Below are 72,089 nucleotides of genomic sequence, written 5' to 3' on the forward strand. Positions count from 1 at the left end.
ACCGTTAACTAGCTAACTCAATGAGACTAAACCTTAAAAATATATATATATATATATATATATATATATATTCTTAGTTATCATGTCATTTTTAAACTTGTTTTCTTAGTTATTAGGGTCATTTTGAGTCAATTTAACAAATTTAGACTTGGAAATATGAACTTGTTTCCTGGGTGAGCTGAAATTTAAGTGAGCCCTTAGTAGGTTTCGTCTCAAATTAAGGGTTGAGAAATAATGTTTTTTTTTCTATATATCAGAACACAACTAGTTAATAAAATGGACCAAAAAGTTGAATAAAATTAATCATAAAGAAATGATTGAGATTTTTTTATATTTTAATTGTAAAAAATTAAGATGACCCTCACAATATACAATATGACATCCATTTTAACTCAAAATGTTAATTAAAATTGAACTCGTATAATTGAAAATATTAAAGCATTATATGATGTAGATACAGTGGAATCAAACAACAAGGCCTAGCTAATAATATATGAGAGAAAGAGACATTGGGAATAAGCCTATGGGTGTGAGTTGGGTCCACACTTTTTAGGGTTTGGGACAGACTTGTCACTTGTGGGTCAAAGTTTTCAGGTTGCAGCACCACCAAAATTATGTAGACCGGACCGGACTGGACCGGTGCAAAATATACAGATTCCATTCTAATCCAAAGCTTCCCATTTTAGAAATACTATACAGTAGAAAAGTACCTAAAATCAATTCACACATTAATCATTTTACAAATACTATACAGTCAAAACAATCAAACATTATTAACAACAATAATAAGTGGTCAAGTAAAAAAATAGTTAGGGCTTGTTTCATATTTGGTTATTTGAGAGTATTTTTTTTTTATTTTGTTAAAAAATTATGTACGATGAAAAAGTAAATTATTTAAATTTTTAATTTATTAAATTACTATAGTGTTATTTTGTATTTGAAATTTGAAATTTACAAAAATAAAATAAAAATATTTTAGTTAATGAAATGAAGTAATTCGATGATTATAATGAAATTGACCTGATATAAAGAGAATTTATAAAAAAAATATTTAAAAATTAGACAAGCTTTAAGAGCTGGTTCAGATAATTTATTTGAAATCATTTTTGATTATTAAAAATATTGATTGTTAGTGGTTCTTAAGAGTTGTATTTTTTTTATTTATAAAAAGATTTAAGAAGTATTAATATATAATTATATTTTTTTTAAGAAATTTTAATATTTTTGTTAACTAGTTAAGTGATATAATAATGAGAAAGTGAATAAAATAATGTTTGATTATAGTTATAATTTTTTTAAAATCCACCAAAAAACAATCTCAATAAAATAGAAAAGAATGATGATTTAAAAATTTATATTTAATTCGTAATAAGAAAGTTTTGATTTAAAAAGATAATGACTACGAATTATTCTTGTTAAAACCTACTCAAAAAGAATAATATTTGGTAAGAAATTTTTACAAATTTAAATATAATCAAACTTTATTTAAGTTCACCTCTCATAAATTATTAATTAAAATATTAAAATATTTTTTATTTATTTAAAAATATATATATATTATCATTTAAAAAATTCTTATATATAAAAAATCATTTTATCATTGCCACCACCAATCATTTTTTAAATAATTTATAAATTATTGACAAAAATTATATACCGAACAAGACCCAAAAAAATTAAAAAATACCACAACTCCACTTTTATTTAAAACAATTTTAAATGAGATTCCAATTATTTACAAAAGTTCTATACCGAACATGACTTTAAAATATTTTAAAATAAATAAAACGACTTCACTCTAACAAAACTCTTCACCTTTGTCATGTTAGTGGTACACCCAAAAAAATATATAATAGTATTTTTTACTGTATAAATATGATATTACTTTTAAATTTATAATTTTTTTTTAATTTAATACATTATTTTTATCTAATTAAAAAAATGAGTTAGTTATTATGTTATTTAAAAAAAAAAATCATTTATCCACGCTCGTTTTATTTATAATATTATTATTATTATTATTTAACTTCACCCGAATTAGAATTATTAATAAACAATAAGAATAGTACTATATATGAATTAACCTTTACAAATTATATAAAGTATAAGTTGTATAAAAGTATATAAATGGTAATATATATAAATGATATAAGGTAGTATAAGATGTATATGTTAAGAAATGATATAAGTTGTATATGGTTTATAATTATTTGTTTGGTATATAATATAAGAATGTAGTATAAGTTGTATAAAAATAAATATAAAATTATTATTATTATTATTATTTATATTTATTTATATTAGAAATAATATTGTTTATTATTATAATTTATTATACTATTATTATTTAATAATTAATGAAAATTGTAATTAAATTATAAAAAAATAATTATAATATAAAATGTAAATTATATTTATTTAATTTGAATATTATTAATAATTATAATAAAATAAATTTAAAATAAAATTAATATATAAAATAAACAATTTTATTTATAATAAGTAAATATATAAAATAATAATTAATAAAATTATTGCTATAAAAATAAATAAATAATTTTTAATTAAAATATTGAATTATTTAAAAAAAGTATATTAAAAATAATTTTGTATAATAATAATATTAAAATTAAATAAAATATATTTAATATATTATATAATAATAAGTTATATATAATATTAATAAAAGTATAACGATAAATACAAAATTAAGTAATATAAAAAAATATTGTACTTACCTGTTACAATTTTATACCAAAGTATAAATTATATAAAGATATAAATTTATACCAATAGTAAAATTTTAACCAACAATGACTCTTGGTATAGTTTATATTATACTAACAGTGTTATATCCCTTAGTACCTATAACCAAACAGGCCATATATATATATATATATATATGAATGAATTAATCCCTTAGTACTTACAACCAAACGGGTCCTATATATATAAATGAATTTAGGAAAGTATGTTTCAATATGGATCATCATTACATATTCCTTCAACTTGATTCCTCTTCCCACAATTAAGCTTCCTGTCCACACCACCCCCAAGTACTTCCTTCTTCTTCTTCATCATCAATCCTCAAAACAGAGAGAAAGATCAGAGAAATCAATGGAGGTGAATGCAAATGGTGTTCTTGTAGAAGAACTAATATGCCCAATTAGAAGAGGAGAAAACATTACTACTAATTGGATGAATGATTTCCTCTCAAATGGTTGGAATATTTTTCAAGAATCCTTATTCCAACAAGAACAACAACAAAACCCATCACTCATTTCTCTTCCAAACCCCCCATTAATAGACAACTTCTTCTTCCCATCTCCTCTGATCAATCATCAAGATCATTTTTTATTTTCTTTCCCACCTACCCCCAATATCACCAACCCATTAATCCCCATTCAAGATGAATATCAATACAATTATATTACTCCACCACCACCGCCGCCGCCGCCGCCGCCGCCGCCATTCCTCACCGACCAACATCATCATCATCATGTTCTTGATCTGCCTGAAAAGCCTGCTGCCCGCCGAACCAAGAAGGTGGAAGGACAACCATCCAAGAATTTAATGGCCGAAAGAAGAAGAAGGAAGAGATTGAACGACCGTCTTTCCATGCTCAGATCCATTGTTCCTAAGATAACCAAGGTTCATTTTTTATTTATTTATATTTATATATTCATTCATTAATTAATTATAGCAATATTATTGGTTGAAGATGGATAGGACATCTATTCTTGGAGATACCATAGATTACATGAAGGAACTTATTCAAAGGATTAAAACCTTGCAAGATTACAATGATGATGATAATGATCAAAAGACTAGTCCACAAATGAACATAATAGAAAAGTTCAAGAATGTAAAGCCAAATATGGAAAATTCTGTCAGAAATTGCCCAAAGGTAAATTTTTTTATTATGTTTTTTTTTTATGATTTATGTTATAATATTTATAATTTTATATAATTAAATTGCAGTTTAATGTGGAGATGATATCAAATGGTGGGACAAGGATTGACATGTCATGTGTAACAAAGCCTGGGTTATTATTGTCAACTGTCAGTACTCTTGATTCATTAGGACTTGATATTCAACATTGTGTTATTAGCTCTTTTAGTGACTTCTCAATGCAAGCTTCTTGCTCACAGGTCCTAATCAATTTCAATTTGATTAATTATTAATGTCACATTTCAATTACCCAATATCTATATTTCGCGTTTTCAGGATTCCGAGGAAAGATCGACTACTTCTGAGGAAATCAAGCAAATGTTATTTAGAAACTCGGGTTATGGAGGGAAATGTTTGTAATCTTTGTTTCATTTGAACACACTAAGTGATTATTAAGAGATTAAAGGTCACTGCTTAAAATAAAATAAAATTATATCATTTCAATAATATTTATATATTGTATTATGTTATTAATCAACAAAATAAGAAACAAGATATTGCTTAATTAGTATTGAGATGTCATGCATGCATGAATCTCATGATTAAAAGTGTAGGGTTTTAAAATGATTATAATTTGTTAAAATATATAAATAATGATATAATATTATAAAGAAATCGATATAATTGTACTAGATGGAATATCTAAATAGTTTTGGTATTGGATGAGAATGTTTTGTGGCACATACCTTGTCTTTGGATCATAGGACAAAGATTTTAGAGGATAAATTAATTAATGTTCTTTTTCCTACGCCAAAGCAAGCTAATATTAATTTGTGCCTCAAAATAATGTAGGATTGACATTTCTTGGCTTTTAGTGAATCAATCAGCAAATAATTGTTCTTTTAAGTATTACCCACCACTTGTTAATTAATTCATTATTTAAAACTTAATTTTGATGAATATGGCCACTAGATTAAAATAAAAATTATATATATATATATATGGTTATGATCGCCAAATTTTGGGATTGTTTTGGAAAAGATCTTGTTAGATTTATTGGACTAATATATATAAATAATGTGTTTGGGCTATTGTCTATTCAGAACCCAATTGATAAAGTGATCCACTAAAGTATTTTGGTTATTGGGCTAAGTCATGTTTGGTTATTAGTATGGTACGATTTATTATGTGTAGAAACCGTCAATTTATTTATTATTTATGATGGTTAAATAATAAATAAATAAATAAATATAAAAGGGTTGTGGTTCCCGATTCACAAGCAGCCAGTTTTCATTTTCTCATTAACCTCCATCGTAAGAGAGAAGAAGGGAGAAAACCGCTTGTAGAATTGGAAGAGCAAACCCAAACTCAAAGATCTTCATCATGAATTCAGGTACGTTTCCGCTTGTTTAATCAACTTATGGACACAGAGAAATTTATATATTAGGATTGTGATTCATCCATGTTAGATATTATCGATCTATAAAATTATAGATTAAAGCCTGAAAGAAAAAAAAATCTAATATGTATTTGTTTAGAATCATGAATTTAGGACTAAAGAAAATTGTTACATATCTTTCTAATTATATTGATTAATATGACTCATATGAGAGTTTTGAGGATGTCACAAATAATTGGGTCTAATTATATTTATTAATATGAGAGTTTTGATGATGTGACAAATAAATGGGGTTATAAACTTATAGGGATCATGTTTCAGCCAGCCATATATATATGGCTCGGTTTTAAATATTTGTCTATAATATTTTTTTTTTAATTTGCTTTTTACATATTTATTTTTGTTTCAAAGGTACAAAATGAATAACGTAAGAACAAATTTTATTTTATGATCCAAATTTGAACTCTCTTCATCGTGTTCCAATGAGGATGTGTTTATATCAGATTTTAGTTAGAGCGGGATAACCATTTTTTGTATGTAAGTTAGATTTAGCTGACCGATTCAAACGTATGTTACGAGTTTTATATTACCCTATCATATTTTATATTTCGTCATCTCTATTATTTACGTTTTAATTATATATCATACATTCTTCTCTCTTTCAACATTAATATATTTTTTATTTTTTAAAGATAATTTTAAATGCACAACACAAACCCACAATATCTAAATATAATGAGACGAATGAATAATAACATCGTTATTGAAAATAGAAAAAGTGAATGTATCGTTGTTTGATAATGAAGTTGAAAAAGTCATCTCAAACAAATGTGATAGTTTTACTCGTAATAAGATTGAGAATTTTTTTTGAATATGTTATGTATAAGAAGAATATGTGTATATTTTGAATACAAATTATCGGTGTGATGTTATAATATTTTAAACGGTCTTACATATTTAAGATTTAAATTCAAACAAAAATAAATGTATACATAACCTTTTAAAATAAGAATAATATATAAAAATTTAGTGAAATTGTATAACATTGTTATTATGATATGAATGAGTAAGAATTACAAAGTTAAAAATAATAATAAAAAATATTTCAAATTCAATTCACATTTATACTATTTGAGTACTTTAAGTTGAAAGTTTAAAATCATTCTAATTTTATATAATAAATTTTGGTTTGAAAAGTGAGGATAGAATATATAAATAAAATTTATTTTAACAAATTATAAAAAATGATAATGTTAGTTTTAGTTTAATATTAGAACCAATTATATTCAACTAACTACTCCCGATACTGGGTTAGACTCGAGATAATTCAATTGATTGTCTTGTTAATAATACTATTATGCAGCTATTAAATTACCTATAAGTCCTCAAAGAACCTATTAAAATGACATTTATATTTTAGGTCATGGATTAGAATATTAATTATTTCTTTTTCATTTTATTACTCTAGCTAGTTATTAGATATAGAGTTTATAATTACATATTTAGTGATTTGTTTGATTCAATTTGTACTAAAAAAAACAAACAAATAACTTTAATTCTTTTAAAAAAAAATAAATTAAAAAATAAATTAAAAAGTCATTCTCATTCTCTTGACTTTTCTAGTATTATGTTTTTTAGTTGATGTTATGTTTTGTTCGATTCGATATCTTAATCTTAATCTTGTAAGTTTAGTCGAATCAGAATATTTATAATCTGATCAATACTTATAAATCTCAAAGGTCGGTGGTTATTTGTTGTGTGTACTATTTCATTCGGTTGGTGGTTATTTGTTGTGCATACCATTTGATTTTGTTGATAATCATTTCTCGAGTCTTTATATGTGTCTTTATACGTCTCTTTCTAAGCAGCAACGGAGGTGAAATAATTGGATCTGAAATATTTTTTTTCCTTTTTTCGACCATATATATATATAATATTTGATAGAAATTCTTCCGATGCTGTTTCATTAGTTCTTTCGACTTACTCTACTTGAATATTCGACATTTAACCTTCAAGAAGTCAAATGAGTATGTTTTTAAGTTAGTCTCAACAAATTATATTGAATTTTTTTATAAGAAATTTTATTTTGTAAATTGTTCATACAATTTTATCATTAATTTGTTTATTTTAAATTAATATTTTTTTATATGTAATTCTTAATTAAATTTAATGAGAATTAATTTCTTATACAAAAAAATATATATATATGAAAAGAATTTAAAAAAAAGTTATATTCAATTATCAACAAATTAAAATTAAAATTAAAATCATGTTCAAATTACTTATTCTATCCCAATTATTTGTTATAATATATTAAATAGTAAACCATTTTATTCTATCCTGTCATTGAAATTAATTTAGTAAAGAAAAGAGTTTTTACGGAAATAAACCCACATCAAGATATTTGAGCCCAATGAGTTTTTATTTTTATTTTTGCTAAACAGCCCATCGATGAGTATTGATGCGATTGTTATCATCCAAACAAGGCCCTAGGCTTTCAAGTTTCGGGCCTCCGGCCATCGGCGTCCACCTTCTCTCTCCTTTCCTCGACCGATTATCTTAAGAGCTTTTACGGCGGTCGACGAACCGGCTATCCACTCTCAATCCCGGCGACGGCCATGATAGTTCATTGATTCTGCACACTTTTCAGACTCGTCTCCCTTTCCTTTCGGTACAAACTTTTCCTCTTCCTCACAGCTCCAATTCCAATTTTACGTTTATCTGTTAATAATATTTCTAGTTTCTTCTCTATGATGTATCATGATGATTACCTATACTGTTTTCTCAACTAATCATAGGTGGAAAAGTTTCTTTAAATTCCACTATCATAGTATCATCAGAGTATACAAACTCCTTGACAATTCATGCATAAACTCCATTATGTATATACCTTGTCTTGAAGATTCCACTATGTGCGGTCTTTTTTCATGTTATTGTTCCTTTTTTAGACTGTTTTTCTAAGAGGTAGTCAGTCTCTGTTTGTCAGGCTTTTGAGAACATGATGGCTTTGCAGTTCTCTAACATTCACATTGTTGCACATTTGGCTTCCATGTATCCTCCATCTTCATCTTTAAAGAACTACAGGTATTATAGTTGTGGAGAGTGAATTAATCTGTATACATTTATTAATTTATTGCTCAATAAGTTTAGTTTCCAAATGTAAATGAATTGGATCCAGCATAAAAAAATGATCAGAAAGTGTTTCCAATATCATGTATTGTATTTTAAGATATTATTCCAATATCATGATCTTAGGAATATACCATATTATTATCCAAGTTAAAAAAAAATGGTTCACTTAGGTTTGCAAACATGATATATTCAGGTTTTGCTTCCCACTCTCAGGTCTCGTATGGTGATTTGTAGGCTTTATTCTGCCTCTTAAGGTTTATTGCTCTGTATCAAACAACTTTGGCTCCAACTCGCTTTGTCTCTATCTCTGTTATGGGTGGAGATAGAATTTCTCTGTAATTTTTAGGCCTTTTTATGCAACATATCATGGATTCTCATATCAAATGGAAAATCAATAAAAAGAAAGATCAGGTGAAAAACTGTCAATGAAAAACAAGCAATAATTGAAGTAATGAAGCCCATCACAAGTGATTATGGCAACCATCCATGGATGTGGCAGAAGAATTAGTTGTAACATAAAGCTTTGATACTATGTAGAAAATAAAGGAGAAATATTTTTTGATATTCTAAGACATTTACTCAAATTTACATTTCTAGGCATACACCATTTCTCATATTCCAACAATAGACTATAACCTTGTAATCCCATCTGTTGCCATTATTCAGCACAATTTAATCTTTTTGTTTTCCCGAAATCCTGTAAAATGTCTTTCTTTACTGGATGTCAATTGTTGTTCCTATCTGAAAATTTCAGGAGTATTTCACTGCTTGTAGTTCGCTCACGCACTGGCTTCTCACAGAAAGGCATGTTATGTTGCTCATTTCATCCAAGAAAAGGATCCCATCATAAATTAAACATGGTACCTTACAAAACCACGTCAGATATCTATGCCCTGAGACCTTGGGTAGCATATGGCTCTGTAAATTCAAATGGAAGAAATTGGGAGATAGGAGCTTCATCAGATACTTTGTTTTCAAATGATTCTCGAGGGTGAGAGCATTTCTCATTTTGGTACATGGTTACTTGAAACTCTACTGTAGAAGAAAATCTTAATATAATAAGTGCAAATTTAAGAAGCTTTTTTTTGTCAATACCATGTTTGCAATCTTAATTATCCTGAATTACTGATGCTAATGTTTTCTTTTGTGAAGAATGAGCATTTGACACCATCTTTCTTTCTGGTATTATGAAGTCTACTATGAATATCTTGAGCTTGCTTTTTGCTAATGCTCTGTTTTGAAATAATAAATAAAAATGTAACAATATCCATTCACCTTTATATTATTAAACTTTGAAAGTGAATTGCTTAATATCTCCATGAAATTAAGTAGTGTTTTCATTGCCATAATGTTGCAAGTTATCTTATCTACCTCTGAGGTTGCCTCTCCTAATTTCGTATTAATTATAGTACACTCGATGAAAGAGTTACTGCAATCAATCATTGTTAAGACCATGAAGATGAAAACATAATAGACTTACATCTCATGTGTGTATAGACTTGTAATAACATTGGCATCTGTTCTGCGATTATATTGAATGAAAATTATAGGTCTGCCGGGTTGCTTGCTGTAACAGAGAGCCCTCAAGGCAATTCCAGTGATTTTGAGAAGCAGTTGGAAGAGCTGTTTTATGAAGTCAAAAGTATGATTAAGATGGGAAAGGAACAGGATGCAGCATGCTTACTCCAAGCAAACCATGTAGCCTTAAAAGAACAGATGGATGAGGGTGCCAGAGGAATTGAAGAGGCTGCCATTCTTGTTGTCATTGCCTTAGGCTACATGGCTATCGGAGATATCAAGATGGTCAGATCGCAAATGAATATGGTACTTTCACGTTCATTGTTTATTTGATATTCCTATATAAATACTTTGGTGGAAATGAATGTCACAGTTACCTTTGTGGTTGGATTAACGACTATCTATATTGATAGCATAGTTGCAGGTAAAAGTTGTTGGTGTGTTATCTTGAATGATGATATGTCTGCTCACGTTAAAACTTAAAACTAAAATAAAATAGTTTGTATATTAATAAACAAATGTTGCAAAAGACGCAATTATGAAATTATTGTCTGCTACACCGGCTCTTAATGTCAAAATCTATAGAATTGATATTAGTCTTTCATAAGGAAATCCACATCTAATTTATTTATTCCTGTTGTTCCAGATAGTGCTTAAGCTTTCCACAAGATATTGCTTTCACTTTACAAGTTGTGTTTATACAAATAAGGCTATGTTTGGTTTGAACATAATTGGAATTAAAATTGGGGTCCAATTCCAAATCCTTTATTTGTTTGATGACTTGAAATAAGGAATTATAATTCCAATGCAATTTTGAAGTGGGAGTGATAGAATTGAAACTTAAAAATTATAATTATGCACATCCAAATATAGCCCAATTTCTTGTTATAAAGTTCTCACGCTCATATATTTGAATGTTATTTGTGTAAGTATCCATAGCTCTCTACTCATGAATTAGCGTATATCTCTCACATACTTCAGTATCAAAAGTAACAACAAAAACAAAAGCTAGTAAATGAATCAGTGATAATGGGATCGAAATGCAAAATGTATGGGTACTTCTGATTATCTTTCAAGCCGTGACTGACCAATATAATTTCAAAGTGGCTTGGATGTTTATATTCTGTGTTCATTTTATTCTCATTGCCCTATATCTGCTCTTATATGCCTTAGAACATGCACTATAATCTGGTCTGAACAAAGTTGTGTTACTTTATCCATTTTTGACTTTGAAGGGGGGCTTCTGACATATTCATGTTATCACAGTTGAGTGGGATTGTTGATGATTTAGAGGATGATGAACCTCTTTTAGATTCAATATTAACACACATGGGAAGCATGTGTTCTGCTATGGGGAAGTCTGAAAATGCGATGCTTGCATACAGAAGAGCTATTGGAATTCTAGAGAAAAACTATGGTAACTCCCCCACATTTGCACCAATTCCAGCATTTGAAACGATAACATTGTTTGAAGTTTCTGTATTTGTATAACTTAGATGCACATTAGAATATTGATTATGTAACTTCATAATCTATAAATATAAATGAATGCAAGAATTGGTTGGAGATCTTACTCCCAAGCCAAAGGTCAAGTGCCTAGTCTTATGAAAACTAACTAAATACATAATTTACAAATGTAGAAACTAATCATTAAATATGAAACATTTCTCTAATGGACCATTTGAGTTTCCCTCTTCCCTGTTGGATGTTCATACCATCTACAATTTAGTCTTCTGAATAAAGATTTATTTTGCAGGTAAACGTTGCACTCCCCTTATTAACCCCTTGCTAGGGATGGCAAAAGTACTTGGATCAATGGGAAGAGCAAATAAAGCAAGCGAAGTATATGACCAAGTAATCAACATAATGGAGGTGAACAGAGGTGCACAAAGCGAGGATTTGGTTGTACCTTTACTTGGCATTGGTAATCTCTTAATAAAAGAAGGAAAAGTTGAAGATGCTGAAAATGCATTTTCTAGGTTGGTTATCTTCTACTTATATACTATTTGGTCTGGTTGCCTTAAGTTATAACTTCCACTTTTCATTTGTATTGCTGATTCTGTATGTAGGATTGTGTCTATTTATCAGAAGATCTATGGGAATAAAGACAGAAGATTTGGAATGGCCTTGTGTTCTCTGGCTCATGCAAAATGTGCAAAAGGTTTGAATTCCAATATCTTGTTTGATGTAGTTTTTTTTTTTTTTTAAATTAAACTGCTTTTCAAACCTTGTTTCATGAGATAAGGATAATTTGTGGTTTGAATTATTTGATCAAACGAGGCCCAAACTCAGTATAGATAAATAAAAAAAATTTAAGAGCAATATGATGGTACATGGAAGAATTGTTTCAATGTCAACCTTTCTTTTTTACAGGGGATGCTGATCAAGCTATTAATCTATATAAAGATGCTCTGAGGATTCTCAAGGACTCAAAACATATTTCTTTGGATGATTCCATGATGGATAAGATAAGGATAGATCTTGTAGAATTACTACATATCACAGGAAGGTAAATATACCTCCATTTAGAAACACTTAATTGTTTTCGTTTACAAGAATTTAGTTTTCAAACGATCTAGATACTAAAACATACAAAAAAACTAATGCTGTATGAGTTGAATTTTACTTTTACAGAGGACAAGAAGGGCACGAGATACTGGAGGAATGCTTGTTAATTGCAGAAGAATGCTATGGAAAAGATCACCCAAACTATGTTTTGCATCTTATAAACATTGCTGCGTCGTATTCAAACTCTAAGAATTATGTGGAAGCGGAGCGTTTACTTAGGATAGGTGTAGCCATCCTCACAAAATCTGTGGGTCCCGACGATCAATCCGTCACGTTTCCTAAGCTACACCTTGCAGTTGCACTTTACAACCTACACAAGTATGATGAAGCAGAAAAGCTTGCACTCGAAGTGTTGCATGTGCGAGAGAAGGCGTTTGGGAGAGAATCTATTCCAGTTGGTAAGGGAAAATCAAGTTTTTTTACAGTTTAGGTGAAATTAGGGTTTATCAATTCATCTTTATTTGTTGCCATGACAGGGGAGGCTATTGAATGCTTAGTGAGTATTCAGGCAAGAATGGATAAGACATGCGATAATGATGAAATGGTGGAGTTACTGAAGAGGTTGTTAGTTATCCAAGAGAATGAATTCGGTTACGAGAGCGAAGATGCTCTTGAAACGCTGAAGAAATTACTTTTTTACCTTGATAAGTTGGGAAGGAAGGAAGAGAAGCTTCCTATTCAGAAAAGATTAACTTTGCTGAGGAAGAAATTTTCCGAAATGGTACATTATTAACGACGTTTTTAAGACATTATTGTTGTTTACTATTTTTTTTACTGCCCCAGTTTTCGAGTCATATTTATATGAAAATGTATTTAATTTAGCTATGTTGTTAGTACTAATAAGTAATTTTGTTAGTCTGGTTGATTTGAATGATTGTATATGTAAAAAGTTTTGTTTTGAATTTGAAATTCAGATTTTCAAATGATGAGTTTTTGTTCGTTTGGACATTTATAACTACAACAGGAGACATGTGAAATATATATACATTGAAATATTTCATTACAATAAATAAGGGGGAAATTTGACGAAATAACTCTGATAATAGGGATATTTTTAAATTTAGCATAGGCATGATAAATTTTACAAGGGTAACATTTTACCATGGGCAAAAGACACTTTTATCCTTAATTAAAAAAATGGGTTTAGTTATTTCCCTCAATCCTTTTTTCCTCTCCTCATTCCAGTTTCTCCCCCGACCTTTTCTCTCATTTCAGTTTCTCCCTCGACGATCGAAACGAAGAAAGCCGATCGATCAACTCTCCGTAGTAACGCCGGAATGCCTTCATCATTTCAGGTGAGTTATGCTCGTTTTTCCGTCGTTTTCCTTGCATGCATGCTAAAACGGAAGAATGATTTAGGGTTTGGTTTAAGATTTTAGATGATGGCTGAATGATTTTAGGGAGTGGATGAATTGTTTAGAATTTAATATCCATCTGTCGTATGCATATGTCGTCTGCGAAAATGCATCTGTCGCAGACGAAAATGCATCTGTCGTAGGTGAATATGAATCTGTCGCCTGCACAATTTTCCATTTATCAGGGTTATTTCGTCAAATTTCTCATTTAAAGAAAGACATCAAAATAATTTCATAGTATAAGGGTTGATATTGTAAAATATCATAAGTTCAAGGGTGATTTCAATACTTTGTCCATTTAATACAACGGCTCTGAATTCCTTTATTTTAATAAAACAAAGAATTGCAAAATTCTCATCAATTCGTTTGATTTGATTTTTTTTTCAAGTTTGATTAAATTAAAAAAAGAAGTTATTTTTAGTTAAAAGTTAAAATATATCATTTAATTTTTAAAAATAAATTAATTTCATATAATTATATAAAAGATAATTTTAATATTTAAATATATAAAATGAGTCAAATAGTTGACACATAGATAAAAATAGTTGAGTTTTGAAATAAATTTTTAGAAAACATAAAAAAGAAAAACTATAAAAATTGAAAATGCTACAAGTTTCATGAGCCTATATATAAAAACATAAAAATGATATAGTTTAATTTTTTTTTAAAAAAAATCTCAACTAATTAAAATAAGAAATTAATTAGTAAATAATACTAGAAAACATCTCCCAAATCAAAATCAATAATTGATATTCTAAATATTATATTGCATAAACAATTTACAAAAATAAAATTTTCATTAGAATGATCCAACCAACAAAACATTGTAGTATCCAAAGAATTTTTACCAAAAATTTTGAGCGACAGTCAATATTATTCGAAGGTTGGTAAGCAAATGCTAAAAAAGATCCTACCAAATAAAAATGGATCATCTATGTAAATGACCGAAATAGTGAGAAATTCATACAAACTATAAAAGAATACTTGTAAGAGGTCTTTCATATGAAAGATCAAATCAAGTAAATTTTTATTGAAAAAAAATGAAAAAATAACTCTAGTTCCGATTATTTCGTCTATTTTGATGGTAAGAAGGGGACGGACACAGACTCAAAAATGATCACCAACACAATCGAAGTGTATGAACAACAAACTACTCTCGATTAAAAGTATTATTCGGATTAAAAATATCTGACACAAAAAAATGATTCGACTAAATAGGACGTCGGATAAACAATATATTTATATATATATATATATATATATATATATATATATATATATAATTTGGGAGAGAAAAATTTAGTGGGAATGACTGTATAATCTGCTGAAAAAATAACAAATTTTATCTCACATCTCAACCTTTATCATTTTACCATGTGGTGACAAGTCATTACTCTACCAAATTTCATCCAACTCACTCTTTTCTCTCTAAATAAATGTATTATGTTTAAGGTAAGTAATTTTAAATTAGAATTGTAGGATTCAAACATTTTATTATCTTAATTTATTTGTAAGTGTATTTAGTTGTCTTCAAAATAAATTAACATATTTGTATTAATTTTTACTTACTTAAATAAATAAATAAAGTATTAATATGATATTTAAATAATAAAATTTTAACTAAATGCATCGGTAATAAATACATTCAGCGAAATTCATAATTCTTTCCAATTTTATAGCTTAATTTAAACCCAAATAATAAAATAATTATTAAAACAAATTTAATTCAATAATTTAAGTATTTGGTTCTATACCAGATTTTATTGGTTGATTTTAGCTAATTCATAGTTTTTGTTATATAATTATTATATGTATATATATTATGTAATTAATACTATAAATTAATTAAGTATAAATTAATTAAGGGGAAGAATGTTAATTTTATACTCGTAAGAAAGTGTCAAATTTTGTATTAAAATTTTATTTATATATATTAAAAAGTATAAAATTTATTTAAAATTAGGAAAATTTAATTGTATAAGAATAAAAATATAATAAATTTAAAAAATTATAATAATATGTATTTAATGTTTAAAATTCTTAATAAATCACGAATAATATATTAAAATAAAAAATAAAACGCTCTCATTCTATATTTTACTCACTTCGGTAAAATAACTTATTTTCTCACATATTTCATCACATATTTTTCCGAATGAATCTCTCATCTCATAACTTTACACTTTCATTTTGTCAATCAAATATTTGATTCACATTTTTTAATAATTAGCATTGTAACCTCATACTTTGCTCAATCAAATATTTGATTCATATTTGTTTAACCACTTCCAAATGATACCGACCTATTATTACACGGCAAACCACATTTCAATCACACTTGGTTAAAGGTTGTACTTGTTTTGTTAGGTTCAAGTTTGAAACATACAAATAGCATTTTTAATTTTATTTTTAACCGTTTTAAGTTAATGGGCGGGTCAACCCACAATCCAACCCAAGTATCCATTACTCTCACATATATATCCAAATTAACCACAACTCTCAACCCAGCAATCCGGATACTTTAAAAAATAAGCATCATTATAAATATAGATTAGTTACTTCAAGATTTGAACTTTTATTATTAAAATGTTTCGCGTTCATCAAATTTGGTGTTGAATCTTAAATATAAAGTGTTGTTAGCTTAGTTAGTTAAAGGGTTGTACTTGTTTTGTTAGGTTGCAAATTCGAAACATACCAATAACATTTTTAATTTTATTTTTAATCGTTTTAAGTTAATGGGCGGGTCAACCCACAATCCGACCCACGTATCCATTTACTCTCACATATATATCCAAATTAACCATAGCTCTCGACCCGGCAATCCGGAAACTTTAAAAATTAAAATACAAATAGCATTTTTAATTTTATTTTTAATCGTTTTAAGTTTATGGGCGGGTCAACCAACAATCCGACCCAAGTATCCATTACTCTCATATATATATCCAAATTAACCACAGCTCTCGACCCGGCAATCCAGACACTTTAAAAATTAAGCATCATTATATATATATATATTAGTTAGTTAAAATTTTGAACTTTTATTGTTAAAATGTCTCGTGTTCATCAAATTTGGTGTTAATCTTAAATATAAAGTGTTGTTAACCTAGTTGGTTAACGGGTTGTACTTGTTTTGTTAGGTTGCAAGTTTGAAACATACAAATAGCATTTTTAATTTTATTTTTAACCGTTTTAAGTTTATGGGCGGGTCAACCCACAATCTAACTCAAGTATCCATTTACTCTCACATATATATCCAAATTAATCACAACTCTCGACCCGATATTCCGGACACTTTAAAAATTAAGCATCATTATATATATATAGATTAGTTAGTTAAAAATTTGAATTTTTATTGTTAAAATATCTTGCGTTAATTAAATTTGATGTTGAATCTTAAATATAAAGTATTGTTAGTCTAGTTGGTTAAAATGTTATATTTGTTTAATTAGGTTGCAAGTTCGAAACATACAAATAGTAATTTTAATTTTATTTTTAACCGTTTTAAGTTTATGGGCGGGTCAACCCACAATCCGACTCAAGTATCCATTTAGTCTCACATATATATCCAAATTAACCACAGTTCTTGACCCGGCAATCCGGACACTTTAAAAATTAAGCATAATTATATATATATATATATATATATTATATATATATATATATTATTTAGTTAAAAATTTGAACTTTTATTGTTCAAATATCTCGCGTTCATCAAATCTGTTGTTGAATCTTAAATATAAAGTGTTGTTAGCCTAGTTGGTTAAAGAGTTGTTAGCCTAGTTGGTTAAAGAGTTGTAGTTGTTTAGTTAGGTTGCAAGTTCGAAACATACAAATAATATTTTTAATTTTATTTTTAATCGTTTTAAGTTTATGGGCGGGTCAACCCACAATCTGACTCAAGTATCAATTTACTCTCACATATATATTCAAATTAACCACAACTCTTGACCCGACAATCCATCCAGACACTTTAAAAATTAAGCATCATTATATATATATATATAGATAATGAAATTGTTAAACGGAGTTAAAAAATTTGCCACATGTAATATCCACCTATTTATTTATTTATTTTTAATTTACATTACTTTAATTGTTTTTTCATTCAATAAAAACATCCAAATATTTTCTTATCCATTTTTTCTCTCTTTACCCCCACAACTATCCATTTTCTTCTAACTATTTCCTCTTCATCTATTCATCTCTTCATCTCTAATATGAGTAATCTATTTTTCCTGAAATCAGTATAATGTTCACGAACACCATTTTTATAGATCTGATTGTCTATTCTTGTTTAGGTTATAGTTGGAATTAAAATTGATTTGATAGAGAATGAGTTACTGCAATGAAGATTAAATTATGAAATAATGAATTAATCATCTATAAAGATCTTTTTTTTCTCAATTTTTTCCAGAAAATTAAAGAAAATATTGTGACGAAAGAACAACTAGGTGGCTGAAAAACTGTGACGGCAGTGAGAGTGGCGGAACAGCCTATGAAGTGTCCGAGATGCGATTCTCCGAACACGAAATTATGTTACTACAACAACTAAAGCCTCATGCAGCCGAGGCATTTCTGCAAGACTTGTAGAAGGTATTGGATAAAAGGTGGGGCCCTCCATAGTGTACCGATCGGTAGTGACTGTCGAAAAAACAGGAAAATGAAATCCTGATCTAGACTTTTCAACGGACCTAATTCCAAATATTTCGGTGGTTCTTCATCAGATATGATTAATGTTGGATTAAAATTCTTCCATGACATTAATGGGATTAATGGGATCTCACCTGTTATGGATTTCAGCCTTTCGTTTCATAATAATTACTCATATTAAAGAAGAAGAGATGAAGATGAATAGGAGAGAGAAAATGAAGAGTTAAGATAAAGAGAGAAAAAAATGGATAAAGAAAAATTTGGATATTTTGTTTGAATGAAAAAAAATTAAAGTAATGTAAATTAAAAACAATAAAAAATATATGGATATTACATGTGACAAAATTTTTAACTCCATTTAACTTTCTGATATTTTAAATAAATTTGACACTTTTTGACAAGTTAGTATATATAAATAGAATTTTGATACTTAATGAGTAAATTGACACATTTTTACAACTTAGTGTGTAAAATTGATATTAAACCACTCATCCTCAGCTATTTCTATGGAAAGGCACGTTTGATTTGGCCGACTTAGACGACGATGAAATAGATATAAGAGAGGTGCGTTCTTAGAACTGTATAGATTTCTTAAAATGATAAGGAACCGTGAATTAGGGCCTGCACTTACCTGGATTGCTGCTGCTAACATAGACAAATTAAGAACGAATTCGAAATTCCACAGCAGATAGTTTGCACTTCATGGAGATTCTACAGAACAGAAGAATGATTGAAGCTCTTCAATATGCTAGAAAACTTCCTAATCCAGCTTACTCCTGATCATCATCATCATGAAAATGTGAGACTTATGTCTACTATGGCCAGGTAATTAAGTTGGAGGAATCCCCGTTTACTAATTTACTGCCGTCAAATCAATGGGACGAGTTCGCCGACGAGCTAATGAAGGAATACTGTCACGTAATCATCTGGAAATCTTCTGTAGAATCATTGTTAAGGCTAAGGGAAGTGATGACCGGAGAGGAAGAGTGGAAGATTCGATGAAGGAATTACTGGTGCCGGTGGAATTGGATAGAGAATTACAGTTCCATTCGAAGTTTGTATGTTCCGTTTGCCGTGAAGAGAGAATTTTTCGATGTTGTATTCATGGATGGAGTCTATCTATTGTTAGGTTATGGAGGAATACCGGCCTCGATCTCGTCTGTTAAAATGCCTGCACTGTTCATTTTTTTTAATAATGATCCGTGCAATTTTATTATGAAATGGATAGTCGTTTAAGTACAACGACAAAAACATAACATTTGCGGGAAAAAAAATCACACAAGTAATACAAAAATTAATGTGTGCGGAGATTTTACAAAAGGGCAATGAGTTCTCCGACTGAATTTGTCGGCTTCTCCACATATAAGGATGATATCATTGTGAATGATTCACAATGGTCGTTTGAGATTGTTGAAGGTTCTATGATTTCTTTTCAGCCAAATTACCCACCAGAAAATAATGGGAGATTTAACTCAATTGTTTCAGGCCCGCAAATCTAGCTGCCTCAATCCACGTTTCCCAATACACATCAATAGTTTTCGGCATAACTCAATGAATACCAGTAATACTCCAAAGACTAGTGACACCCTTACAATGTAAAAGATATAAAGGTCATTTCAACATCCTTAAGACACATACGACATCGACTAACTAAGATAAGACTTTTGCACACACATCTATCATCAGTTAAAATACCACCGTGGATCGCACTCCACCCGAAAAAAAGATATCTTAGTGGAAATCTTAGACTCCCATAATTTCTCCAACACAACTCAGTTGGAACGACTCTATTAAATAGATAATAACGATGTCTCACATCAAACTTGTACAAATTTCTTCATTGCATTGTATCATGGCCCAAAGGAGACACCTCTTTGTTGGCTACTAATGATAACAATCTATCATGAAAATGTTAGAACAACAAAACTCTTACCCCCACACCATGCATCCTCCAAAAAACGGATAGATGAACCGTCACCCACGGTAAACAAAGAATATTCACGATAACTTTTCCACATGATTGAAATGTCACTCCATATGCAATATTCCACATGACGATTGGACATTTTTGTAAATCAACCATACCAATCCAACTCATATTTGCTTCTGATAATATTTACTCATAGACTTTCCTATTCCAAACGAAAACGTGCACACCACTTTGACAATAAGCCTTATTAAAAGCACAAAGGTCACGAAAACTCAAACCTCCTTCATCTTTGGATACTTTTTACTTTGTCTTAACTAACAAGATGTGAAAATGAAGACTCAGAAGACTCTCATAAAAATTACACATCAACCTCTCCATTTTTATTGTCATTCTTTTAGGAATCACAAATAATGACATCATGTAAGTAGGCATAGATTTCAACGTGCTCTTGATGAAGACCATATGACCTCCCTTAGAGATCAACTTGTTTTTCTAAATAGGAAGTTTTTTTATCTTAGAAATAATCGGTTCCCAAGAGCCTTTAGATCGAGCCTTTGCACCTAGAGGAATACCAAGATACGTGGACGGAAAACATTCAATGCCAAATCCCAAAATACCTGTCAAACAAGATCTTCACCTAGTCGACACAAAATTAGAGAAGAAAATTTCAGATTTACCAAGATTAACACAACGTCCCGAGCAAGCGCCAAATGACCACAAAATATCACGAAGGTGCTTGAAATTTATACGGAAAGCTTGAATCATACATAGCGTATCATCAACAAACAACAAATGAGAAATGAAAAATGGAGCTTTCCTCGATCCGCAATCAACCTCATGTATAATTCCATTATTTTCAGCAAAGATCATCATCCTAGAAAGAGCTTCCATGACAATGACAAACAAAAAGGGGGACAATGGGTCACTCTGCCTAATCCCCCTCGAACTCTCGAAAAATCCTTGAGAATTACCATTCACAATAATAGAAAATTTAGCCGTGGAAATGAGAAAATTTTCTCCCATTTTCATTCTAGCCATGACATCGAAGAGAAAGATTTGACGTCCTTTAATAAACGTCATTTTGTTAATAGATATAATTGATTCTAACACCACACGCAATCTGTTTGCCAAACATGTGAAATAATCTTTTAAAAAGACATGACTAAACTTATAGGACTAAATTTTTTAGGTTTATAGTTCCTGAAGTTTTTTGAATGAGAACAATCAATGTAGAATTCCAACTTTTGTCGAAAGAGGAGAAACGATAAAAGTGTTCAATAGCCGCCATAACATCCCCCTTGAGGAAGGTCCGCACATTTTTGAAGAAAGCCAAAGTGAAATCATCGCTACCCGGAGCCTTGTCACTACCCCACGCATTAATAACATCTTCCACCTCTTGCACCGTAAAGCATCTCTCAATAATACACTTCTAGTCAAAACAAATAGCCACAAAATTATGTCGTCTTACATTGACCTATCGATAAACGATTCGAGAAATAGATTCTTATAAAACTAGTTAATGGTTGTGGAAATAGCTGGATCACTCTCATGAGTAACCTTGAGAACCGAGATCAAATTAATCGCATTATTTCTAGCCCGAACATTCGAAACATTATGAAAAAACTTTGTGTTCTTATCACCGTATCTTAACCAGGTAGCTCTACTACGCTAACGAGCTCCAATTTCCTCTTCCATGCATAGAGTTAACAACTCACTAATAAAATGAATTCGAGAGTTAATCTCAGAATCCGACAACTTTCGCACCTCTTCAGTCCCATCAATAACTTTGATCCTATAGCATAAAATATCGACCTTATATCGAAAGTAATCACGGTCCCATATAAACCAACTTTTATGCAGTTTTCGAAAATCTCTAAATTTAACAAAAAATCTTGGAAGAATGTGACCCACATATCACTTGGTTCTCCCACCAAGTTTGCATCCTCGAAAATAAATCTGGTCTGAACGACCATTTTTTCTCGAACCTAAATGGATGACACACTCTCAAAACCATCTTACGCTCAATCAAGATTGGTCGATGATCGGAGCAACTCCATGATGCAGCGTGCGTGGCTAGGATGAATCTTTATCAAGATTCGTTGATTCTTACGAATACCGAAAGTCGATAGATATTGAGGAAACCTCGTTTTCTGATTAATAATCTTCCCCTAACAAAGTGTTTTAAGATCCTTTAAATACTCAAACCCTAGCTTGCAAAAGAAATAAACAACTTTTAATAAATTGCAAAAAACACCCGAAACTAATAAAAAATGCGATTTTGAGCCCCTAAACGTTTTCGCCCGAAAAACACTAGGCAATCGTCGAAATCTGACACTTGCGAGATATTTTCGGATGCTGCAACTTTCGCATAAACGCCTCTTCGACTCGCACCGCATCATTCCCCCCAGGGTAGAAAAGATTCGTCCTCGAATCTGGAACCGCATCATCCTCATCAGAAGAAGACTCACCCACAAAAAGAACAAGATGCTTCACATTGAACACATCAGAGGTACGCACATGGCTGGGAAGGCGTAAACGATAAGCATTGGGGTTGATCTTCTCCACAATCTCAACAGGACCAATCTTCTTAGCAGCAAGCTTGTTATATTCATGAGCTGGAAAACGATCCTTAGTCAGAATAGCCCACACAAAGTCACCAACTTCAAAATCAACAGCACGCCTTTTCGAATCAGCCTTCTCCTTGTACTTGGCAGTAGCAGCAACCAAACGGTCATGAGTGGTCTGATGAACCTGAGCCAACTGACCAACAAAATCTGCAGCAGTGGAATGAGGACGCACCTTGCTGGGCAGCGCTAACAAATCAAGAGGAGCACGCGGAGACAGCCCGTAAATCACATGGAAAGGACTGAAACCAGTGGAGCGATTAACAGCATGATTGTGAGCAAACTTCCCAATGAAAGGGCGAAGAGCCTGGTTCATCACACGCATAAAGGTGCTAGGAGCATTCGACAGACCAAACGGCATAACCAGCCACTCATATAAGCCCTCACGAGTCTTAAAGGCAGTCTTCCACTCATCACCCATGCGAATACGAATCTGATGGTATCCACTCTTGAGATCCAGTTTGCTAAACACAGAAGCACCACCCAACTGATCCAACAAGTCATCCAACCGGGGAATAGGAAACCGATAACGCACTGTAATCTTGTTGATAGCACGACTATCAATGCACATACGCCAAGACCCATCCTTTTTTGGGGTAAGAAGGGCCGGGACAGCACAGGGACTAAGGCTCTCTCGAATGTGTCCCTTAGCCAGCAAGTCCTCCACCTGTCTACGCAACTCTTCATGTTCTTTGGGACTCATGCGGTAATGAGGACGGTTGGGTAGGGCAGCACCTGGAACCAAGTCAATGTGATGCTGGATATCACGCAAAGGAGGCAAGGCACAAGGCAGATTCTCAGGAAAAACATCTGCAAACTCCTGTAACAGCGGCTGCACTGGAATAGGCACCTCAGAACTAGCACCACAGGTAATCAGCGAACAAAATAGAGCAAACACCATGCCCGATTCGACCATGGCGGTCTGAAAAGGACCCCGAGACAACAAGGTGGTAGGGGGGGACGCATGATGAGTGGGGGCAGCACCCTTCTTGGGCTGATTTGGCATCAACACAATCTTGGTACCATGAAATAAGAATGTGTAGGTATTAGCACGCCCATCATGTATAACAGAATGATCAAACTGCCAAGGGCGACCAAGTAAAAGGTGACAAGCATCCATAGGAACCACATCACAATATACAGCATCACGATAATGGGAACCAATGGAAAAATTAACAAGTACGCGCTTGGAAACTGTAACATCCGTACCTTGACTCAGCCAGGACAGGCGATAAGGCTTGGGGTGAGGTTCAGTGGACAGACCCAGCTTCGAAACTGCAACCTCAGAAATCACATTCTCACAACTCCCAGCATCAATGATGAAGGTGCAAACTTTGCCACCGATGGTACAAGTGGAATGGAACAGATTATTGCGTAACCACTCGTTGTCAGGAGCACGAGGGGTTAAACATGATCGACGAATCACCAAAAGGGGGCCAACATCACCAGAAACATACTCCTCCGCTGCCTCATCATCATAAACATCATACACTGGGGCTGAATCTGAAGGAAGAGCAGAGTCAGGATCATCCACCTCAGTAAAAAGACCACGATTGGTGGACTTTGGGTTGCGACACTCTGCTTGGCGATGGCCAACTTCACCACAATTGAAACAACGCAAGCCACCGGGACGTCCCTGCGGGGGGAATGTAGTGCTGCGAGGGGGGGCTGGGGTGGGATGGGCCGGCTGGGAAGAAGAACCAATGCCACTAGTGGGGACAACCTGTTTTCCAAAACTACCCGAACCGCGCCTGGCTAGCTGTTTCTCAGCCTGTGAAGCACGCTGATGTGCCTCAGAAACAGTCAAGGGATCAAACATATTCAAAATATCCTGCAACTGGAGGCGAAGGCCACCAATATAGCGAGAAACCAACTGGAGAGGGGACTCAGACAGGTCAACACGAGCCACAAAGGTGTAAAACTCAGTGGAATAGTCATCCACGGAACGAGAACCCTGACGAAGATTCTGGAACCGCTGGTACAGGTTACGTTCGTAATTATATGGTAGAAACGCAGCCCTAATATGCTTCCTGAATTTGTCCCAATTCGTGAGCTTTGCCTTACCATGACGAACACGTGTCTGTTTCAACTGCTGCCACCATGCTTGTGCACGACCATGTAAGCGGATCGTAACAAGGGGTACACGACGATCTGCAGGAACTTCCTTGAAATCCAGAATCTCTTCAACCTGAGAAAGCCAATCAATAAACTCTTCCGGTGATAGACTACCATCGAACTTAGGGATGTCCACCCTGAAAGCCTGCTCCCAGCGATGATTGGGGCGTTCAGGGGATCGATTCCGAAGACCACCGAAAGGGTTTTCATCTGTCATCGTAACATCATCTTCAGGGTGGTGCATGTGCATAGATGCATCCATCCGTTGCGTCAACCATTCAACCTGCCGCCTCAAATCGTCGTTATCACGGCGAAACTCAGCGTTTTCACGTCGCAACTCAGCAAGGTCACCATCATCAGCACCAGGGGTAGGGTTGCGCGGCTGTCTTCGGGGCGGCATACCTCAGGATCGACTGGAAACTGATACCAACTGATGCAGCGTGCGTGGCTAGGATGAATCTTTATCAAGATTCGTTGATTCTTACGAATACCGAAAGTCGATAGATATTGAGGAAACCTCGTTTTCTGATTAATAATCTTCCCCTAACAAAGTGTTTTAAGATCCTTTAAATACTCAAACCCTAGCTTGCAAAAGAAATAAACAACTTTTAATAAATTGCAAAAAACACCCGAAACTAATAAAAAATGCGATTTTGAGCCCCTAAACGTTTTCGCCCGAAAAACACTAGGCAATCGTCGAAATCTGACACTTGCGAGATATTTTCGGATGCTGCAACTTTCGCATAAACGCCTCTTCGACTCGCACCGCATCACTCCATGGAAGAACTTTCTGAAAGACATTAACTACCCCACAAAAAATTGAATTGTTTACAAGAAACCTGTATAAACGAGACTAAACGACCCCACCGTGACGAACAGTTTCCCAAACTAACCTTGTTTGGCGTTCACTTTCCCAAACTAACCTAGTTTGTTCATTTATTCTCAAACTAACCTAGTTTACTATTCAAACTCAATTTTTTTTTTACATTTCAAATTTATTATATATATATATATTTAAATTATTATTTATATAAACTAAATTATTTATATTTGGATATATATTTTAAATTATAATTTTTATAAATTTAATTATTTATATTTTGATATATAATTTAAATTATTTTTTTTATAAATTTAATTATTTATATTTTAATATAAATATTTAATGGTTCATTAACTTAAGACATATTTTTAGGAAGACAACACAATAAAAAATTAATTATTGTGAAATTATATCACAATAAAAAGTTGTCAAAATTATTTTAATAAAAAACAACCCAATAAATATAAATAATAATTTGAATGAAAAGTTGTCAAAATTATTTTAATAAAAGTCAACCCAATAAATATAAATAATAATTTGAATAAAAAGTTGTCAAAATTATTTTAATAAAAGACAACCCAATAAATATAAATAATAATTTGAATAGTAAAAAAAATAAATTTATGGGGATGAAAATTATACTGCCACATATATATATATATATATATATATATATATATATATATATATATATATATATATATATATATATATATATATATATATATATATATATATATATAAAAATATATATATATAATAAATTTGAAATGTAAATATATATATATATATATATATATATATTAAAATATAAATAATTAAATTTATAAAAAATAATTTAAATTATATATCAAAATATAAATAATTAAATTTATAAAAATAATAATTTAAAATATATATCAAAATATAAATAATTTAATTTATATAAATAATAATTTATATATATATATAATAAATTTGAAATATAAAAAAATAAAAAATAAAAAATAAAAAATAAAAAATAAAAAAACTGAGTTTAAATAGTAAACTAGGTTAGTTTGGGAATAGATGAACAAACTAGGTTAGTTTGGGAAAATGAACGCCAAATAAGGTTAGTTTGGGAAACTGTTCCACCGTGACCATCTCCTCTCTTAAAAGTATATTAACATCCTTCTAATGATAAATCAACAAGTTCGAGATTCTCAATGGTTTCAGAAAACTCACGCATACCACTCGTGAGTTCTCGCACATTTTCTTTCAGAAGGGGGTTTAACCTCATTAATGTCGCCCGTGAACACAATAGGAAAATCCCATAAACTAGCAATACTAGCCAACTCAGAGAAAAACTCCGTTTTTAGTTGTGGAAGGACATGCCCATAAATAGCCGAGATAACCCATCTAAAATTGCACATGAGGCTCCCACAGAATCAAGAGCTTCTCAACCACAAAGTCGCCAATTACAAATATATTTAACAACCCATTGATCAATACGTTGTATCTCGCTGAAACAATAAATACCACAACCGAGAGTACCCAACAGAGACTTAAGTACCATACGTTTATCAGTATCATTGATCCCATAGACGATCTACGCAATAATCTTTTCAATCATTAGGTAAACTAATTATAGTACACCTTACTCGGCTTCAAAACTCATTTCTCAGTCTTTAAATGACCGATAGGGAGTGCAAGCTTTCTCATTTCTCTACGCCGGTAGTTATACGAAAGTGGAGGAATTTCATGAACTTCCAGCCACACATCCGTTTCGGCCTCAAAAACTACCTCGTGGATAGGCGATCTATTTTCATTTAATGACATATTATGAGTTGAGAAACCCTCGCAAACCTCCCCATCAACATCATACTCGGTTTCTGAATCAACAAACTCTTCTTCTGAAACAATATGCGTGTACACAGGTGGTTCCGGATATAAAGTTTTGATAGGGGAGACAAAGGAAACATTGGTCATAGGAGACATAAATTCATCCTTGAACAACTTCACTGAGTCCACATTGGCAGTCAACTCAGAGATAGGATACGGCAACGGCAACGTCTTAAACATTGTCAGTTGAAGCTCAAGACATGGTGTAGATTCATCTGATGTAACCATAAGTTGAAGTGATGTATCTGAGACCGAAATAGAATCCTTAATACTACCCCATTATCGGAGACGAAAGAATAGGAGTCATCTCCACTGGGTATCTCAATTGAGTTAGACAACAAAAAAGGATTACTCAACAAACGAATATTATTGATCAATCATAATTGGAACCGGTGAATCAAAGCAACTCTCGTCTTGACACTCTATTACTTCATGATGAGCAATTTGGATCGGAGCCTAAACTGTTCATCTTTCTGTGAATTGATCAAGTGTAAACAGTTGTTCTTTTGATACTTCTTCTTGATATTCCTAGGGTTCTTATCAAGAAATCAGAAAGATCGAAACAACCGTTTACTTCCTTCTTTAACAACTCTCTCTCTCCATCTTCTTCGGTAACTGCATTTCCTCATCGAGATCTCTGCATAAGGTAATATGCTTCATCTTTATTTCACTTCTTTCATATCATATGCATTTCTCACGATTGATTTCATTTCATGAGGGAGGAAGAATATGGAGCTGAACGCCATGAAAGAGGCGATTGATCGTTTAACAGAGAATCAAAACCTATCCGCATTGAAATCTCAACAACTCATCAATGAGCTTATCCAAGAACTAGAACAAGCCTCGTCGAAGCTTCTAACTTCCGAACGCGACTCCATAAGAACAATCCTAGAAGATCTAAAAGTAAAGTTCAATCAAGTCTCTCCTCTTTCTCATCTCCAAGACAATCAGAAGGAACTAAATCTAGCATTCAGCAACTACACCGAACTTCTAGGTAATTCTTTCAATCCTGACATATCCATAGCTAATAGAAACGTAGAAACAAACTATCAAGCGGTTAACCAGTTGATCGTCAGCCATTTCTATCGGCAAGGTATGTTTGAATTAGGCGATTTCTTCCTTAACGAGTCCTCCTCCTCCTCCTCCTCCGAAACAGAATTAATCAGAAGTCTGTTCATGGAAATACATAGAATTCTTGAATCGTTAAGTAACCTTGAATTTGAGCCTGCACTTAGCTGGATTGTTGCAAACAGAGACGTATTAAGACAGAATGAATCTACAGACCTGGAGTTCAAACTTCACCGTCTACAATTCGTAGTGATTCTACAAAACCAGAATGGAATAGAGGAAAGTTTTGAATACGCGAGAGAATTCGTAACACAGTTCAGCGCCGATCACAAGGTTGAAGTAAAGAGACTTATGTCATGTCTATGGTGGGCCGGAAGGATGGAGAAATCTCCGTATTCCGATTTACTATCATCGTCCAACTTTGAGAACTTCGCCGACGAGCTAATGCGGGAATACTGTAAGGTTATCGGCAAATCTGAGAAGTGTCCGCTGATTACGACGGTTACGGCGGGTGTAACAAATCTGCCTATATTGCTTAGGTTAACGAATTTGTTGATTGGAGAAGGAGAAGGAGAAGGGAAAAAGGAGGATTTGGAGACGATGATAGATTTAGCAGGTCGGGTGAAGCCAGATAAGGATTTAATGTTCCATTTGATTTTTGAATGCTCGCTTTGCTGTGGAAAAGGAAACAGATTGAATCCTCCGATCTGGATGCCTTGCGGCCATGTTTTATGCATGGTTTCTGTTGTGAGGTTATGGAGGAATACTGGCGGAGAAGACGATCGTCCATTGAAGTGTCCGTATTGTGTTTCTGTTTCTAAGTTGAGGAATTGTAAGCAATTGTCCTTTAGATGATGATCTGCATATCTTCTTCATTCTATTAGTAGGGTTTGTTCATAATAATCTTTGAATCTGTAAAGTGGAGGTCTCTATGAGCTTCAATTCCTTGAACTGTAGTTCTTCGATCATGGAATAATATCTTGCATGCTTGTTAAAATCCTTTTTTCTCATTATTTATATTGTTAGAGTAAGAAATTTCAGATAATCAATTAATATAAGGAACATAATATGTATTTAACTTAATTATTTTATTATAAAATAGAAAATAATAAGAGATTTTGAAATTATATATATTTTTAATAATTTAAAATTAAATAATTTTATATTTTTTTAATTTTAATAAGATTAAATATTCTATTTTTCATATTATTTTATTTAAAATAACTATTTAAATATTTAATCAATACATATATTCAATTAAATTAAGTAATTAATAATAATTTAAAATCAAATATTTTATTATAATAATTTTATTTTTAATTTATTATTAATTCTGTTTTTTTTTTTTAAGTTGAATCATGGCAACTACTTTTTTAAAAAAAAAAATTAAATATGATATTATTTTCTTAAATACAAATCTTTAGATCATCTCAAAAAAAAACTCATTTTTAAACTATTTTGACGTAATCATATAGTAATTCTTTTTCAATCGAAAAATAAATTCTTAAACTCAAAAAAATATTCCTATAATATTCTTGTTTACATCAACTTATATAACTTTTAATATTAACCTATATATTTTACAAACTTATAAATTACACCACAATATTATAATATCATTCAATTATTTTAAACTTAATTATAAATTAATTATAAAAATTCATTTAAAAATTCAAAAATTACAATACAAAACACACAAAAAAATAATTATATTTATTATAATATATATATTAAAGTAATTTTTTTAATATTATTATAACTTTTTATTTTTTTTGAACATTTATTATAAATTTATGTTATATAAATGAATTAAATTATATAAATAAATTAAATTAATAATTATATAAATAAGTTTAATATAAAGTCTAAAATAAAAATATAAATATAAACAAATTAAAATATAAATAAATAAAACATATAAGCAAATTAAAATATAAATAACTTATATAAATTAATTATATAAATAAGTTTAATATATAAAATTAGTTAAATAAAAGTTAAAGGCTAAAATGTAAATAAATAAATAAATATATATATATATATATATATATATGCAATTATGTATATTAGTTAAAGCAATTATGCGTATATTAGTTAAGCATATATGCAATTATGTATATTAGAGAAAATGAAATCGCATTTTAGGTATCCGTTTGTAGTTAAGGTTGGCGGAGAAATAGCATTTTGGGTATTCGTTTGCAATATAGTTAAAGATGGTCTTAGACGGCTTGCAACTTTGACCTTTTAAAAACTAAAAAACTAGGGTTGAGCTCCACTTTAAGAAGCTCCATCATTCTAAGAGGACTGCCACAGTAAAGAAAAAAAATAAGGTAAATTTTTTTTAAATCTAGTTTAAAATTTTGATAAAGAAATAGTATTTTTTTTGTGTAGAATTTTTGTTTATAACCAAATAAAAATTCCGTGGACGTACAATTTGTTGGGCTTACCTCAAGCTATAAGGGTTTGTTAGAAGGGTTTGTTTCAATTTAGCATGTTAAATTATTTCTTACGTGATTGTCTAAAACCACTTAATCTCCATTTAGAAATAAAATAATAATAATAATACTCAAAACGTATATTTTATTTATTTGTTTCAATTCAACATGTGAGGTTAATTTTACTTAATATCGATCATTGGATGAGGCGAACTAGTCGAGATTGTCACATAACCTGAAAGAGAAATATTTATAGGATTTGAACTTAGGTCTCAAACTCTAAAGTGAATCAATTACACTAAACAAATTTTTTTAATTTTTAACAAATTTCATGTTTAGAAATGCCCAGAACACAAGAGTTGAATTTGGGTTTGGAGAAAAAAATATATTATTGGGATATTAGTTTAGATAAAATAATATTTTTAAATATATTTTAATAAATTTAATAAGATTTGCCACTTTAAATTCAGTAATACTTGAGCTTCAATTTTTTTTCAAACAAGCTATATTTATTTTTGTTGCAAAATATAAGATTTGAGTAATAAAAAAGATTTATATATATAAGGAGTGATGATAAGAGATTTGGTGTCACAAATAGTATAAAAAATGAAGTGACAACTATTTGGACTTAAAAAATAAAATTTATCCTTTTTTTTCTATAAAATGCTGCAACATTGTTCCGACACTATTCCTACACAAAATTCTATTACATTACTAATATATAAGACTATTACTTTTGAATACAAATTGTTCTCACATTGAAATACTTTCTTTTGAAGGTACAAATATATTTGTCTCAGTTTTGGAAAACATGGTACTAATAAAAGTGAAGTTAATAAAAGTGAAGTTAGTCTCAAAATCAAGAAGTAAGACTAGCTAGTTTATTGAGTAGGGATTTGTCTATATGGTATATTGTATTTTTTTTATATTTATATTGTATCAAAATTTCCAGTCTAAGAAAAATCATAATGTTATTGTAAAGGCAGGCATAAAATAAATAAGCTCAGAATCCGCTCAATGTAAGTCAAGGAAAGAAGTCACTAAATCGGACAGGAAAGGGAAGACAAAGACATTCTAGTCTAGGCCTCTTCTCCAGAACAGAAGGAAGGATAGGACAAAGATTAGAGATAGGAAAAGTCTATGTTGGTGCTTGAGGACCGGAGATAGATTCAGTCCAAACAAAAGTCTAGCTCATTCGATAAGTTCAGGGGTAGGCGTGGGGAAGAGGGAGAGGGGGCTACGAGCCCTCTCCCATTGTTTGTTGGTCCTGCCCATACCTTCCTTGAAAGAATTTAAACGTGGCCACCAGCTATCTAGCTAAAAATAAGGGGAGATATGTTGCTTACTACTTACGGAAACATTCGACCCATACTATTTGAGCTTTATATTTCTCACCTTATTACCTAATGGAGAAAGAAAGTGCCACAACTGAGTCGACAAACAGGAACAAGCTTCTTCATGGCGTGAGAGAGATCGCGCCCATCCTAGACTATAGCAGGGAAGGACTTTTTATACTTCCTGCCACAGTTTCATACAAAAGCCAAAACGACATATCAGTTCGTTTGCAATAGAAAGAAGGTTGAGTGACGGGAGGTTTTGCTTGAATCAATTTTGACAACTTTATTTCGTTCAAGTTCGATGGCCTATTTTCTCTTTATTCTAGGTAGCTCGTCCGACCAATTGACCACCACTTTCAGTCGCCAATTAACTTTGAAGGCAGAAGATCAAGCTCGACCATCCATTGGAAGAGGGTTGATATAAAAAAGAAGAGTTTCCTGAAAGAAGCACATAGTGGAAAGCTCTCACTGGTCTAGTTTCATGGCACCGAAAATGTATCAGGGCTCAAATGATTCACCGAAGCGACAAGACCTTGAAAGCAGCTTTTTCAAGTGAGGCTTTTCCCGCTTTAGTGAAAAAACTTATCTCTCCGTCCAACTAAAAAATATAAAAAAGATTCCATCGGCACATTAATGGAAATGTTAACTAAAGGAGTTGATCAAGGAGAACATCACATCTTCCGGAACTCATTCTCACACATGCACGTGGGTCAAGACTCAAGAGCTCATAACATTAATGTTATTTCGGGTTTGTGATTAATGGACTCGATATTCGAGTCTTTGGGTAGATGTTGGGAAGTTTAGATTGATGCGGCTGATATGACAGACATACATATTTGGGTTATCATCTCAATTATTATTTGGTGAACTATTTTGTGAGAGAGAAATCGTTGATCTTTCAATAATCGTAGTCGTCCGATTCGTATCAATCATAATACTATTATTATGACGATTTATGAGATTCATTCAGAAAAGCCAGTAGAGTATGTCGGGGACTTAATCATTTTTCTTGAGAATTTATAAGCTCGATAATTTATTGAGTACCTTTTTTTCTCTTTTCATGTTATAATTTATCGTTGTTCTTAAACGATTTGTTTCATTTTTAATTTACATAGACCTTTTTTCAAAATAAAAAATAAATAAATATACTGTTATTTCGGTATACCGAAATCTCGGTACGATACAAGTAAAATGTCGAATATTGACGGCAATACTGTATTGATATTATATTGTTTATACCAAATAATATTAAAGTTTAATTGTATTTTAATTTTCAAAAATTGGGTTTATATAATTAATTAACATCAAATTTGTGTGTAAAGAATGAAACAAATATATTAAGGTAAGAGAAAAAATAAATAAATAAATATATATATATATATATATATTTTTAAAGTTGAGTCTTAAAATGGTTGAAAAATAAAATAAATTTACTATGATTCAAAATTGAATATAGTTTGATTTTGTTAGAAAATTTAATAGTGGTATACCTTAACTTATTGATATCTTACCTTTTCATTTTTTTTTACCAAACAAATTATTATTTTCAGTATTTTTGGATACTTACTTGAGTGCATAAATAAAATCACATAAAGTAACATTATTATATAATTATTTTGTGATTAAGATCATTCAAATAAATGTTATTCAATTTGATATTTGTTTAACTATCTTCACTATGGCAATTCATTTGAGACATCATCATAAGTGGTGGATGGATTAATAATAATAATTCTTTTCTAGCTAGGTTTCTAATAACAAAAATAAAGAATTGAATAAACCATCAACATCTAATCCAAATAATTTGATATCATATCATGTCATGATTCATGATGTGGCATTTCTTGAATATTTTAAGGTTATATTAATGTTAATAACTAATCCTTAATTAGTTTTAAGTAATTATCTAGTTTAAGTTTGTAATATAAGTCCACCATTGTCACTCAAAAGATAATTCCAAATTTCCAATAATACAAAGAAAAAGACTTAAACTTTACAATATATTTATTCATTGTATTTATTTATAGTTTTGGTCAAACAAGTTACACGTCATTGATATCACATACAAATATAATATTTTCAATAAAAAAAACAATTTGATCCAAAATGAATATTGGGAGTTTGTGGGTTTTGAAGAGAGTAATGATAAAAGGGTTGAAAAGAAAGAAGAAAGAAGAAAGAACATAAGAATGTGCTCCCCACTTACTAATAATTCTAACCAGGCCCCCTCCCCCCTCCCGCAAATTCGTCCACCTAAATCAACAATGCTTTTTATTATAATCAAATCCATCTGAACCTATAACAAAAACTATCCAATCCACCAAGCATTAATTAATACTTTATAAATCTAATTCAATTTAATATTTTTTTCTTATTATTATTTTTTAAATATATATATATATATATATATATATGACTAGATTTTATTTCATGTAATTGTCATCTTGATTACCCTTATCCATAGTCCATAGATAAATAAATAAATAAATATTAATTTTAAAAATGGTAAGAATTTTTACTTTAACTTTACCTTATTTTTAATTTCATTTAAAATGTTCTAAATATAATTGAACATGTGATCTTGATTTTTTTAAGAATAGCCACTTAAACTACTTTAGTGAATTATATTAAAAAAAATTATAATTTTGCTCGAAACATTTTTAAGTTATAGATTGAATTAAATATTTTACATATTTTAGTACATATCAAGTTATTATAACTAAATTTTAACACTTATCTCATAATATTTTATTTTAGATAAAATAAAACTTGTCAATAAATAATCTCAGCTTATGATATAAAGTTATTAAATAACTGGGAAAATTATTGAATAAAAATATAAACAAAATAAATTTAATAAAAAATTATAAAATATGTATTATTTAAAATTCTTAATAAATCTCGAATAATATATTAAAATAAAAAATAAAACACTTTTATTTCACATTTTATTAATTTCGATAAAATAACTTATTTTCTCACATATCTCATCACATATTTTTTCCAATGAACTTCTCATCTCGTAACCTTACATTTTCGCTTTGGTTTATCAAATATTTAATTCATATTTTTTAATATTTAGCATTGTGACCTCACACTCAAGTATCCATTTACTCTTACATATATATTCAAATTAACCACAACTCTTGACCCGACAATCTGGACACTTTGAAAATTATATATTATATATATATATATATATATATATATATATATATATTAGTTAATTAAAAAAATCAGACTTATATTTTTAAAAATGTTCCGCGTTTATCAAATTTAGTATTGAATTTAAAATATAAAGTCTTATTAGCCAAGTTTATTAAAGAGTTATACGTGTTTGGTTAAGTTGCAAGTTTGAAACATACCTATAGCATTTTTAATTTTATTTTTAATCATTTTAAGTTTATGGACGAGTCAATCCATAATCCGACCCCAATATTCATTTACTCTCATATATATATATCCGATAATCCAAAATTTTTATAATTATTATATATATATATATATATATATATAAATAAAGAGTGAGTATTTTTATGTTTTGTTTAAGTAACTAATTCACCTAAATAATAACATACCTTTTTATTTATTATAATTTTTATAATCAAATCCATCTGAACCTTTATCAAAAACTATCCAATCCACCGAGCATGAATTAATTAATACTTTAATAAAATTATCATATTCAATTTTTAACTCTCTATAATTTATAAATCGAGTATAATTTAAATGAATGAATTTTTCTTCTTCCTACTTTTTCAAATATATATTTATTTGACGCTATTTTTTTTAATTGCCCTCCACATCAATTTGTTTTTATAATTTAAGAAATTAACCTATAGGAGTCTTTGAACCTATATGTCGATTTTTGTTTTTATTTCACTTACTATATTTTAAGTTTTATTGAAAATATATAATAATATATTATAATTAATAAAATTAATCTAGTTAATTTGTTAAATTTTCTGTATTATTTTTAAACTTACATATTTAATTTATTTGAGTGAATTCATTTTTAGAGTCCTTCTCAATCCCTTACTTAATTTCTTTTGAGCGAGTTCATTTTTAAACAACTCTATATAGAAAATTACAGTTATATATATTTTTTATTGTATTGTTTTGTTTTTATTCGCGCAATCATAACCTCATCCAAAAATTGGTTATAGTAAGATTCAAACCTAAACCTAGACATTTTGTCTAGCTATCTATCATATTAGATAGTTTGATTTTGCTTTTTATAAAGTTTTATAAAAAAATCAATTATTTAAGATGAATTACTACACTATTTTCTTATATTCAAATTTAATCAAAGTAAAATACAAATATTTTAATATTTTTATTAATTAATTTAATAATTAATTTTATTTTATTTAATCTTGTAAAACTCTTAATGAGAAAGGGTTTTCAAACATTTTCTTCTTTTTTTTACTACATGTTTTTAAGTCAAGAATATTTCCTCTCTTAAATAAATAAATAAATAATGATTTAATTTTTCATCAATTTATTCCTAATTTCATTTATTTACTATATTTTTTTAGTGTCATATTCATAACTTATCTATTATATGAAAATTTCAAATATCATAATCAAGTCATGGAAGGAAGAAAATAAGAAGAAAAAGATTTTGATTAATCAAACCAAAAGAAACCGCTTTTATGAGAAAGGGCTTAAGCGTCGGCTACCGCTTTGTCGCTATTCTAAAACATTCCTCAGATCGCGCGTTTTCTTCTTCTTCTTCTAAAACCCCGCGTTTTCAAGGCCGTGCAAATCGCCAACTCGATTCATTGATTTCCTCATAATAGCTACCTTAGCCAATCTTTCCGCCGCTCTCCAAGCCGAAGTCGGAGTCAGCGGCTCATCCACAAATGCAGCTACACGCCGCCCGTGAAAAGCCGTCAATTGCTGCTGCCGAGATTGCAGGTCAGCAATGGCAGCTTCCAATCCTCTACCAAGATCATCCTCTTCCGCGCCGCCACCGCCGCCGCAGCATTCAGAAAGTAAGCCTTGAGCCGATGTCAGCATATGGTATGCGCCGGTTAAGTCGTTACGCTCGATGAGACGTCTCGACTCGGCTAAGGCGCGTGTACTCACGAATATACTCCTCAGCCGTTGTATATTCGATTGAACTGCGTTTGGCGGTGGAATCATTAGGGTTTGAACTTTATCATCGAGTTCTTCCGTTGAAGGATCTTTGTAGAAACATCTGACTGTTAATAATACTTGATTGGATCGGATTGATGATAATAATGGAACTTTCACTTCTATCATCACTTCTCTTTCTTCTTCCGCGTGTAGATCGCCGAGTTTCATCGAACCTGAATGGGATACGGATCGTCCTGATAAAGAATAGACAGCTGCAATCTCTCCCGGTGATGAATTGGATTGAATTGATAGCTGAATCTGAAGATCTTTAACAACCACGCTCAACAAATCAACAATGGATTTTTCAAATTCATCGTTCAAAGAACAAGAAGTAGTAGAAGAAGAAGAAGAAGCTTCTCTGTGGCTGAGTCTAATGGAGTGAACTGGAATCTCCATATGAGATAAACGAGTTGAAACGTCGGACATTAAAATGATGGTGGAAAATGGATTTCTATCTCTTCGATCTTCGAGAACTTTAATGGCTTTCTTTACTGCATCATTCGGACTTGATTTGCCTTGACAAGAAATGATCGCGTCTATGATTCTACGAGCGGATGACCGGCCGTTTGCCGTCATTCGTCGGAGCGGTAATAGTCTTTTTGAATTGGAAGAGAAGGCTACGATCGAGAGACGATCGGTGTATGAGAGTGAAGAAACAATCATTCGCATAGCGCGTTTCATCAGTTGTACCTTATCGGAAGTCATATCACTACCTACGTCTAGAACAGTAACTAAATCAATAGATGCGCGAAGAGAACTTCTCGCCGGAGATGGAGGAGCTTTAACTTTGAGAACGATTGCACAAGTTTCACTGTTACGACCAGTTGAAACCACCGCGGATTCTGGTAACAGCATCGCCTCCACATTTCTAAAACTGACCGTCGCCGCCGGACTAGAAGTGTAATTTGAATCGGTAGAAAATCCTTTGAATTCTTCTTCGTTATCTTCAGATTCGTGCTCATTTTCGTCTGATTCAGGTATAGGACTGAATCGAACGCCAGACAACATTGGAGATAATAACGGTTCATCGTCATTATAGATCTTCAAATCTGATCTAACATACTGCTTCTTCTTCTTCTCTACCGTCGCTACCTGCATCTCTGTCCTCTGATCAGTTTCTTCATCAGATTCAAGCCTACGGTGATTATTACCTGTTGTCAATCCAGGCAATTCTTTCCAAACGGAACAACAAACAGCGCAAGAGAGGTTGCGTTGCTTCTTAACCTGAGCAGCGATACAACGTAAATGAAAGGTGTGAGAACACTCGGCGATGAAGATGGCGGTGTCTTGAACTGACTTAACGCTTTGAAAGCAGATCCCGCACCTACTCTGCTCTTGAGGAAAGAGATGGTAAAAGTTATAGTCAGAAATGATAAGATGAATGAAAAGGTAATCATCAATGATATGTATAAGCTTACTTTGGAGAGACGTAAGCTGGACCTGAGGAAAGAAAAAGTGGAATTGCTATGAGTATTTCTCATAGTCTTGCATTGTAATTGTTGTAGGCATGGATTCACCGGTAAAGAAGGCGGCGGAATCGTTGCTGCGGTGTGGCAGCGGAGGCTAGTAGTAGGAGTAGATAAATTCGAGGAGAGGATTGGAGGAGAGACGCCGTCGCCGACGTTATTGATATTGATCGGTTCTTCCTTGAGGAGCTTAGGTTGCTTGGATTCTCGATCTCGTGTAGATGAAGTGCAGAAAGCTCTCCTCCATCCGATCACCATTTTTGCGATCTCTACAGAATTCTGATCCTGAAAAGTATTCTCTCTCTCTCCGTATCTTAGTAGTGCTGGAAAGGAGAGAACTTCCCGGATTTTATTTGGAGCCGGTATATACAGCTAATTTTATAACTATTACAAATTTATTATATATAAGATTTTTTTATCTTATATATAATAATAATTACACACTATCAATCCAATTTTAAATGAATTATTTGATTTGATGTGAATATTAAAACCCGCCTAGTTGGCAAGATACAAGATACAGATAATTTTGAAGTTAGTCAATTGTTATTCTTTAATGGTGAAAAATGCTTATTACAATCTCATATTGGAGAAGTTGTGACACTCGAAGTTTTTATCGAAAATCTCGTTCTTTGGATGAAGTGTCATGTATGGAGAGATTTTGACAGATGATAAATGTATGAAAAAATAGTATTGTGACAAGTCGTTGTAGAATTTATAAAGAGGTGGAATCGGCGCCTCACTTGCTCTTACACTTACACTGTGATGGAGTTATTGCAATTTTGAGCTTATTATGGAACATGATCGGTATTCAGTGGGTTATACCTGAATTCATCGTTTGTTGTTGAGAAGTGTGGATAGAGACGGTGAGTTTAGTAGGTCTGAGTCGTTGGGTCCATATCTCGCTTATCTTTTGGTTGACAATTTGGCTTGAAAGAAACCGTAGAACGTTCAGTGATCGTTATCGACCAATGCGTTTAATTCATAATTCTATTATTATTACAATCGGGAAAGTTTCATTAAGTAAACCAATTCAGGCAGTTGGAAAACTCATTGGACGTTTTGAAGATTTTCGTGCTCGTTAAAATTTGTTCTTTTTATTTCAACATTGGTGAACTATTTTGTGTTTTACTTTTTTTTTTAAAAAGAATTTTTATAATGTTTTTGTTGTTAAACTTAAATTATTATCATTTATAACATTTTGTATAGATGATTTTTAAAAAAAACTCTCTTATTGGTATTGGTATCGCTTCTAATTTATATTTTTTACACTATTTTATTTTAATCAATCCATTGTTATTTTTATTTCAACCCTCATAATTTAGGAACTAAAAATGAGTTTATTTTTAGCTAAAGACGAATTTATCTGAATTGTAGTCAAGTAGCTCAAAATAATTTGTATATAACTAATGACGAAAAATATTGTCGTTACTAATCGTTTCCTGTTGTTAAAAAAAATAACCAAAGTAAGTCTTGATAGATTTTTTTTTTTATATTACTATTATTGTAACATTCAAATAACCCTCATAAGAGGGTTATTTATGAGGGTTATTTCCAAACTTAACATAGGCTAAATAATTTTTTCAAATATAACATTTTCCCTATGCAAAAAGACCTTATTGCCCTTAAATTAAAAAAAAACAATTTCCTTTCTCCTTCAGTTTTCCCTCCCTCTCCTCTTTTCATATTTCCAAACGACTTCCCGAAGACGACCGATCCAAGCCCCCATCTCTCCCCGACAACGAACCAAGCCCCCGAAACCCCACCTCTCCCCGATGACGATCCAAGCCCACGAAACCCCACCTCTCCCCCGACCCCCGACGATTATCTGAGCCCCAAACGACATATACGAGCCCCCGACGACGATCGAAGCAGAACTACTATCCAAGCAGAACGACTATCCAAACCCGCAACATTGAAGGTTAGTTTTTCACGTTTTCTATCGTTTATCTTCAATGCATGCTGAAATGGAAGAATGGTTTAGGGTTTTAGTGTTTATTGTTTAGGTTTATTGGCTGAATGAATCGTTTTGGGTTTAAAATGCATCTTTCGAAGGCTGTTGTAGGCTATCGAAGGCGACGATGCATCTGTCGCAGGCGACTGTGCATCTGTCGTAGGCGACTGTGCATCTGTCGCAGGCGACTGTGCATCTGTCGTAGGCGACGATGAATCTGTCGCAGACGACGATGCATCTATTGCAGGCGGAAAATACTATTCGCCTGCGACATATGCACAGTCGTCTACGATAGATGCACAGTCGCCTGCGATAGATGCCTTATTTGTTTGAAAGAAGTGGTATTTGCTTTCATTAGTCTGACATAATGTTTTTTTTGCAGATGGCACCAACCAAAAGCAAAAACCAAAACGGTTATTGAGAACTTTCATGGTCGTGTTTCATGGAAATCCACTTGTACATGCTTGTTAAAGACGAAGGACAAGTTTAATCACTTTGGTCTTATGAAAAGGGCTATGAAGACTCAATTCCAGTATCTATTGAAAGCCCCGACTGTAATTTTCTCAGGAACTATAATCCATCAGATGTTGATGAGGAAAAGAAGCTCCAATTCGAAGGGAATAACTTTCCTAGTCAATGGTCAAGAGCTGTACTAGGGCATGAAAGAATATGACTTGGTGACAAGCCTAAATTTTGGAAAATTTCCTGTGATCGAAAACTGGCACGTTGAAGAATGTCCACTCTTAGTAGCATTTCGGGGTACATTCACACCACGACATGAACTTGAGACAAAAGAACTAACACCACCATCATCGGTTTTCCAGTCTCCATCAAAGAGGAGAAAAACACTCACATACATGTGATCTGCAATTGATAAAAATTCACAGAAGTCAGTGCCCAGTCAGTGTTAATTACAGACGGAAAATGCAAGGCGGAAAATGTATCTGTCGCAGGCGATGATGCATTTTCTGCCTGCGACAGATGCATCGTCGCCTTCGTCAGATGTATATTCCACCGTAAAACCAATCAACCAAGCTCTAAAACCATTCATCCATGACCTAACCTACACCCTAGACTCTAAACAACGAAACCCTAAACATTCTTTCATTTCAGCGATGAAACGACGAAGGCGACGAAGGCAACGGAAACGGAAACACAGAAAACTAACCTGAATGATGAAGACGTTCCGGTTTCCTTGGTTTTATTGGATCGTTCTTCGCAGCGATGATGAAGGGGGAAACGTTGATGAATGACGTTGGTGGAGAGGGAGGGAAATGGGAGACAAAACTGAAAGTGCCACTGACATTCCTATTTTTTATTTTTTTTAATTTGAGGGCAAAAGAGATATTTTTCATAAGCAAAATGTTATATTTGAAAATTTTATTTGGCCTATGCTAAATTTGGAAATATTCTCAATTTTAAATACAAATTGTTGAAATTTTAATTTTGTAAATGATTTACAATTTAATATCTAATTAATTAATTTTTGTATTGATTTTGTATATTTTTTATATTATTTATTAATTAATTTTGTATAAATAAATGAGAATTAATTATTTGTAAAAAAATATATATTTAATTTTTTATTTTTATTAAAAATGACTTGATTTAATGTTAGTGTGTTTAGGAATATAATTTTAAAAAAAATATTATATTGAAGTGACAAAACATTTACCGTTTAAATATATAATTATAAAAATAAGAAATTTAAACTAATAAAAATTAAAAAGTATTTAATAAATAAAATTGTATGAATAATAAATATTTTTAAAACACTTTAAATTTAAATAAAATATGAGACTATTAAACGATGAATCGTAAAAATATTAATATATAAAAGTTAGATAATATAGAATAAATGATATGTAGAGATATGTGAATGAGAGAGATAGAAGGAAAATTATATTTTCTATATATTTCTTTGATATTACATAAACACTATTTATATACAAGATTCAATGTATTGGGAAACAACATTATTTATTAATTGGCAGACTCTTGGTATGTGTTGACGTTTCCTTGGGAATGAATGAGACTTTATGTTTTCTAGTCTCCTTGGAATGTAAAAGGTCATCCTTATCTTTAACAACCTCCATATCTTTAATACCCTCCCGCAAGCGAAACGGGGAGGCACACACCGTGAGCTTGTCACGGAGAAAAATGAACCGAAGTGATGACAATCCTTTTGTAAATATGTCAGCAATTTGATCATGAGTCGGGACATACTGAATAAGTAAAGATTTTTGAGCCACTTTCTCCCTAACAAAATGGAAATCAATCTCAATATGTTTTGTACGAGCGTGAAACACTGGATTTGCAGAGAGAAATGTTGCGCCGATATTATCACACCACAAAGTCGGTGGATGGATTGATGAAATTAGTAATTCACTCAAAAGAGATTGAAGCCAACAAAGTTCGGCAGTGGCATGAGCTAAGGCTCGAAATTCAGATTCAGTACTTGATCGAGCAACAACATGCTGCTTTTTGGAGTTCCACGAGATGAGGTTATTACCAAGAAAGATACAATAACCTGTAGTGGATCGGCGATCATCAGGACAACCTGCCCAATCAGCATCAGAATAGGCCTCAAGGGAGAGGGATGCCGATGGACGAAAGACAAGCCCATGGTGTGGAGTATGACGAAGATATCGTAATATACGTTTGACCGCAACCCAATGGGTGGATGTTGGAGCGTGCATGAATTGACAAGCACGATTGACCGCAAATGCTAATTCAGGACGAGTGAGAGTTAAATATTGTAGAGCTCCCACAATACTTCTATATAAGAAGGGATCAGAAAGGGGATCACCATCATATTTAGAAAGTGAAGAACTAGTAGAGACAGGAGAATTAAGTGGTTTGGAGTGTTGCATGTCAGCCCTAATAAGAAGGTCCTGAATATATTGTGACTGACTCAGAAAGAGCCCATCAGATGAGCGAGAAGCTTCAACATCGAGAAAATAATGGAGTTGTCCAAGGTCTTTAAGTGGGAAGCTGTCTTGTAGGCGAGAAATGATTGTAGACAGATGTGAGGATGAGTTTCCCGTAAAGATAATGTCATCTACGTACACAAGGATATATGCAGTGATTGTAGATGTATGATAGAGGAATAGGGAGGAGTCAGACTTAGCTTCAAAGAATCCAAGCGACAAGAGTGAGGATCGTAGCGTAGAGTACCATTCACGAGGTGCTTGTTTTAGACCATATAGGGCTTTATGGAGCTGACACACATGATTAGGGAATTCAGGATGAACAAAACCAGGAGGTTGAGTCATATATACCTCGTTGTGTAATTTTCCATGAAGAAAGGCATTGCTAACATCAAGTTGGTGAATAGGCCAATTTCGGGACACAGCAAGTGCAAGAATGGTCCTTATTGTTGTTGGCTTAATAACTGGACTAAAAGTCTCAACATAGTCAACACCAAGTTGTTGATGAAAGCCTTTCGCCACAAGACGAGCTTTATGACGCTCAATTGAGCCATCCGCTTTTCGTTTGAGTTTGTAAACCCATTTGCAACCCACAATATTTTGTCCAGATTTAGGAGGAACTAGAGACCATGTCTGATTCTGAATAAGAGCATTATATTCGGAGGTCATGGCTGAACGCCAAGAGGGATCTTTATTGGCAGAGGAGAAGCATGTCGGCTCAAGGGTGATGGCTGTGAAAAGGGCGGAAGAAAAAGGAAGACGGGACTTGGCACGGGTGCGCATAGGATGATTGGAACAAGCAGGGGCTTTGAGAATTGGAGTATGACGTTGATTGATGATGGGTGAGGGGGTAGTAGGTGGTGAAGAATATGAAGTGGGCGATGAAACATTTGAAGTAGAGGGTGAACTGCTTGGGTTAGGTGAAGGTGGAGGTGATGAAAAGGGTGAACCGCTTGGGTTAGGTGAAGATGGAGGTGATGAAGTGGGTGAACCGCTTGGATTAGGTGAAGGTAGAGGTGATGAAGAGGGTGATGTGGTTTCAGGTGGACTAGTGTGTTCAGGTGGACTAGGGAAAGTAGATGTGATAGGTAATAAAGAATGAGGATTTGTTGTTGGTGATGTATATATAGGTTGTGGGTTTTGTGGGGGAGAAGATGAGTTGTAGGGAAATGTGGTTTCATCAAAAATGACATGGCGTGAAATAAATATGCGTCCCGTGGGGATGTGAAAACATCGATAGCCTTTATGTGAGGGACTATAACCCAAAAATAAGCACTTTTGGGATCGAAAGTCAAGTTTGTGCTTGTTGTAAGCTCGAATAAGAGGATAGCAATGACATCCAAAAGTGCGCAAAAAGTTGTAATTGGGAGTTTGATTGAACAATACTTCATAGGGAGATCGATTACCCAAGACAGGAGTAGGTAATCGATTGATAAGATAGGTACCTGTGGAGAAGGCTTCATCCCAAAAATACAGGGGCATAGATGCATGAGCAAGTAGAGTAAGAGATGTTTCAGTAAGATGACGAATTTTCCGCTCGGCTACCCCATTTTGCTCGCTTGTATGAGGGCATGTGAGTCTATGATGTATACCATTAAGAGAGGTAATATGTCCAAAGGTACGATATTCGCCTCCCCCATCAGTTTGTAGAGTTTTTATCTTTTTACTGAATTGGTTTTCAACTAATGCTTTAAATTGAATAAATACTGTCAACACATCAGATTTGCGTTTGAGCGGATAGAGCCAAGTAAATCGACTATAATCATCAATAAAAATAATAAAATACCGAAAACCATTAGAGGAAAAAATTGGAGCAGGTCCCCAAACATCTGAGTGAATAAGTTCTAAAGGTGCAGAAGAGCACGTTTTGGATGATACAAAAGGAAGTTTATGAGCTTTCCCAAATTGACAAGCATCACAAAATTCAGTATGCATATTACCCAACAAAGGTAACTTAAAATGAGACATAATATAAGTAGAAGTTGCAGGAGACGGGTGACCCAATCGAGAGTGCCAAACTGATGCAGTTGATCGGGAACTAATAAATGCTTGTTTGGGTGCACTATTTGGACTAAGTAGTCGATATAATCCATTATGCAAGGTTCCTCGAAGAATTTCCTTCTTCGTGACCTGATCCTTCACAACACAAAAGGTTGGATAAAATTCAAAGAATACATTATTGTCGGCTGTAAATCGAGCCACACTAAGCAAGTTCTTCGTAATCATGGGAAAATGCAAAATATTTTTAAGATGCATAGATCTGTGCGTACCAGTAAATGACGAATGTCCAATATTAGAAATATTTAGCCCATCTCCATTCCCAACTAGAATTTGTTGCTCACCATTGTAAGGAGAATGAATGGAGAGATTGTTCAAGTTAGCAGTCAAATGATCAGTTGCTCCAGAATCAGGGTACCAAGCTGAGTCAGATACAATAGATGGAGTTGCCATCATAGCTGCCGATGAGGAAGATGAACAAAAGTTCTGGTCGAATCTGCGTCGACAAGTTCCTACAGAATGTCCTGGAATATTACAAAGTTGACAAATTAAACCAGAACGACACATATTAGAGAGATGTCCAAAACGACCACATGTTTGACATTTAGGCCGATTTTGATTTTTGAGAACCACGATAGGGACGATGAGGGCGAGATGGGCCAGTCCTTGAATTAAAGAAATTTGATGGCTGGCCTAAAATAGAAGATGTAGTAGAGGCACTCTGTTGTGAGTGAAAAGAGCCACCTGGCGTCGATGGACGAGTAGCAGATCCAAAAGAGGGAGAAAATACACCTTTATTAGTATGATTCGTAGTCGCTGAAGTTCCGCGACGGCTATATACAACATTAGCAGTTGGCGAGTTGGCATAGAGAGACTCAAGTCTGATTTCATGTGTGAGAAGTAATCCAGAAAGATCGTCGACATTAATAGAATCTGGACGTGTAGTAACTGCGACTAGAAGGGATTCATACTCGGGTCCAAGGCCACCAAGAACGTAGAGAATAAGATCTTCGTCTGCAACTTTTTGCCCGGCAGCCGCAAGGTTATCAGTTATGACCTTGATAGCTTGGAGATAAGACTCCATGGATGATTCTCCTTTTTTGATAGTTTGAAGTTGAAGGCGGAGCTGCATTAGTCTAGCTTTGGATTGGGTAGCGAAACGTCGTTCAAGTGTTTCCCAGAGGTATTGAGATGAAATACAGTTTTCACCTGCGACCTGTGCAAACACTGATTCAGATAGTGTTCCGAGAAGCCAACTTAACAAACGTTGATCTTGTTGTTCCCAGGCCTGAAGCTCAGTGGAAGTCGATGCTTCTTCGGTTTTAATAGGAGCTGGGAGATCTCCATTGACAAATCCAAAGAATCCGTATCCTTTGAGAGCAGGTACAACTTGAGAACGCCATAGAACAAAGTTCTTTTGGTCGAGTTTGATAATAGATGTATGTTGAAGAGAGTAAGCATTATTTTGAGCCATTTGAGAAGGGGATCGATGTAAGAGGGGTTTCCCTGTTGATTGCTCTGATACCAAGTTAGATAATATAGAATAAATGATATGTAGAGATATGTGAATGAGAGAGATAGAAGGAAAATTATATTTTCTATATATTTCTTTGATATTACATAAACACTATTTATATACAAGATTCAATGTATTGGGAAACAACATTATTTATTAATTGGCAGACTCTTGGTATGTGTTGACGTTTCCTTGGGAATGAATGAGACTTTATGTTTTCTAGTCTCCTTGGAATGTAAAAGGTCATCCTTATCTTTAACAACCTCCATATCTTTAATAATAAACATCTAAATAACTTAAACCGAATAATATATATATATATATATATATATATATATATAATTTTTTTTTTATATATATATAATTTATTTATTTTGTATGAAAGGTAATAAATAAAGTTAAAAAATATAATAAAAACAAATGATAATTGTTGAAGGTGGGAGACTCTTTACGGATAACAAGGCAGTCTATTTAAGAACATAATAGTGCTCGTATTCTTTTGTCCTACGGGACCCACTTATAATGTCAGTGGGACCCACCCAAATTCTTTAAACTTAATTAATTGATCTTATTTAATTAAACCATTATTTTATTATGGGTTTTTTAATTTTAATATTTGTTGCTAAAATTATATTAGGAAATATAAGTCAAAAATTAATATTATTTTGAAAAAGTTCATATTTTTAGTAGTGAGATAATTCTTTAATGTATCTTTTACACAAAGCTCCATGCATAATTAAAAAAATCAAATTAATGATGGTAATAAAGTTAAGAAATAATATCATTCATGACCTCTAATATTTTAATATGATTCAAATATTATTTCACTATCTTTTAAGAATTGAATTACAGCGGGTTATCTTATTAATTTTTTATTTTAAAAGTTGAAAATATATTACCAATTTATGAATTATTTAATATATATATATATATATAATATGAACAGTTAAAAGCAATAATAGTAGTAGTAGCGGCTAATTAAGATGTGGGCCGCGTGAGAGTACGGAAATGAAATGATAAGAAGAAGGCATAATGAAATGAATGCATATAATATAATTATATTAAAATAAAATGATAATAAATAAATAGTGAAAGTTTAAAAATATGTTAATTTTAGAAAATAATGAAATATATATTTTTAATAAGTGATTGGGCCAGAAATTAGTTGAGGTTGAATTGCTGTCAATGTGGCAAAGTATTGAGCATACAATAAACATAAAAACAGAGTATTTAAATCATATCGTAAAATATATATATACAATTGATTGGACATCTCACTGATCAATTATTTGTTAATTAGCTGGCAATGCCTTCCATCTTATTCAGTTTTAATAATGTTATACATCAGATTTTTTTTCTCTTCATTTGTTTTTATAATAACTATTTCCTATATTTCTACATCTTAAGATTTTTATTTTCTTGTTTAATAATGATATCTCCTTAAATTAAATCAGAGTTTTATTTTATGAGTGGGAATTAAACTTTAAATTTTTTATTTTATTTTATGTAAAATTTTTATCATTTGAAATATTAGGACCAATTAACTTAATATTAAAAACAAATACCACAATTATAACCCATCCAACGATTTTCGATATACATTATCCAAACATTTTATTTTGGTTTGATTGTATTGAATAAAGATGGGTGGGATGAGATTTATGTCTCCCATCCCTATTCATATCATTCCGCCATAAACACATAAATATATAATATCATAAATATATTTATATTTTATCAAGTGTTAAGTTTATTTGTTTATAATAATATTAATTTTTAATAAATTATATAAAAATATTCTTATATATTTTTAAATAATATGTCAGAGATAATAGATAACTCTCCACCCGGGCATATTTCAGCCTAATTACAAAAACCACCTCATAAAGTGATTGCACTCTCACTTATTGAGTACCTAATTTTATATATATATATATATATATATATATATATATATATATATATATATATATATATATATCTTTTTTTTTATAAGAAATTCTCTATTTTTCTTTTTTAAAATTGCTAATGTATTGACTTTCAAAGGATGGTATTGGGTTTCCAACCATCTTCTAGGCGAAGCATGGTGGCCCAAAAAACAATACAGATTAAGGAGATATTGAAAAAGGCCCAAATATTTCAATTTTGGTAAATTAAAATTGGACGGACTTTCTCTTATTAGTGGTCCGGACTTGGAGCCTATTATAAATTCACAACCTAAGATAAATGGGCTCTACTCTCTAGAGAGAAGATATTGGGCCGATTAAAAATACTATGAATTTTATATGCGCATGAGTTTGTACACCAACAACAAAAAAAAATATTGATAAATTTTAGTAGGACTATTCACTATTGTATCATATTATTGATTTAAGTAAGTTAATATTCTACAACATAAATTATATATATTTATAAATTTATTAATATTTTCTCGTATAAATTTATATGCATACCGAACTTTTTAACTCTTCAAAATCTTATGAATAGACGCATAAAATGATATTTATTTTCTTCTTCTATAACAAATCAGTAAAGAGACTAGAGTTACATTACATTGGAGAAGAAATATAACAAGTTAACTTGGAAGTTGGAACATGATTCCCCAATGGAAATTAACCGGTCAAGTCAGTTTTCATAACTTTGTTCTAATCACAAGGATTTTTTTATTTTAAAAAATTATATAGACTTGCTACATGGACGGACCTATATTAGGGTTGGGTGGGCTGAATTTCACATTGAATATATATTTATATATCACATTTTTATATTAATTCATAATTTTTTTAAAATTATTTTAATTTAATATTTATTTCTCTAATTCATAAAAAAAAAATACAAAATACTTAGATTTATCCATAATTTTTTTAACTCACCCAACTCAAATTATTGTATTAACTAATGTCATCTAATTATGATGTTATTGCGAACTTCTCATATATATATATATATATAAGAGGAGTGATAGAGAGAGAAAATTTGGTGAGAGAATGACTTGACATCACTTTCATTGGTTGAAAAATGTAAAAATTTGAGGAAATAGAGAAAAAAGAAAAATTATTTGATTTTTTTAGCGAATAAGATTATGCCAAGTCATTCCCTCACCAAATTTCCTCACCTAATCATTTCTCTATATATAAATATAAAATGATGTTTCATTTTTAAAGTGTGTGAATTGTCGGGTCGAGAGTTGTGGTTAATTTAAATATATATGTGAGAGTAAATTAATACTTGAGTCGGATTGTGGGTTGATTCGTCCATAAATTTCAAACGGTTAAAAATAAAATTAAAAATACTATATGTATGTTTCGAACTTGTAACTTAATAAAATAAGTACAACCTTTTAACCAACTAGGCTAATAAGACTTTATATTTTAAATTCAACACCAAATTTGATGAACGTGCGACATTTTAACAAGTTCAATTTTTTTAAGTTGATTTGTTAAAGTGAGAGTAAAGGAGAGGTCGGGTAAGATTGATGAGTAGTTTATCGAGAGATAAAGAGATATATGAAAAAGTGTAAGTCACAAAATTATTGTCAGTGGGTGGTTTGCCAATGAGATAAAGAAGCATATGAAAAATTGTGAGTCACAAGATAAAAATAAATTGAAGGTTAGTAGTTGAGTTTGACGAGAGATAAAAAGTGTGTAATCAATTAAGGTCGACTAAGATTGGTGGTGGTTTGTCAATAAAAAAAAAGACAAATGAAAAAGTATGAGTCACAAAATGATGGTCAATTGAGAGTTAAGTAGTGCCGAAATGATAAAATATATGTTAACAAAGATTAAACTTAATTTTTATAAACTAAAACCAATTTTATATTAATTAAATTTGCCTAATATTAATTTTATCTAAAATATTTAGAAGTAAATAATATTTTATATATATTCTTATTCGTGCACATTATTCATGCTAGAATTTATAAATAGTAATTGTATTAAAATTAATTTATTTTAAGATATTTATATAATGTATTTTATTTTAGTTTATAATAATTTTAATAATTATTTAATTTAGTAGGTTTAGTTGTAATTATATATATTATATTTATAAAATCGAGTAAAAATAAAATAGGTTTGTTATTTTAATATTTATATAATTTATTTTATTTTAATATATAATATATAAGTTTATTTAATCAAATATTATTAATTTTAATTATATATATTTATATTTATAAAATAAAATAATTAATAAATTTAAAAGAAAAAATGTGTAATTAGTTAATTAATTAATTTTAAAGATGAGAAATGGTTAATTTGAAAGAGACGAATTGTAAGAATTATATTTATTAAGAAAAATGCATAGAATATGTGTGGGTAGATAATATGTATCTCCAAATTGTATAACACTCTTTTTCGAGGATCATCCAATCATTATATAATTTCTTTTTTCTAATTTATTTATTTATCTTAATTATTATTCCTCCTCATATATATATATATATATATATATATATATATATATATATATATATATATATATATATATATATATATATATATATATATATATATATATTTTTCTTTTAATTTTATTTTTTTTACACTAAAAAGATAAGAATTAATAAATTTTATAAATACAATTTTAATTATATTATATTAAAATAATAAAAATTTATTATATATTTTAAATATATAAATACATATATTTAAATAATTAATAATATAAAAAGTTATATTCAACCATATCCATACAAAATTTAATAAATTTAATAAATAAAAAATATTTTAATTATATTAACTATTAATCTATTGAATAGATAAGGAGAACTTTTATATTTAAAAATGTATTATTTATTTTAAAAAAAATATTTAACTAAATTAATTATAATAGCTCAAATGTTGAAAGTAAGGTTAAGACATCAATTACTTACTATTTTCATAAAAAAATATTTTAAATTGAAATATATTATGATTATGAAAATTGTATTAATATTTTAAAATTTAAAAAAATATATTAACGAAAGATTGTTTTTAATTTATGTCATATTTATCTTTATATTTTATAACTACAAAGCTAGTATATTTAAAGAGATGATGGGGAATGACATGTATCACTTATTGTTTAGAAAAAATTAAAAATATAAGAAAAGAGAAGAGAAAAAAATTATTCATTCACTCCATGTCATTTGTTTTATATAAATTTTAATTCTTCAATTTTAAAATAAGAAATGATTGAAAAAAGAAATTTATGTGAAGGAATGACGTCCAATTTGATTTGCTGGAAAAAAAAATTTATCTCCTTTCTCACTTTTTATTTTACAACTATTGAGTGATTGTTTGAGGCGATTTTTTTGTTTGACTGGTATTTGATTTATGCCATGTTCTGATTTTATCGCGAACATTATAAATATAATTAAATGTATAAAATTATCCGTATAAATATTTATTCATTATATTTTATAATAGTTTTTAAGTTTATTTCTTTATAATAATATAAATATTTAATATATTACAATATATTATATTGAATAAATTATTCATATAATTTTTTTTTAAAGAATATATTATAAACGGTGCCTGTAGGATTTATAAAAATCAAATGGAATAGGGATGGAATAGGGATGGTTGTAAAATAATGTAATAAAACAATTAGTTTATATTCATTTTGAATGTACTAATATAATACAAGCACTATTGTAATATTTTAATATAATATAAATACCAAATTAAAAGCCAAATAGGCTCATCAGGATTTTCACGTTTTCAATCTCATTCTGCCCTAATTCTCTTTAGAGTCTTCATCAACTGATCAGAGTGATCAAGTAGTTGTAAAAGAAGAGCCAAAAGAAAAAGGTGAATCTCCTGAATCTTCATCAACCGATTATTCTTCATCATCCTCATCAGATTGTTTGAGAGATACAACTACAAGAATGGCCGACAAGAAGAAACACGACAATGATCTGTACACTATGCGTAACTTTGATAATACAAGTGCGATAATTTGCACAACTGTTATCAATGGTGGAAATTATATAGGTTGGAGTAGTGATGTTCGTTTAGCCCTAGAAGAAAAATCGAAATTATGGTTTACAGATGGGTCATTGATAGTTCCAAGAGAAGCAGATGACTTCGATCGATGGAAAATGATGGATTGTCTAGTTCAATCTTGGATTCTAAATGCGGTGTCGGATGAAATCAAGGCTAACTACTCCTCCACGACCACAGCCTTGAATTTGTGGACAGATATCAAAGAAAGATATCAAGAAAATAATGGCCCACAAGCATATCAAATCCAGAAGGTCATTAGTAATCTACGACAAGGAAATTTGACACTTGAAAAATATTTTTCCAAGTTAAAGAAGCTATGGGATGAACTGATGGTTCTTGAACCATTGCCTACTTGTGAATGCGATCCAAGAACTCATTGTTGCTGCAGAATGACAAAGTTAGTAATTGAGTTAGATATTTCTAACAAGCTTACACAACTTCTAATGGGACTGAACGAATATTTCGATAACGCAAGACAACATATCATTTTTATGGATCCAAAACCAAGTCTGAACAAAGCCTATGCAATGTTATTGAGCATTGAAAGACAAAGGGAAGTTCAGACATTAATGTCTGAACAGACTGATAATTTTGCAATGCTAATAAAAGATAGTTCATATCAACAGAGGGGTCAAAATAATCAAGAAACAATAGAGGAAGGGGAGGAAACAACAAAGAAAGAAATGGGAAGGTGACACAAAATCTGTTTTGTACTCACTATAGAATGGAAGGGAATAACCAAGAAGGATGTTTCAAGATTATTGGATATCCAGAATGCTGGAAAATAAAATTTTCAAAAAAGGCAAATGCAACAACTAACAATCCCTTCTCATATTGTGACGAACAACCTGAGTCCTCCTCAAATCAAGCCCCAAAGTTGAGTAACATAGACATTGCAGCAATGGTGAAAGAAGTTATGAAAGGACTACAAACAGAAGGCAAGGGTAAAGAAAAATATTACGAAGATATGTTTTCTTTTAAGAACCTTACTAATACTTGTAGTTTGAATGTACATAATAACTTAAGGATAAACATGTTTGGGTAATAGACAGCGGTGCTAGTTGTCACATATGTTCTAATTTGAGTATGATGACTGATCTTAGAAAAGTAAATAATATGCCATTATTTCTACCTGATGGAACAACAAAACATGTAAAACAAATAGGAAATATTAGATTAACTAGAAACCTGATATTATATGATGTAATGTATGTAAAAGACTTTACTTATAACCTAATTTCAGTTTCAAACTTACTACAATAAACAATATTAGTTGTCAATTTTCTTCTACTGGTTGTTTATTGCGGGATGTTAGAAACAATACAATCATATGCAGCGGAGACTTTTCTCAAAACCTGTACCTATTAGAAACTGATTTAGGGAACAAAATCTTCAATACATGTACTGATTTTACTTTACTGCATAGAAGATTTGGTCATCTTTCTGATATTGCTTTAAAAAATGTTTTCAATTTAGATAAGAATGAGAATTTTCATTGTAGTGTTTGTCCAATTTCAAAAATAAAAAGATTACCTTTCAATAACAGTCAATCTAAAACCACTAAGTGTTTCGAATTGATTCATATGGACATTTGGGGCCCATATAAAGAAAAATCCTTCATTGATTGCCCTTATATGCTTACAAATGTAGATGACTATAGTAGGTTTACTTGGACATACATTCTCAAAACTAAAAATCTTGTTTGCCAAATATTTTTTGATTTCTATGCTATAGTCAAAACACAATTTGAATTGTTCATTAAAACTATAAGAACTAACAATGAAAATGAGTTCTTAAGTATTGAATGTCAGAATTTTTTCAAAAGAAATGAAATATTGCATAGAAAATCTTGCCCTTACACCCCACAACAAAATGGGGTGGTAGAGCGAAAACATCAGCACCTTCTTCAAATTGCCCGTTCTATTCTATTTCAAGCAAGTTTACCTTCATGTTTTTGGTCTTTTTCAATCATAATGGCAACACATATTGTTAATAGGACTCCCCCACAAATTTTAAATTGGAAAACTCCATTTTTTAAACTGCATAAAAAACAACCAGATTTTTCACAATTAAGAGTTTTTAGATGTTTGTGCTATGCCAAAAATTACACTCCTCACAAAACTTAATTTGAACCAAGAGGAAAAAAATGTGTTTTCATTGGATATTGTCCAGGACAAAAAGGATATAGAGTTTTTGACATTGCAACTGAAAATATTTTTGTCACAAGAGATGTTATTTTTTATGAAAATATCTTTCCATATCAAAGGAAAATAAAATTTTCAGAAAAGATAAATGATTCCATAAATATAGATCATTTTGATGAATCTGATGAAGAATCAGAAGACTCAATTGTAGGAGATTCAACTTCTATAAATGATGATGCTGATCATGATTCAAATTTCTGTAAAAACTCTAAACAAAACTCTTTTATACAACCAAGTGAAACTAATGTTTTACAAAATCAACAAAGAGAAAGTAATAGGGAAAAGAAGACCCCTGTTTGGCATGATAATTATGTTGTTAATTCAAATACAAATCTTAAAAGTGGAACTTCTTATACTCCAAACACTTTTCCATATATAACTAAATGTATTAATAATGAACACTTAGATTTTTTAGGAACTATTTCCACAGTTAAAGAACCACAATCTTACAAAGAAGCTGAAAAAATTAAACATTGGCAGATTGCCATGAATGAGGAACTAAATTCCTTAAAAAACAATAATACCTGAAATCTAGTTACACTTCCAAATGGAAAGAAACCAATTGGATGCAGATGGATTTACAAGACGAAGTTAAATCCAAATGGAACAATGGCAAAGTACAAAGCGAGGCTAGTCGCAAAGGGATACAACCAAAGAGATGGGATTGACTTCCACAATAGCTTCTCTCCAGTTGCAAAAGTAGTCACGGTAAGAATTTTACTCACTTTGACAGCCTCTAACAATTGGTTTTTGCAGTAGTTTGACGTTAACAATGCTTTTCTTCATAGTGACCTGGATGAAGATGTATACATGCACCTTCCAGAAGGGCTAATTGGAGCAAAAGAAAATCAGGTATGTCATCTTAATAAAAGACTTTATGGCTTAAAACAATCCTCAAGGCAGTGGAACAAAGAATTTTCAAAAAAAGTTGATTGAATTTGGTTTTGTTCAGTCAATAAATGATAACTGTTTGTTTATTTTGAAAACTAAAAAAACATTCATTGCCTTGTAGATGACATACTCGTTGCTGGAAATTGTTTACAGACTATTAATAATGTTAAACAATATCTAGATTCAAAATTCACAATCAAAGATTTAGGTAATGCTAAGTATTTCCTTGGACTAGAATTACAACGCACTTGTGCTGGTTTGTTTGTAAATCAACGTATATATATACTTGACATACTAGCTGACATAGGATTATCTGGGTGCAAACCAGTTGAAATTCTCATAAAAAAAGGGGATAAAGTTTAATGAATTGGACAATCCAGATTTAGTCGAACCAAAAAAATTTAGAAGACTAATTGGACGACTGATTTACTTAAACTTCTCTCGACCAGATATTTGTTTTAGTGTTCAACAGTTGAGTCAATATATGCATAAACCATTAGAAGTTCATTGGGAGGCAGCTTTACATGTAGTTAAATACTTAAAGGGCACGCCTTCACTAGGACTTTTTTACCCTTGTCATTCTAACTATATGATTGAGGGTTTTTTAGATGCCGATTGGGCAACATGTACAGATAGTCGAAGATCCCTCACAGGTTATTGCATTAAACTTGGAGGAGCTTAGGTGTCCTGGAAGACAAAAAAACAAACTACGGTTTGTGAGCTAAAGTGGATATCTTATTTGTTGAACGATTTTAGCACAAAAGTGAGTTTGCCGATTCCACTTCGATGTGATAATGAAGCTGCAATTCATATTACTAAAAATCTGGTCTTCCACGAGAGAACAAAGTATTTAGATATAGATTGTCACCTTGTTAGAGATAACTTTAAACAAGGTTTTATTCAACCTCTACATGTCTATTCAAAGATGCAGGAAGCTAACATATTCACAAAAGCTTTAGATCGTGGTTTATTTTCCAGCCTCCGAGACAAGATGAACTTGAGAGATGTCCATCTTGAGTAGGGGATGTAAAATAATGTAATAAAACAATTAGTTTATATTCATTATGAATGTACTGATATAATACAAGCACTATTGTAATATTTTAATATAATATAAATACCAGATTAAAAGCCAAATAGACTCATCTGGATTTTCACGTTTTCAATCTCATTCTGTCCTAATTCTATGTCTTGATCTTTAATCAAGAAATTTACAATGGTAGTAAAATAAAATTCTTTAAATAAAACGGGACAGAGATAGTAATGCATCCCCAATCTCAAACTGTGGAATTATCATCCTTACCCTACCTACTATATCATCCTTACCCTACCTACTATTAATGAATGAAGAGTATGTACATGTATCAGAGCTTTGTTATCCCCTTTACATTTTTCAAAATTTTAAAATAAGTAAACATAAATTTTTGTCTTTTAATACAGAGTGAAGAATAATTGATTATGTCAATCTATCGGGTAAAATAAAATTATACAGAATTTGATAGAATTACAAATTGTTAAAATTCTAATTTATATATGACCGTAATATTATCATGATATATAGTTAGATTTTACAATATCTTTTTCACCATTTTCAAAATACTTATAAATTCCACAATTATTCTCTTATCTAGTCTCACCATGTCAATATTTCTTCACGGGGAACAGATACAAATTTTAGTTTTATATGTCGTCCTACAAATTACAACCAACTCGATACAAATGCGCGCATCAAATCTTATAAAATTTTCTACTTATCTTATATATTGAGATTCACTTGAATCACTATTTTACGACTCATCTCTCAACCGAAAACACATTTAAAAAAAAGTTAATGCAATATTATGTAAATGATAGTTATTTGAACATAACGATAAAAACAATACAAAAACAAGAATGTTCACTTTATCACCGAACACATTTGAAACAAAATGAGATTAACCATTAGGAACAACAATTAGTACCGACCCTGAAAATTGAAGTGCCCTAACTTAAAAAATAATTATTCTTATTTTTTTAGTCAAAATAATTTTATTTTATATATTATTCAATAAATATAATAAGTTTGTATTATTATAAACAAAAGTAACATAGTTTTATTTCGTTAAATGACATATTCACACATATAACGATTTAAAGATCAAACCTCGCTAGTGTTATTAACAATGAAAACATAAGTCAAAAATCTCACTAACGAACAAATATAATATAAAATCTCAACTTAACAATCTCATCTCAGATATCCTAAAACAATCCTATCTTATCCACGGTTATACCCATCGATAATCGCCATTCACCGTCACAATAAATTATAAATGGTAATTATAATTTACTAATTAAATAAAATAAGATTGAAGTTAGGTTAATATTATTTAATGAAATTATTTATAACTATTTAAAAGTATATATAGTGCAATGCATTAATTGTAAAATATTTAAATATATATGATAAATCTCCTTTCATACAAAATAATTATTTAATATCACTTGCTCATATCCTTTTATTCTCCAACCCCTAAATTTGAGTAGCAATTAAAACTATTGTTTTAGCAAATAGTTGGCTTGAAATAAACTTTATTTTTCTCAAGATCATACCCAATCAATTGGTTCATTTGGGACAAGCTCCCATATATGGCTAAATTATTAATAGATGGGAGTATAGCTAGACACAAAATACCCTCCAATGGAATAATAGTATTATCCGTCTCCGAAACCACATCAGCACCTCCCGCAAAATGGTAAATGATTGTCGGAATTCTAAAATTATCGACCTTCTTATAACAAAGGCTCATTTCCCCAGATGGATCTTGTACCGGTCTGGCTCTAATCACGCTTCTTATTGCATTCTCAAGTTTTTGGTACATATCCATCGGTAAACGCGTTGGCATTGTTCCTGAGTCCATCACTATATTACCTGCCTCAATAACATTATTATTGAATGGAATTCTAGTATTTCCTATGCTGACTGCTTCCAATGTGACATGATACCATGCCCTAGGACTCTTTCTAACCAATCGTGTGGATACCACTCCGCGCCCAGACATGATTGCGTTAGCACCGAAGTTGATTTGGCTTTTCTCATTTAGTTTAGACCAATGCACTAGGCAGTATGAGAACTTCCCACCAATTAATTTGCGAATCTGGCCAACGAATGAGAGATCCCCATTTCCGAGCCCAACTATGCCAGCAGATGTATCATGATAATTACCTCGGTTGTCATACGCGCACCCATAAGCCATTTTCAAGATGTAACCATGCCCCAATTTATACATTTCATAGCCTAGTACCCCATTGGTGGTGGAACCATCATCGTAGGTTATACCATAATCACATTTGCTATTACTATTTCTAGGATCACAATTAATACTTATAAGGTCTTGTCTCTTATTTTGACATTCACTTGAACTACATGACAATACCTTATAGGATGATGACTCCATGGGATTAAATATGGGTTGATTTTGCCTGTAACAATTTAAACATGGTTGACATTGAGTCCAGGTGATTTCGTTGCCGGTATCAGCGATCGCCAATTGCTTGACCGGCGGTGTGCCGATGTAAATTTCCATGAGGTAATCCCAGTCAGACCTCATTATTGTCGAGCTCTCATTCATTACCTTCGAACCGTAGTTGAAACGTAGTAAGCGGGACTTAGAGCGATGGATAGATCTGGTTACAAAGGTCGTTTGATTGAAAGATGAGTTGTAAAATGGTGATTCAAGTGAATCTCGATGAACCAGATACGTAGAAAAACCTATTAATGTGTTTGTATCAGAGGAATCAGAGGCAACTGAAAGTTGTAGCCTGACATATAATGCAAAAAATATTGCATGGTATAAAGAAATGTTCATCATGATAAAATAGAGATGAAATTAAAAATGTATGAAAACCAGTGACTCAAAGATATTTAAAGGTGATAGTAAAATCTTAATGAAGTGTTTATTATTGTAATAATAAGGTGATAGTATATTACCGTAAAAATAAAAATTCAATTTATCAACAATTAGACATTTTTATTTTCGCTAAATGAACAATTAAACATGACATTGGGTTGATTTTTATTTTTTCTAAATCAATAATTAAATATTTTTGGAAAACTATCTTATTATAAAATAAATTTTAATAGTTTTTTAATGTAGAAAGCCAGTATCTCAATAAATTAAAAAAAAAAAAAAATTGATTTTGTAAACTATCTTATTATAAAATAAATTTCCATTAGTTTTCCTATTATAGGAAACTATAGTTAATCTCACAAATATTATCTCTATTTCAACTTTAAGCCATTTTAAAATTTTGATTTGAGAACGTTTGAGAGCAATATAAGAGACAAAATTGTTTTCACAAAGAAAAATTATTTTAGCTTGTCACTAAACAATTTTAGATGATCACAAATTGGATTAGTTTAGTTTTTTTTTTTATAATTTAGAGACCCTAGTGTAGGAATTAGATATATCAAATATTGAATTAATTTAATATTTATTTTTATATTCGGTCTATATATATATAATATTATATACAAAAATTAAAATTAAAATAAAATATAATCGCTGATATAAAAGAAGTTTATAAATAATATTAATAAATAATATTCATTTGAAATACGAAATACGATTGTATACTAAATAAATTTAGGAATTAGAGTTAGATTGTTTTTGGGTGGACTTAAAATATAACAAGGAATTTTATTGTAAGTTTTATTATTTTTTATAATAATTTATTAAACAAACAAAATGAATTATTTTAAAATTTTAAAGAAAATTAACAGATAATATCATATTTTTATGTAAAAATAATAATAATAATCAATAAAATTTCTGGGGGACAGATTCGTCACTGAATGGGCCAATAATAGATGAACAATGCATTAATTGAATACAAATTTGTACAAATAACCAAAAAATTACACATTTTATCATTTTTTTTGTATGGTAATGGTATAATATTTCTTATACATCTAACTTAACGAAGTTTGAAAGGACATTTTATACATTTATTTTTGTTTGGAATTAATCTTTAAACATCTAAAATTATTTAAAATATTATTATCACCGATGACTTTTTATTGAAAATATACACAAATTACTCATATACATGGCATTCATTTTTTATTTTCGCTCCGCTCAATTTCCAGACAATAATGTTACAGATGAAAACGATGATGAGGTTATTGCTCAATAGAAATAAACGACATCTTAATATGAAAGAGTCCAAGGAGCAACAATCTCGTCGTCGTCTTAGTCTGCAACATCGCGGTCCGAAAATAGAGTAAAGAAATTGCATCGTCGTTTAAGAATAGAGCTAAATAAGTCATTTAAATATGAATGTGAAGGTTTTGCCAGCAGTAGGATGTAGAAAAATAAAAAATAAATATCCCAAGTATATGAGGAATTTATTTTTATTTTCAACACAAATTTATACCGTTTTAAATTATTTTAGATGTTTATGAACTAAATTCAAATAAAAATAAATGTATAAGAAGTAATTTCAAATAAAAGTAAATATGTAACGAGTAATTTCAAATAAAATTATTTATGAAAATAGTTTTTAAAAGTATAAGAAATATTATAGGTCATGATAGTTAGGTTCCATTCAAAACAAAATTGTGGCCATAAAATAAAAAAATGATATTATTCATAATTTCTTAAATATATAATTATAATATCTGAAATATAAAAATATTAATATAATTGAGAGAAAATTATTTTAATTGATTATATAATTTTTTTTTTTAATTTGGGACCCTAAAAAGTTTTCACTATGCTACTATATAGATGCTACCATTACCCATTTTTCTTTCAACCATCACAATATTAATATTTTGAATTTAGGTCCAATAATATTATATCAAAATTCTATATTTGTCTGATAAATTTTTTTTTAATCAATATAACAAATATCAATTTAAATACTCACCATTATTAAAGAAAATATTTTATTTTCCAATAAAGAGTCAAAAATGAATAAATGTAGGACCAAAGGTGATTAAAGGAACATATAAATAAAATTTTAGATTTTCTTAATTTTACTTTTAACCCATTTTGAAAATCTAATTTATTTTATAATCTTGAATAGTAAAATTAAACAATTTACCCAAGAATTTGGATTAAGAAAATTTCTAACCAAAATTATGACATTTTCGTTTTATCACCACAATTTTATGGGATTTTTCTATTAATTATAATTAGACATATATAGCCAACAATTGATTGCATAGTTAGTCATATAACTCATATATTAGTACGGCATAATAAATCTTTTACCTTATTTTATTTGTTGACTTATTCTCATTTATTATTGAAAATAATTTTTTCTTGGTTTCGATAATTTTTCTAACATTGGAGGATAACTTATTTTTCTTTTCACCACTCAAATTTAAGTTGGTATTATATTTTATTCGATGCAGTATCTTATTTAGCTGAATCAAATTTTTTATCGTAAATTTTTGTGATCCGAATAGTTCTCTAAATTTTCGGTAGATCGCTTAATGCTCATGTCTTTCGATTGTGTTGGTGTGCTTTCTCGTGTATGTGTCCATCACCTTTTTAGGAGCAAAAGAGATGAAGTTACCAGATTTAGAATTATTTTTCATTTTTTTCTAATAAAGAGTTACTAATAAGATCTTTCAGTCGGAGACCCACTTACATATATTCTTTCATTATTTCTACGGGTTTCTTATTTTTTTTTATGATAAATGTAGATAATCAGTTATCATTTGACATAACCTTTTATGACATTGCTTATCAACATTGGTCAATGACAAAATTCAATGTCGCTCAAAATATTTTGTAGAGATTCTTTCGATATTGTTTGATTGGTTTGTTCGGCTTGCTATACATCATCACTCGGATCTTAGGAGTCACCCTCAATAAATTACAAGATTGTTCGTTCGATCTTCATCATTAGAATTATAATTATTACAAATATTTGATATTATTTAATACATAGATTTTTATTTAATTGTTTTGATTTTGTTGATATTATTCTGCAATTTAATTTTTGATATGTAACTATTAGTTCTAATAATAAGAAAAATTTATTTGAAAAAAAATTATAAACAAAATTTATAAAAAAAATAATAATGAGTTTGATGTTATATGGACTTTATGAGCTATCACTAGTAAAATTGAGGTTTTATCGAAAGTTTTTTCCGATATATTTATATATATGTCGGAATAGATACCGAAAGGAAGAAATTTGTCGTCAATAAGAAAAGACACTGATAGGCTATACATATCTTTCGGTATTTGGACACAATATCGAAAGATATAAAGTATATCTTTTGGCTTGAATCCTTCTAAAAATCAGCCTCTTTTTGAAGGGTGAATACCGAAAGATATATCGGCTTTCACCCCTTCCAAAAAAAATCAAAAAACTACTAAGTGTTGGATTTTCTCTAAGGGATATACCGAAAGATATAGACTATATCTTTCAGCTTTGACCCCTTTTAAAAAACAGGAAAATTTTCTAAGTGTTGAGATTTTTCTGAAGGGGAGATGCCGAAAGATTTAGACTATATCTTTCGGTTTTGATCCCTTCTAAAAAACGTGAAAATCTTCTAAGTGTTGGGTTTTTTAGACTGGATCTAATATACCGAAAAATATGAGTATATCTTTCGGCTTGATGGACCTCTTCACTTATATTTTTTTTAGAATTTACATGTATAGGTTTGTGTTTGATTATATAAAGATGTATAAATGTTTGTGTTTGATTATATACTTAGAATGAGTGGTTATATTTTATATTTGTATGTGTAGGGTTTGTGTTTAATTTCTAAGTATAGAATTGTGTTTAGTTGTTTAAGGATAAAATATAATCATGCTTAAATATGGTTAAACAAATTGAAAGAGTCGAATACCGAAAGATTTACAGTATATCTTTCGGTATTCAGGGGTAAAACCGAAAGATTTGACTAAATCTTTTGTTTTTTCCCACTTCCCAGAAGTTTGAGTTTTTTTGGTTATTTAAGGCCAAAGCCGAAATATATGGGTATATTTTTCGACTTAACTAGTAGATACCAAAAGATTTGTAGTAAATTTTTCGGTTTTGGTCACTTTTCACTAATTTTTTTACCCTTTTCCAATTGGTGTTTTGGTTTCTAAGTATATATGAATTTTGTTTAATTTTCCAATCATATTAATTGTGAGTCAATATTTCATGTATAGGGGTTGTGATTGAAGTTACAAGTATAGGGTTGTGTTTGATTATATAAAGATTTATAAATGTTTGTGTTTGATTATACTTAGAATGAGTGATTATGTTTTATATTTTTGTGTGTAAGGGTTTGTGTTTAATTTATAAGTATAAGATTGTATTTAGTTGTTTAAGGATAAAATATAATAATGCTTCAATCTAGTTAAAATAATAAATTTGAAAAGAGTCAAATACCGAAAGATTTACCTCATATCTTTCGGTATTTAGGGGTAAAACCGAAAGATTTGGCTAAATCTTTCAATTTTCCCACTTCCCAATAGTTTAATTTTTTTGGTTATTTAAGGCCAAACCTAAAGATATATGTATATCTTTCGGCTTAACTAGTAGATACCGAAAGATTTGTAGTAAATCTTTCAGTTTTGGTCACTCTTCACTAATTTCTTTACCCTTTTTCAATTGGTGTTTTGGTTTTTAAGTATATGAACATTGTTTCATTGTCCAATCATATCAATTGTGAGTCAATATTCCAAGTATAGGGTTGTGAGTATATGTTTGTGTTTGATTATACTTAGAATGAGTGATTATGATTTATATTTGTATGTGTAGAGGTTTGTGTTTGATTTCTAAGTATAGGATTATGTTTAGTTGCTTAAGGATAAAATATAATCATGCTTCAATCTGGTTAAAATAATAAATTTGAAAAGAGTCGAATACCGAAAGATTAACCTTATATCTTTCGGTATTTAGGGGTGAAACCGAAAGATTTGGGTAAATCTTTCGGTTTTTTCCACTTCCCAACAGTTTGATTTTTTTGGATTATTTAAGGCCAAAGCCGAAAGATATGTGTAAAATTGTCGTCCATTATTAAAGAGGCAATATCGACATATGTACTATATATGTCGGTATTTCCCTTTATATCGCGATTTTGGGCAGAAACCCTCCCATGCGCTCTCTCTCTTCTCCGCTCTACTGATTTTCGTCGCATCTCTGCCGAATATCCGCCAAAGCCATTCTCTGTCTCTTCGTCACTAGATCCAGCCGTCGATCGAAGGTAGAAGACGATGGTGATCTGTCTCTCCGTTAGAACTCCGTAAATCCCGCCGTTCTCCGTCTCTCCGTCACCAGATCCAAGATTCCTCTGCCACCTCTCTTCATCTTCTCCGATCTACATGTAAGTACATCCATTTTCTCTTGACTTTTTTGATTTCTATTGATATATTTAGGATTACTTGATATATTTAGGTTAATTATTTGTTGATGGTAGATTTAGGATGAAATTTGAGGGTTAGTTGTTTGTTGATTTAGGGTTATCTATTTGAGAATTCCTGATAATTCTATACTATTGGTATTCAAATTATTAATGGATTTGAGTTTGAAAGTTTATGTGATATTATAATTAGAATTATTAGTTCAGTTGGATGAAATTTAGTGAAATTAGTATGAAGTTATTGTAAAATTTGGCAGAAATTTGGCTAAAATTTGATGAAAATTAGTTTGAAATCCTTGTTGACTGGTTTTCATTGTGATATTGAACCTAAAATTCGTATAAATTAGTATGTATTGTGATATTGTAATTAGGATTATTAGTTCAATTGGCTGAAATTTGGTGAAATTAGTATGAAGTTATTGTGAAATTTGGTGAATTAAAGGTATATGGATCAATATTGAAGTTATTGTAGATACTTGTGATTGATATGTATAGTTATAACTATATATAATTGATTTGAATTACAAATTTAGTCCTGATACAAAAAAGATCTAATCTGCAATTGATACATAATAATTTAGGTTAAAGAAAACTAATCTAATGGAAGTACCCGAGATGAGTTTATGTCGAGATCATCCAAAATGTGAGGAATGAGTTGACCACTTCCTAGATTTTACAATAAGTAGTACAGGACGAAAAAATGTGAAATGTCCTTGCATGAAATGCTTTAAAACGACTTTTATGGATATAGTCGATGTGAAGACTCACCTCATTGTTTATGGAATAAATTTGAATTATGAATTCTGGTATTGTCATGGAGAAAAGAGGAGTACTACTAACATGGTTTAAGATGATGACGATGGTAATCATGACGATGACTTGGATGATGTTGTGCCAGAAGTCAGAAGTACTCCCCCGGACTTGAATACTAATGTCAATGAAAAACAGTATATGCAAGATTTTATACACGATATGTTCTCCAACGTTAATGATGGTCCGAGCAACGATGAACCAGTCGAGGATGCGTAGAGATTCTATAAAAAAATTGATGATTCTAAACGATCTATATATGAAGGTGCACGAATAACAAAATCATCAGCACTATTGAAATTCCTCCACATAAAGAATGTCGGTAAACAGACAAATGTTTCGTTCAATATGTTGTTACGTCTACTTAAAATGGAGATATTAGCGATGGATGTTGAATTGTCAAACTCATACTACAAATGTAAGAAGTTCATTACAGATATCAGGCTTAAATATAAGAGAATAGATGCATGTAAGAGCAATTGTATGTTATTTTGAAAGAACGACAAAAATTTGAGTCTTGCAGAGTTTGTGGCCTTTTTAGATGGAAAGTCGACAAAACTAGTGGGGAAATTCGGAAGAAGCAAAATGGAAAATTTATGCCCACTAAGGTGTTAAGATATTTTTCTCTAATACCAAGATTGCAGAGACTATACATGTGCTCTAAGACCGCTCCAATGATGAGATGGCACAAAAAAATAAGAGTTCAAGGTGATATGTTGAGACATCCGGCTGATTCATACACTTGGAAAATGTTTGATGAAAGGTATAAGGATTTCACGTCGGACCCCCATAGCGTAAGACTTGGTTTATCAGGTGATAGGTTCCAACATTTTGCAAATGGGAAAAAATCATATAGTATTTGGTCGGTTATTCTAATTCCTTATAACGTGTCACTCACTCTTTGCATGAATTCTAGCAATTTCATTCTATCTATGTTAATTCCAGGGCCAAAGAGTTCAGGAGATACAATTGACATATTTCTCCAGCCATTGATTGAAGAATTGTCTGAACTATGGAATATTGGTGTGAGAACATTTGAAGCACACACCTCGCAATCCTTTAACATGTGAGTAGCATTGTTATGGACCATTAACGACTTCCCAGCGTATGCGAACTTGTCCGGGTAGAGTACAAGGAAACTCGTTTGTCCTTGTTGTAATTGTGACACTATATCTTTTCGATTGGTTAATAGGCAGAGACAATGTTACATGGGTCACAAACGTTTCCTTATACCAAACCACAAATACAGGAGGGATGAGTCGTTTGATGGTCGAAACAATTATATAGAGAGGCCTTGAAAATGTTAATGGGGGCAAAAATTTACGAGCAAGCACGAAACCTAGAAGGCATAGTTCTTACTATGGATCAAAGTAAAAAAACTGAGATATATATCATGAAACACGGGGAGACAATTGGAACAAACTTAGCATTTTCTTCAGTTTGCCTTATTGGAGATCATTATTATTGAGACATAATTTGGATGTGATGCATATTGAGAAAAATATTTGTGATAGCGTGTTGGGAACAATGATGGATGTGAAAGAGAAGAATGAGGATGGTCCTAAAGTACGTAAAGATTTACAACTCTTAGGCATAAAATACTAGTTACATCCTGTAAATGATGGAGAAGTGGTTCATTATTCAGAAGCGTCTTTCACTTTGTCCTTTGATCATAAAAAACATGTTTGTAATTTCTTCAAAGATCTAAAGTTGTCTAATGATTTTTGCTCAAATACTGAAAGTTATGTGAATTTGGAAGAGAAAAAGATTACGGGATTAAAGAGTCATGATTGTCACATTTTATTGGAATATCTTATTCCTTTAGCAACTCGTGGATTACTTCCCGATCATGTGTATGATGCTATAGTAAATTTGTCCCGGTTTTTCGGTTGTTGTGCTCCAAAGAGTTGATTACAGCCTAATTAGAAAAAAAACGATCTATGTTAAAATATCATTTTATAATTAATGCTGATAGTTCTAATCATATATATCGGAAATGATATGGAAAAGATATGCATAAATATTTCGATATAAGCTCTACCGACAGTTTTGAAAGTTGTCGGTTAAGACCTCTACACCTTTATCGACAAGAGCAATGCCGACAGTTTGACAACTTGTCGGCAAAGGGTATTACCAACAGATATATGGGTTTTACTAACATATTATAATTTCAGAAAAAAAGGCACATTTTTACTAGTGTATAAAGCTAAATTATTATTATTCAGATTTTTTATTTTAAATAATATATCTAAGTATATGATTTAAATTTGTACATAAACAAACTTCTATTGCTTAATATATTATTTGATTAAAATATCAAGATATTTAATTTATAAACCGGGTGATATCTGAACAAAAGACCTATCATAGGAGCATGCATATATTGTCATTTGATCCAATAAATAGTAAAAGAATATGTTGATATAACAATCCTTTTGAGAACATTTTTTTTTTTAATTCTCAAATGAATATTCATATATATCACTCTATAGATATATAATTTAATTATTTAATATAAGCTCTTTTACGTGATAGACCCTATAGAAAAATTTAAAAGTTAGAATTTATTTTATTTTATTTGAGGATTTATAATTAATTAATATAATAATGAATGGTACCTAACTTCTACAAGGATTTCCACTATACCCACTAGCTGGAGACATAATTTATGATGAAATTTATAGTGGGTGGGATGTGGGCCGGGTCTAATTAAAATAAATTAATAAAAAATATATAAATCTCATCATCTAATATGTTGCAAGCAAAAACCTAATTTTGTGGACCCTTTTATCTTGAAAATCAAAGTGTATCTCAGTTATTAAAAATATCTCTATTTATTTTATTTAATATTTTTTGTTCCTTTTTTCTCATCAAAACTATGTCATTCCACTCAATCCTAATTATTATTTTCTTTTAGTATTTATGTGAAATAAAATACTTTAATTATACTGGTTTGGAATGAGATTCATTTAAGAAAATAAATTGGATAGGATTGATATTCATAGTCTTTTCACAAATTTCTCACTCATTGATTAAATTATCAATTAAAATAGTAGAATATTATTTTTTAAATAAAAAAATCAATTTTCTATTATATATAAATATTTGTACTAAATATTTCAATTTTTGATAATCTTCATCTTAACCATTTTATTTGTTGAAGGTTATTTAAATAAGCAAATCTGAACTAGAAAATAAATGACTTGATTTTTTTTTTTTTTTTTTTTTTTTTTTGCTAAGACGACACTCCTTGATTAGCTTATCTTTTCAATCAAATCCTCACCAAATAAAGTTATTAAAATATAAAAAAAAATATTATTTTACCTACTTAGCCCATTTTAAAAAATTTAAATAAATTTTTTTTTTCATATTTCAGTTGGATTAAGTACTATAAACATGAGAATTTTGTTTTCTCTTATTTTTTTTTTAAGTGAAACCATTTTATTAACTCACTGTTTTGCAAAATTTAAAAAAATGAAAAAACCAATAAAAAAAACTAAAATTAAAGTTAAAGTTAAATTAATTTAAATACAACTCAAGAAACATATGAAAACATAAAAGTACTCCATATAAATATTTTAGTTTTTTTTTTACAAAGAAGTAAAATAAACTTGTCAACCTAAACAACATAAAAAAAAAAAAGTGAAATAAAGTAAAAAAAGAATGAGAAATTAAAATTAAATACGAATGTAGGAGTAACAATAAAACATTTTACATGTCGCCCATAATATAATATTTGTTGTGATCATCGAGAGAGTGAAACTTAATTAACTTAGGCCTGGATCTTTTTGAGTTATTTTAAAATTCACACAAAATTAAATTTTCAATCAATCATTTCTTAATAATCATATCACTCATTTCATTAACTAAAATAATAAAATACACTTTATTTTAAATTATTATTTTTATTTTATTTGTATATATTAATACATTTTAAATTTTTTTATCAAAAAATATTATCATCTTCTTAAAATTATCAACAATCATTACTTCTTTTTTTTTTTCTCTAGCTTTTTTTTAAAACCTTAATTGAAAAAAGGCCTTAAAGATAATTATCGTATGTATTATTTAAATAATTGTTAAATAACTCATCATCTTTTTATATATTAATTTATTAATTAAATTATTGATAAAAATACTAATCTTCTAAAATTAAATAATGAAACCTTTTGTAATCTGAATTCCAACAAACTTATTTAAATAATAACAATTTGAATTAGTCCTAACTTTTGTAAAAGAAATTATATTTTTATTGACAATAGTTGAGCATAAAAGTTAATTTATAATTTAAAATTTGTAATTCTAAAAACAAAACACTATCAAACAATTTTGCAATGCACCTGCAGTTTGATCAGTCAGATGCTCATAATGACACATGCAATAATAAACAAATTTATATATTTTTTTAAAAAATTGAATTTAAGAAAGAAAAAAAAAGGAAAAAGGAAAAGAGAGGACAGAAGTACAAATAACAAAATAATAAATAAAAAATAAAAAACCTGATGAAATTCAGTGGTGGGAGCAGTTGAGTCATACTGACGACGGGCGCATTACAGGAGATCCTATCCATACATTTACAATATTTGAATCTAACTTAATAAATAAATAAATGTTTTTTTTTAATTAAAAATTAAACACACACTACCTTAAAAAAATAATTTTTTTTTTAAGGATAAAACAGTTTTAGTTAATTCATATTCACGTCACAATCGATTTTTTATTATTATTTAAGGAGCTGTTACGCACTTAAGAGTTAATTTATTTCCACTCCTCACTGCAGGTCACTAGTAGGATATTTAATTCATTAAAAATATATTAATATTATTAATGTTAGGCAAAATATCTTATACAAATATTAATTGGTATTATGAGAAAAAGGCAATGATAGATCAATTTAAAATTTTATTATCCGAAAAGTCGTATGTTCTTAAAGTTTAGTGCTAGTTTTCAATTTATTCACACTTTAATTATTCGTTTCAGTTAATTTGTACCTTATTTGTTTAAATGGTTACATATATTGATATATTTATTTATTTATTTTAAAATAGTGTATTAAAAATGAATTAAGTACAACGATTAAACATAACATTTAAAAAAAAAATAGAAAACATAAAAAAAAATATACAA

General features: G+C 30.5%; 5 protein-coding genes across 5 annotated transcripts; 3 read left to right on the forward strand and 2 right to left on the reverse strand.

Annotated features, from left to right (window-relative positions):
* The first annotated feature begins 2,986 nt into the window (after positions 1–2,986).
* Positions 2,987–4,366, forward strand: LOC124922068 (transcription factor bHLH93-like). The gene is made up of 4 exons (XM_047462795.1): positions 2,987–3,651; positions 3,722–3,907; positions 3,982–4,152; positions 4,229–4,366. Exons 1-4 carry the CDS (start codon positions 3,118–3,120, stop codon positions 4,310–4,312), a joined length of 975 nt encoding a protein of 324 aa, XP_047318751.1. The 5' UTR covers positions 2,987–3,117; the 3' UTR covers positions 4,313–4,366.
* A 4,787-nt stretch (positions 4,367–9,153) lies between these two features.
* LOC124920894 (nephrocystin-3) lies at positions 9,154–13,383 on the forward strand. The gene is made up of 8 exons (XM_047461472.1): positions 9,154–9,414; positions 9,974–10,247; positions 11,208–11,358; positions 11,698–11,920; positions 12,011–12,102; positions 12,315–12,450; positions 12,576–12,907; positions 12,986–13,383. Exons 1-8 carry the CDS (start codon positions 9,230–9,232, stop codon positions 13,240–13,242), a joined length of 1,650 nt encoding a protein of 549 aa, XP_047317428.1. The 5' UTR covers positions 9,154–9,229; the 3' UTR covers positions 13,243–13,383.
* A 15,212-nt stretch (positions 13,384–28,595) lies between these two features.
* Positions 28,596–29,789, forward strand: LOC124919081 (protein RMD5 homolog). Its single transcript, XM_047459222.1, has one exon. It carries the CDS (start codon positions 28,596–28,598, stop codon positions 29,787–29,789), a length of 1,194 nt encoding a protein of 397 aa, XP_047315178.1.
* Positions 29,790–37,178: 7,389 nt separating this feature from the next.
* Positions 37,179–39,641, reverse strand: LOC124921982 (E3 ubiquitin-protein ligase WAVH1-like). Its single transcript, XM_047462694.1, has 2 exons — positions 39,267–39,641; positions 37,179–39,177 (listed from the first exon to the last, which is right to left on the reverse strand). Exons 1-2 carry the CDS (start codon positions 39,570–39,572, stop codon positions 37,444–37,446), a joined length of 2,040 nt encoding a protein of 679 aa, XP_047318650.1. The 5' UTR covers positions 39,573–39,641; the 3' UTR covers positions 37,179–37,443.
* Positions 39,642–59,340: 19,699 nt separating this feature from the next.
* On the reverse strand, positions 59,341–60,387 carry LOC124919099 (aspartic proteinase CDR1-like). Its single transcript, XM_047459260.1, has one exon. The coding sequence runs from the start codon at positions 60,385–60,387 to the stop codon at positions 59,341–59,343; it is 1,047 nt and encodes a 348-aa protein (XP_047315216.1).
* Between the last annotated feature and the right edge of the window lie 11,702 nt (positions 60,388–72,089).

This window comes from Impatiens glandulifera, chromosome 1 (assembly GCF_907164915.1).
Source record: "Impatiens glandulifera chromosome 1, dImpGla2.1, whole genome shotgun sequence".
Taxonomy (NCBI): Eukaryota; Viridiplantae; Streptophyta; class Magnoliopsida; order Ericales; family Balsaminaceae; genus Impatiens; species Impatiens glandulifera.

What these genes read in the sequence shown, in the direction of transcription:
- LOC124922068 (XM_047462795.1), top strand. Translation starts at nt 3,118, where the DNA reads ATGGAGGTGAATGCAAATGGTGTTCTTGTAGAAGAACTAATATGCCCA. An exon ending in TTGTTCCTAAGATAACCAAG is followed by an intron (nt 3,652 to 3,721) that starts GTTCATTTTTTA and finishes TATTGGTTGAAG; the next exon opens with ATGGATAGGACATCTATTCT. An exon ending in TGCAAGCTTCTTGCTCACAG is followed by an intron (nt 4,153 to 4,228) that starts GTCCTAATCAAT and finishes TCGCGTTTTCAG; the next exon opens with GATTCCGAGGAAAGATCGAC.
- LOC124920894 (XM_047461472.1), top strand. Translation starts at nt 9,230, where the DNA reads ATGTTATGTTGCTCATTTCATCCAAGAAAAGGATCCCATCATAAATTA. An exon ending in TTACTACATATCACAGGAAG is followed by an intron (nt 12,451 to 12,575) that starts GTAAATATACCT and finishes TTACTTTTACAG; the next exon opens with AGGACAAGAAGGGCACGAGA. An exon ending in GAGAGAATCTATTCCAGTTG is followed by an intron (nt 12,908 to 12,985) that starts GTAAGGGAAAAT and finishes TTGCCATGACAG; the next exon opens with GGGAGGCTATTGAATGCTTA.
- LOC124919081 (XM_047459222.1), top strand. Translation starts at nt 28,596, where the DNA reads ATGGAGCTGAACGCCATGAAAGAGGCGATTGATCGTTTAACAGAGAAT.
- LOC124921982 (XM_047462694.1), bottom strand. Translation starts at nt 39,572, where the DNA reads ATGGTGATCGGATGGAGGAGAGCTTTCTGCACTTCATCTACACGAGAT. An exon ending in CCAGCTTACGTCTCTCCAAA is followed by an intron (nt 39,178 to 39,266) that starts GTAAGCTTATAC and finishes CCTCAAGAGCAG; the next exon opens with AGTAGGTGCGGGATCTGCTT.
- LOC124919099 (XM_047459260.1), bottom strand. Translation starts at nt 60,387, where the DNA reads ATGAGGTCTGACTGGGATTACCTCATGGAAATTTACATCGGCACACCG.